Genomic DNA, 60,948 nt, shown 5'->3' with positions numbered 1-60,948 from the left:
CTATTTTTAAATCTTCCCTCAGAGATCATGTTTTCTAGTCCTTCAGTCAGTTGAGTTGCTCTCCTCCAGACTTTCCCCAATTTGTCCAGGTCCTTCCTGAAACGCGGCGCCCAGAACCCGACACAATACTCCAGCTCCCCGGCCAGCTCTGACGCGGGCTGGGGGATGGCGCTGGGCAAACCCTGTGCGCCCTCCTCTTTCGTTTTGTAAAATTCAACAGCCGCTGACCTGCCCCTCCCCCAGCCCGCACCCGCGCCGCCCTCTTCCCGGCTGCTTCCCCGCCCCGGCCCGGCGGCCGATCGCCCCGCCCCCTCCCAGGACAACCGGGCTCCAGGCCTTCCTCCCCACGGGAACGGGCGGAGGAAGTGTGCGTGCGCGTGCGCGCGCTGGGAGGGGGTTCCCCTCGTCGAGCATGCGCGGAGGCAGAGAAGGTTCGCTCTGAGGCAGGGCGGATCGCTCCGCCGACCGGGTTGCACGTGCCCGTCCTGGCCGCAGCGCCGGCCACAGACTCGTCCTAGCCATGGCTGCGCTGGCCGAGGTGGGCTCTGCCGGGCACTTCCGGGAGCTGCTGCAGCAGAAGGGCAAGTACGTGCGGCTGGCTCCGGCGAGCGGTAGCGTCAGGCCCCGGGGGCCCGGCCCGGCCCGCGTTGGGGAGGCAGCGGCTTTGTCATCGGGGAGTTGGAGCCAGGCTGTGGGGAAGGAGGGGGCGGGTGTTGTTCCCTGGGGGAGGCGCGTTCTTTCTGCGGGTGAGGCCTGCCCGGTCCCGCGGGGGTCACTAACCCTCCCCCCCGGCGGGGGGTCCACTAACCACCCGCTGCTGCCGCCTTCTCCCCTGGGGGCGTCGTTAATTCCTTCCGCCTCCGGCCCTGCCTCCTTCGGTTACTAACCTCCTCTCCCGCTTACCCCCGTTTCCTTGCCCTGCCCCTGTGGGACATCCACCCCAGCCTAATGCATTGGCCTGGGCATTGGGATACCTGGTTTGCCCTTCCTGGCTCTGCTTGTGAATTAGGGCAAAACACTTAATCCCACTCTGCTTCTTAGGCCTGGTCTACACTGGTAATTTACATTGGTATAGCTACATCTCTCCAGGGTTTGAAAAAAATCAACACCCCTGAAGATTTCAGAGTAGCAGCCGTGTTAGTCTGTATCCGCAAAAAGAACAGGAGTACTTGTGGCACCTGAGAGACTAACCAATTTATTTGGGCATAAACTTTCGTGGGCTACAGCCCACTTCATCGGATGCATTCAGTGGAAAATGCAATAGGACCATTTTATATACATGGAGAACATGAAACAATGGGTGTTACCATACACACTATAATGAGAGTGATCAGTTAAGGTGAGCTATTACCAGCAGGAGAGACAAAAACCCCTGAAGATGTAGCTCTACTGTCCTAATCCCTGGTGTAGACAGCACTAGATGGACAGAAAAATTCTTCTGTTGACCTAGGCCATGTCTACATTAGACCTTACAGCGGCATAGCTGTACGCATGCAGTTGTGCTGTTGTAAGGTCTCCTATGTAGCAGCTCTGTGCTGACAGGAAAGCATCTCCCACTGCCATAGTGCTGTGCAAAGTGGTGCATCTTTTTGGTGTAATTTATGTTGCTCATAGGGGTGACTTTTTCATACTCGTGAGTGACAGAAATTATATTGACAAAAGTGCTAGTGTAGACATAGGCTTTGCTAATGCCTATCAGAGAGGTGGATTATCTGTGCTGATGTGAGAACCTCTTTTGTTGGCGTAGGTAGTATCTACACTGAAGCGCTACAGTGATGCAGCTGCACTAAGTGTAGACCTATCCTAAGGCTTGGCCCACTCTAGGAAATTAGGTTGGTATAAATGTGTCGCTCAGGGATATGAAAAATCCACACCCCTGAGCGAAGCAGGTAAATTTACCTAACCCTCTGTGAAGACAGCTCTCAGAGAGCTAGATTATTTATGCCACCAGGAGAATCCCTCCCATCAGCATAGGTAGCATCTTCACTGAAGTACCGCAGTGGTGTAGTTGTGCTGCTTCAGCGTTTTAAGTGTAGACAAGCCCTTAGTTTGCACATCTGTAAAAGGGTCATAATGCTTGCATTCTATTTAAAGGACAGTGTCAACTCCAGTCATATTTCAACCTTATTTCCTTACATTAATAATACCTTTTGATTACTAAATTGAAATAATTTAGAAATCCAGTTTACACTTTTATTTTTGAAGGGTTTTTTTTGTAACTTTCTTAGATTGGACAAGGAAAATCAGTGAAGTCAGTTTCACTTCACTGCAATGTTCATAGAGCCCTGCAAATCGGCAGATATCCGCAGACATCCACATCTGCGGATCATTTTTGCTGATCACGGATTGGATGTTAATACAGTTTTTGTATCCGTGCAGGGCTCTAAATGTTTGGACTGCTGACATTGCAAGGGGATGTTCTTGTGTTTAAAAACAACTGATTTCAAGTTTGCTTTTTTTTTTTTTTGTTTCTGTAAAAGTTTTTTTTAAAGAATCTAAACTTTGGAGCAAATTTGATTTTTCTAGTGCTGTTCTAATTTTTGTACAGTTGTATGAGATTTGTAGATTGAAGACATGAGAAATGTTGTTCTATGTTATGTTAATGGATCTTTAAAATTAATCTTAAAATGGGGATGTATACATTCACACAGTGAGCAGGAATGGTACAACTGTGTTGGTGTCTCACAGCCCCAAATAGGTTTTTTCTCCATTTCCGTGCTATGTGAAAACTTGAATTTTAAATGAACGCTTTCAACTCAATTCTGGCAGCATATTTACATTTATATTAACAGATTTTTTTCGAGAGCACAAACCTGGAAGATAACTTTTATGAGCAGACCTCTGTCTCTTTGTGGAAAAAAAGTCAGCCCATGTGAACAAGCTTGTAGGATTGATGCATAGCAGTGTGTCTGGAACTGTACAAAATAGAAGAAAACATGGGACTAGATCCACAAAAGGTCTTATGTGCCGAACTACCCCGTTAGGCACCAGAGTCCATAATTTAGATCTTTAGACCCTTGCTCAGCTGTTGCCTAGCCCTGTAGATGCCTAAATTCCCTAGGCATCTAAATTTTTGCTAGTGAAAATGTGAAAAGCTGTCTCAATCTTGATGCCATCTAGCTTTCGCCAAAGCCTTGGTATGATTCAAAACTGGGTGTTCCCCCACCTGTGGAGCCCAATCTGGGAGGCGTGCTCAGAGCATGCTTGATTTTCATACAAGACAGCCAGGGAGGAAGCAGTGTCCACCTTCTATCCAATAGCTCAGTAGTTAGTGCACTCACATGGGAAACCCAACTTGAAATCCTTGCTCCAAATCAGGCGGTGTGGGAAATTAAACTTGTTTCCTACGTTTTGGTCTGTGCTCTAGGCAGTGGGGTACTGGATGTAATGGGGGTACCATCGCCATTCCCTCCCTTTCTCCCCCTTAGGCATTAAGCGTAGCAGCACTGAGCATACATCTCCTTTGTGTTTAGCCAATGATCCCCTCTCTGTGGAGCTTATAGCCTAAATGAACAGACAATTTGCTAGAGAAATTTACAGCAGAATTCTGAGAAAATTTAAGGATTAATAGAAATGTTTCCCTAACCTAAAAAAAATATTTTTTTATAGAACAAATACCTGTACAGTTCTTATAGAGCAGAGGTTCTCAAACTGGGCGTCATGGCCTCTCAGGGGGTTGCAAGGTGTCAACCTCTACTCCAAACCACACTTCACCTCCAGCATTTATAATAGTATTAAATTAAAAACACTTTTTTATATTTATAAGGGGGGGTCGCACTCAGGCTTGCTGCATGAAAGGGGTCACCCATTCAAAAGTTTGAGAACCACTGTAATAGAGTGACTGCACAGCTGCATCAGTACACCTGTGCCACTGTAAGGTCTCTAGTGTAGACATAGCCTTGTACTACTAATTCAGTTGCTTTTTGAACAGTTACTGATTGAACAAAACAACACATTTTGGAAAATATTGATTTCACAAAAGGTTTAAAAGATAAACATTCTAATGAAACTGATTAAATGGTTATTTGAGTATGCATATTTATATTTACTGACAAGTTAGATTATGGAATAACCACAAACTTCATAATATGTTTTTGGAAAAGTTTTAATTAAAGCTTTGTTTTCAGAGTGGAAAAATGGTGGTGGATTAGTATGATGATATAACAGGAATTAAGAAGTCATATAAATCTCCATCTTAATTCTAGTTTTGACTAAATGATATTTTAAAATGGTGACACTATGTGCTGAAAAAATATCGTGCTGTGTTAGAAAGGGACTTTGAATATTTATAATTTAAAGATTTTATATTGTAGCACAGTACAATGGTAAACACAAATGTAAATAGCATCATAATGGAAGATGGAACCATCACCTTTAGAACTGCCTATTTGGAGAACGTTGCGTCATCACTTTCTGTACTAGTTCTGGAATAAAGGGAACAAAATCCATATGTTTTATGTTCTGCAGTTCTTTCTCAAGCATAACTCCCTCCCATCCCCTCCCTTACTTAAGAGGAAGCTGTAATTGTAGTATTTGGCCTTAAGTGAATACCTGAAAAATTTTGTAGACAATACATGGTGTATATATCTATATTTTTATCTGGAATCTATTAAACTAACAGCTGTGATATAAAATAGACTAAATAACAAAACCAAGACCAATATTAAAACAATATTGTAGGTCATCCCCATAAAGCATCCCTCATTGCAGGCTTTTTTTTTTCCCGTAGCAAGGGAAAGGAAGTTATGAAGGACACACGTTATTTAAAATTTTTAAAAAAAAAAGTTTCCTGGTTATCTCTGGATGACAGTAGAGTCAAAATATGTACTGCCTTGAGTCCAGTGTGCACTTTGTATCTGGAGTCACTGGTGCACTTTCAGGAAGTTGACCCACTTGATTTCCCCAATGTTTTGAGTTACTCTATCTTGCCATTCTCTTATGCTTTTCTAAAAAGTTTAGTCACTGAAAGGCAGATTAATTGCAACCTTGTTTAAAACAAAAATAATTCACAGAAAAATAAAATTTGAGGGGAATAAGCATTCTGTTTTCACAATATTTTCATTAAGTCCACATTAAATTAAAACAATATTGCAATATTAATAATATGGTTGAGTATAATCTTGTCAAATAATTACTGTTCCATTCAAAGGGGCTAGAATTACTCAGCCATGTGGTTCTTACTCCTGTACTGCTCACAAAGTGACACTTATCTGATAAGATGTACCCCTACCATACTGAGTAATTTAAATTAGACATGTGGGAAATTCTGCTTGGCAGCTCAGGAAAGAATGAATTCTCTGCTGTGCTTCAGTAGTGGGAAAGAAAGTGTATCAAATTATTAAATAGTATTTTGGGCTTAATACATTGTTTAGTATCTAGCTATATTGCTCTATACATATTTTTTTCTTTGATTTTTATTTATTTTTTTACACACTGAATTGAAGGACTTCATTTTTCCCTTACAATTTAGCAGATCAAGATCCACCACATGTGTGTCAGAGATTTCTTATGGTGTCCAAACAAGCATAGGATTATTGTTGCAAATACAGACTGGAACAACTGCATTGTAAATTGAATTTCTAGAAAACAAATTCTAATAATTTAATGGATCAGAACACTTTGTGCTGTATGCTGCTCCATAACTAATATAGTGGTAGCACAGAAACTTGAAGTCAAGTTACTCCTATTTTTAATCTTTTTTTGGTAATGCTTTTGCTGTAAAGTCATGGAAGTAGTGATTATGGTTTTCTCCTCTTCCTAGTGTTTGTATACACTTGAGAGTAGCAGATGTTGGAAAGGAAAACTACCTTTCCTTGGCTTTAAGCCTTAGTACTTATACTCGTTATTTGGGCCCTGATCTTGTGCCAAAATTGCATGAGCTGCATTGACTCCAGTCGGGACCTGTGTGGGCTCATGGGTCATTCCACAACATTATGTCTTTTTTTTTTTCTAGCTCATTGAGGTTCTGGTCTATGACTAGAGCTCATAGGCGCTATGGTAATATAAATAATAACTGTCAGTTTAGGGTTGGAGTATTGAACAGTTTTGAGCATAATGTATGGATTTGCACATATGATGTTTTATATTGGGTATTAATATAAATGTAAAACAATAAGATGTATTCTGCCGACATAGTAATCATTAAAATTCCTTAATGAGTTAGTATTTTGTCTATTATAAAATAAAATTATAAATTGTTGTACAGCTTTCAGTGGCATAATATTTGGTATGTCTTCTGATTTTTATACATTCAGAGTATTATTAAGAACTCATTGGCATTTTGGATATATCACAGACATCTTAATGTTTTTCAGCTTCGATGTCAATAGTATTTCTCAGAAATCCATATTAAGGGAGAAGTCCTTTATCTTGGGTAGTATTACACAGCCTTCATTAAAGAATTTGGAACTAATATTCCTGATTAGTTGTCCTGTCCAGCTATATTAATCCTCCTTAACTATTCACTTATTCTGCTGAAAATAGTTTAAGAAAGCTAACAGTAAAGCATAGAATAACCATACTGGAGCAGATCTCTGACTGTGATCTGTACTGGATGTTTTTGGGGAAGGTGTAAGAAATCTTGTTGTGGACAATTAAGGAATAACTGGCCCACAGAGAAAGTTTCTTCCTAGTTCTCATTAGTTAGAAGTTAGTTTATGTCTTGAAACATGAGGGTTTATATGCCTTTTTGTTAAACTTCCTGGCTGATAACTCTGAATATTCTCATTATCCATGTACATGCCCACTTTTTTAAAACCTACAAGTTCTTGGGCCCGATGTCTGGTGGCTTTGAGTCCAAAGGGTAGCTTTGTGTGTGTGTGGGGATTTCATTTTTGTATCATTTGCTGTTTTGTATACCCCTCATCTTCCTTCTTATTTGTTGTCCCCTCTAAACTTAATTCTCGTGCCTTGGGTTATTTCACCCCGGGGAGAATTGAAGGGCAGCAGGAATAATCTATACTGGGAAAAGCACAGTGTAGCCAATAAAAGATGCATTTGCGCTAGGAATTCTTTGCTGATGTGGTATACGTATACTGATAAAGGGCTCCTAGAGTAGATCTGGCCTCCCAGACAGAAAGAAGAGAAATATTAATGAGGGAAGTGAGGTCACGTAGAGCCCTTGGCATATGTGGGTGGAGAACTGGGGACCCTGGCCTGTGGAAGGGAGTACATAGAGCCCCTTGTCTGGGGGGATTCAGAATCCTTATAATGGGTGAAGCGGAGAATGGGGGACTCTGGTGTGGGAGCACACAGAATTTCTGGTGAGGAAGGCCAATTGGGGGCCCCTGCTGTGGGAGGAATAGTGTTACACCCCAATGGGTGCCCCCCCCAAGGAGTTTTTAGGGAAGGTAGATTAGCATTGAATGTGGCTAACACTGTTGCAAACATTGTTAAAGCATTTTGGGGAGGGTTAAAAATGTGTGAGTGGAGAGTGGAAGTTTTCTTTGCAGAATACGAGAGGCCGGGGGGCAGAAAGAAGAAGAGCAGAGAACGGGGAGAGGAGGCCATTGGGGTGTAACAATAGGTGTGCACACAGAGCCTTTGGTGTGGGGGGAGAAAGGAGCCCTGGTATGGGGGAGAGGGAAAGGGGAGCCACAGAGATTCCTTGGCAGGGTGGAATGGGGTACACGCAAAGCCCCTGGCATGTGCAGAAAGTGTGGGAGCCTGCTATGGTGAGAGGAGGGCCTGGAGAGCACACAGGACCCTTTGCATGGGGGAAATGTAGGGGACTTTATGGGGAAGGCTTTCACATAGAGCCCCTGGAATGAAGGGAAGTGTGGGGGCATTGCAAGGAATCTCTGAAATTGTGGCGAGTGGGAAGGTGGTGCTCAGGGAGTTTGTGGAGGAGAATGAACTTGGAGGGATGAAATGAACTTGGTTTATAGAAGCAATGAAGTGTGTTGTGTGTTTTCCAGATTATTTGTTAAACCCAAATGTTTTGTCAGTGTAATCGTTAGTGCCTTCAGTGCCTTTTTGGCAGAGCTTGCGAGGCTTGACAATCCACTTGATGGTATTTTCTCTTTTTGGATGTAACATGATAACTTTAAACTCTATGTATAGACATGCTTGTTCTGGAATAAGAGTCCATCTGTAGACAAGCTTATTCTTGTAATACAGTTTTAGATTGTTGACATCCTGAAAGAGAGAGCAAAGGAGAATAAGAATGGTGGGGAGGAATGCTGAGATATGGGCGAATGCAAGGGCAGAGAGCCCCTGGCATGGGAAGAGCTGGGGGAGGAGGGTTGCAACGAGTCCCTGAAATAGAGGGGGATTGGCGGGTGGCACACAGAGCTTGTAGGGGTAATGAAGGGATGGAAGGAGCCCCTGGTGAGTGCAATAAGCTCAGCCAACAGAGGCAACAAAGTGTGTGACCCCCCTAGTGAGTAATTGAGGTCTTTCTGCCTGCTTCAATTGTTGCTCATTCTTTGTATGTGATGTTGCATTCTGCTAGAATCAGGTTAGGTAGCAAAATGTCAAGCTCCTTGTAACTCTGTTGTGATTTTATTCTTTCTTCTTTTTATGTTGCATATCTTACCAGTGATATTTGTTTTTCAGCAAACATCTCTAACCACCATTCTTCTAAAAACATTAAAAATTGGGCAAGGCTTTGTAACTTTTTTCTTTTTAATGCTATTTTTTTCATCCCTATGTTTTTTGTTCTCTTAGTGTGTTTTTTTCTTGTGAGTTGTGATAACCTTAGAGTGCATAACTTAGTTATTTACTATAAGAGTTAATTTTATATCAGTTATTTTCCTTTTTTCTGTATCCAAAGTAATACTACTCTTTCTATAGTCTTTATATTCTTCAATGTATATTAATTCATATAATATTGCATTGTTCCATTATAACTAACCATGCTTTTTGTAGTCAGTTATTCTTCATCAAAATTCCATTATTTAAAAAAATTATCTATTTCTATTAACATATATCTGTATTTTTGTTTTGTCATAGGTCTCTTGTAGTTGTCCATTTTTGGGCACCATGGGCTCCTCAGTGCATTCAAATGAACGATGTCATGGCTGAGTTAGCTAAGGAACACTCGCAAGTTACATTTGTGAAGGTAAGTCTTCATGTCCAGATAGTAAAGGCCATTTTAAAGATAGTAATGCAAACTAAAGTCAAAGATGAAGGGACCATTTCTACATAAAATGAACTTCAGAAACAGATTTTTTTTCTCCGATGACTTCTATGGGGTGGAAACCAAAGCTTTCGTGCTGATTTGAATCCTAATGAGTTCAACTTCAGTGTCAGAAATCGCATAAATTGAACTGTGAGTGAAGTTCATGGTGTATTGCTGATTTAAATAACAAGTTAGTTGCATCTTCTTGCATTTAAAAATGCACTATATTGGCACTTTAATAGAATATGTTACTTCATCTAGTAAATAGGTTTTTAAGTTTGTATGTGTACTTGATGTGACTTAGAATGACTCACCAAGCAAGTACTGTAATTAGTTGTGTAAAAGCCTGATCTCTTTAATCCCAGGCATCTGAGATTAAGGTAGCAAAACTGCTCTTTTAAGATTTGCTAGAACTTTGATTTGTTTCAGTGATGCTGCTGGTTAGGCAAGTAGATTTTCCTCTGGATTCATTTAGATACTCTAGTTGTTTTTCCAGCCATTACTAAGGGTGAATGATAATCTGCATAGGCTTTGCAGAAAGATAAATTTAAGTCTGTGTGATGTTGTCATTCTAAGAATGGCATGTTGAACAGCAGTAAGTAAATGAGATGCAATATTTTTGAGAGTTCATCTGCATATCCCAGGAATAGAATCACTGTGGGGAAAAAAAAATTTAATGCACTAGATCTGCATGTCATTCATTTTAAAACAACTTTCTCTTGTTAATGAGACATTTTTGTGATTATGAGGGCAAGGAGTAATGGAACAACCAGCTGTTTGTGTGTGTGTGTGTGTTAGTTTGATTTCTTACAGCCTTTATGTTTTGTGTGTTTTTAATGACTCATCTCACAGTTTGGCATTTCCTTTTGTAAAGCAGAAAGATAGATCTGTTTTTAATCGTATTAATTTACAAAGCTATTTTAATTAGAGTATTCTAAAACATCAATTTTCAAAATATTATACATTGTTTTTGTTGCTTTTCTAGTGCTGCTGTAGTTTATGGTAGGCCAAATTTTTTTGAAGTCTCAGCTGTCACTTGACTGTGTATCTTTAATGAATATTTATTTTAATGGCAAGGTTCATTGGACAATACATTGCAAAATAAAATTACAACAACTGTCTTGTAAATACATACCGACTACAATATGTAAGATGAGGCTGTTAAAGAAAATAAGCTATAAACAGATTTGAATAGGTCTATTGACTCAGTAGTTTGAATTTTGACTGGTACTAATTTAATATTTTGGGTTCATAATTAAAAGCATAGAACTTTGTCACATGTTCTGGGATAGCCAAGCTAGAACTTCAGATCATTCAATAACAATTTAGCTAACCTACCAAGTTAATTTTAAGTACCTAATCAGGAATGTAGGTTCCTAATTGTGCCTTGTAAGTCACATCATCAGTTTTAAAATTCATTGTTTATAACAATCAAAACTTGATTAACATCTTGAGCAATCTTTTAAAATGTGATTTAAAAATTATAGCTACAGTATTTAAACACAAGTTTATATTAATTTTTTAAAGATAACATAAGAATGGCCATAGTAGGTCTGACCAAAAGTCCATCCAACCCAGTATCCTGTCTGCCGACAGTGGCCAATGCCAGGTGCCCCAGACCTTTTTAGATGACCACAGAATAAATCTTAATTTTAACCAACCCAAGAGGTTTAAAATATGACTGATGTTCTCTTAAAATAGTCTGAAATTTGGTGGGTGGACCAATAACATTCAATTTTATAAAAGAAGTTGTGTAAATGAACTTCATTAAAGTGCAACAAAAGCATCAAGGTGGATAGGAAATGAGCCACAAAAAGAAAAAGGAATAAAAGTTCACTACCATGTAACAATAATTCAGCCATTTGCAGGAGATCAGAAAATAGAAATATATTGACAGATTTTGTTTCTCAGTTAATTCGTGTAGAGATTTGACTATGTGGTTTGAGTAGGGATAGAAGACTCAAAATTAAAGGTCATAGTCTGGTGCTGCTTGGCCAAATACAGGATAAATAAGGTGAGGGAGATACTGTAAAGATCTGTTGTGTGCATCAAACAATCTTATGATTCAATCAAAAGCTGCAGGTAGAACCTAAAGGAGCTTATTTAAAAACCATTCTCAAAAATCTCTGTGTGATAGCCTGGCAGAATGCCAGTCATGGCTTATTCTTTAGGCTGTGGTTCATAAAGTAAAGCTGTAGTTCCATTCCCTTCACATAATTTCCTGAAATCTTTAGAAGTATGTTTGAGAGAAGGAAATTTTGAATGGCTACTTGATGACCATGCTCATATCACCGAGTGCATAATGACTGCTTGTTTTGGTGAAGGATCAAACCTGACAAGAATTAACTTGAGAGCAAGAGAAATTTATGGGGCCTGATCCAAAGTCCACTGAAGACTTCCATTGATTTCAATGGGCTTTGGATCAGGCCCATGTTGAGAGAGAGAAGATCGTTGATCCTTCTCTGGAACCTTCATTTTTTTGGTGGGGAACAGCAGGGGTGGGGAACCTTTTTTTCTATTAGGGGCCATTGACCCACAAAAAAAAATCAGTCATGGGGACACACACAGCCCTGTGGTGGGGAGGAGGCTTGGGGCTTCCCCCTGCAGCGGGGCGAGCCAGTGCTTGCAGCTTCAGCCCTGTGGAGGGGCGCTGAGGCTTGGGGCTTCACCTAGGCTCCGGATTGGGGCCAGAAATGAGGGGATAAGGTTGTAGGAGGGGGCTCTGAGCTGGGGCAAGAGGTTGTGGTGTGGGAAGGGGTGAGGGCTCCAGCTGGGGGTGTGGACTTTGGGGTGGGGCTGAGGATGAGGGGTTTGGGGTGCAGGAGGGGGCTTCTGGCTGGGATCAGTGGGTTTAGAGTGCAGGAGCAGGTTCAGGACTGGGGCAAGGGGGTTGGGGTGCAGGGTCTGGGAGGGAGTTAGGGTGTGGGCGGGGGTTTGGGTCTGGATGGGGGTGCAGGGTCTGGGAGGGAGTTAGGGTGCGGGAGGGTGTTCCGATCTGGGGCAGGGGGTTCAGGATGCAGGCTCTGGCCAGGCAGCACTTACCTCAGGTGGCTCCCCATCAGGGGCGCACTGGGGCTAAAGCAGTCTCCCTGCCTGCCCTGGCTCCATGCTGTTCCTGGAAGCATTCAGTAACTCCAACCCCTAGACGGAGGTGCAGCCAGGAGGCTCTGCATGGTTGTGCATTGCCCGCATCTGCAATTCCTACTGGCCGCTGTTCCTAGCCAGTGGGAGCTGCGGAGGTGGTGCATGGAGCTTCCCTGATCACACCTGCGTCTAGGGGCTGTAGGGACATGCCGGCTGCTTCCGGGAGCTGCGCAGAGCCGACCAGACTTTTAACAGCTTGGCAACCCTAGCTTCCCCCACAGCGGGACAATCCAGTGCTTGCGGCACCAGCCCCATGGGAGGGGGTTGGGGGGGAGCTTGAGGCTCAGGGCTTCCGGCCCATGGTACAGAGACTTGCCATGGGCCAGATAAATTAGGCAGCGGGCTGGAGATTCCCTAGCCCTAACTAACAGGATGTTGAGCAGGTGTAAAATTATTTCTCTTGCATTCAAAGTTGTAACAAGATTAAAAGCCTTATGGGTGTAACAAACCAAAATCTACTTTTACAAATAACGCTAAAATGTTCAATGTTCAAACTATATGGAGAGAGCCAGAAACTGAATAGCCAATTATTACATTTTCTAAAAATGTTAATTTTCTGACCAAGAAATCAGCAACCCTGAATGGTTTTCCAGTTGCTGTTGATAAAGCCCCAGTGTACAGTTTGCAGAAAGAGTAGTTGGCAAGGCTTTGTGCACCTGTAAATGGGATCACAAGGTTTCTGTTTACTAGTCCTTGAAATGTATTTATATTCACTATTTTACCACCTTATTTATACCTTTATTTTTCCACTTAATGTCTTCAGAGCTAACAGGAAATCAACATTTATTACAATAAACAAACAAAAAACAACCCCAAAAATAACTTTGTCACTGAAGTCAGCAGCTGAGACAGAATGCACGCAGCAGATATGGTTAATAAAAAGATTTATATTTGTCTGCTAAAAAATTATCTTCTGGAATTTCAAATATGCATTTTAATGATAACCAAGCTTCTGGACCAATAGTCTAATAAGCTTTCTACTTAGAATCCAGCAGTCTTGCAAGAGTTAAAAGTAAAATTTAGCAGACATCAATAGTTTATTGAAGAAATACTCCTTTTTGCTTCATAATTTGCAGAAGGCTGCAAATGTCAGTCATGATGTACTGCCTCTTGAAATTAGTCAATAGAGCAAACAGCAAGAATTGCTGTGGGCAGAAAATAAGCACTGTAATCATGACATAACTGGGGTCAATGATTTATGGATTTCAATATAGTAGTAGCTGCATATGATTGAAAATTTACTAGGTCACTAGTGCACCAAAAATTTTATTCACAGCCTCTAGGCATCTTTTGAAATGTGCAACAAAATAAAAACCCCTGAACCTGTTTTGACACTGTGCAGGCTCACTGGATGACATGCCAGCCCACTGAGTCTCATTTAAATGCAAATGTCTTACAAACTTTTGCATCAAACTCCTTTTTAAACATAAAATGCTGAGAAGAACAGTAAAAAAGGATTGACATGCACAATCAAAACTTAAAGAAAATTATGAAAATAAAACCATGTTTTCTCTGACTTTTAAGCTGGAAGCTGAAGCTGTGCCTGAAGTGTCTGAAAAATATGAGATTAGTTCTGTTCCAACATTCTTGTTTTTTAAGGTAAGAGAAAATGGGTTGCATATCACTCACATGAATGTCTGTCAAGTTCAGCAGTTCAGTACTAGTAAATGTTCATTCTACTCTTTTTTTCAGTGCTAAAAATAGAACAGAAGTCCCTTTTCTTAGTGTTGACTTAACGTAGAAGCTGTTAACAGTCTGTGTGTCTCGTGTATGAGTGTGTTTTTTTTTTTTTTTTTTTTTTTTTACTGGGCACAAGAATGGCCAGTTTTAATATTTCAGAACCTCCTTGAAATGCCTTGGAATTCATATATGGCTTTACAATACCCGAGATACAAAACACTCTTCTCTTGTATCGTGTTAGGCTTGGTTTAGTGAGGTTCACAATTCATTCACTTTTCTGTTTGAATTATTCAGTGGAATGCTTCTGAACAATTAAAAGGTGATTATCTAGTAGAAATAGCATGTTTGGTTCTGTTTGTTAATATTTTTTTTTTTGTTTATAACAAGCTTTAAGAAGTCTATTTGGTACAGACAATGCTATGGCCAACAGACTAGTTTCAGTTTTAGAATTTTGCTGGGATTAAAGAGGTAAAGGGTCAGTATGCTAACCCACTGTGCCTGCTTATCTGAAAACCTATAATATGTAGTGATGGAATACATTAAAACTGCCAATTTTTAGTAGTTTAAAAGACCGCTTTTAGTTAATACTTCTTAACTGAGCTACTCTCTTGGTTTATTTAGAATTCTCAGAAAATTGACAGATTAGATGGTGCCCATGCCCCAGAGCTTACCAAAAAAGTCCAGCGCCATGCATCTAGCAGTACTATTTCAGCTGGCCCTAATGATAATGCAAAAGAGGACCTCAACGTACGTCTAAAGAAATTGACCAATACTGCACCCTGCATGGTGTTTATAAAAGGAACTCCCCAGGAGCCTCGTTGTGGTAAGGACCCTGAAATTTTATTTAATGTAACAGGGCTTGTTTATGTAGGTGTTGGTTGCAGGATTTATTTATAGGTTTGTTTGTGGCATGTATCATTAAAGCAGAGGTCCCCAGACTTTTTGGGGTCATGGCCCCTTTACCCCTGTCCGTGACACCCTCCCCCAAACCAGGACCGCAGCTCTGGGAGGGGAGGACAGAGGGGAGATGCAGAAGGGAGTAAGAGGGCCGAGGCTGGGGGCGGGGCTGGGAGGCGGAGCTGGAGCAGAGCTGCGGGTAGAGCAGGGCTGGGTTGCGCTCCCTCACCATCCCCCACGAGAACTGACCTGAGTCCCACCGTGCCTCCCCTAACGTTCCTCTGCACCCTGGGGGGGGCACACCTCCACAGTTTGTGGACCATTGCATTAAAGTATCTGAGCGCCTCAAAACACTAATTTATTTTCACAGTCCCCCCATGAAGTTAGATAGTATTATTATTCTGTTACTCCAGATAGGGAACAGAGGGATAGAAAGACTAAGCAACTTGCCCAAAGTCACATGCATCTGTAGCAGAGCTTGGAAGAGGACCCAGATTTCCTGAGTCAGTCCAGTGTGTTAACCACAAGACCGTCTACTGTTCACCATCTCCTGTGTCCAAACCCTGCATCTCAAATTGTAAGGAGGGGAAAATTAGAACATAAAGCTAAAAAAAGCAAGTGCTGATAACATGATTTCTGGAGTATCAAAAGTGTGGGGTTACAACCTTATTGGGCTACTGACATTTATAGCTGACAAATTGTGGTCAGCTAGGGGAGGTAACAGGCTCAAGTAAAACAACATGGTGCCAGTTTTCAACAAGAGTGAGCCAGTAAATCTGTGGTCTCCAGCCTTTTTATGCACAAGATCACTTTCTGAATTTATGTGCAACCCAAGATCTACTCTGCCCCTTCCCCGAAGCCCCACCCTACTCACTGCATTCCCTCTCCCCCACCTTCACTCACTTTCCCTGGCCTGGGGCAGTGGGTTGGGGTTCGGGCTCTGGGCTGGGGCCGAGGGGTTTGAAGTATGGGAGGAGGCTCCGGTCTGAGCCTGGGGCAGGGGATTGGTGTGCAGGAAGGGGTGAGGGGTGCAAGTTCTGGGACAGAGTTTGGGTGCAGGAGGTGGCTCCGGGCGGGGGCAGAGTGTTGGCTCTGGGAGGGGGCTCAGGGCTGGGGCAGGGGCTTGGAGTGCAGGAGGGGATATGGGGTGCTGGCTCCAGGAGGAGGCTCAAGGCTGGAGTGTGGACTCCTGCTGGGTGGTACTTACCGCAGGTGGCTCCCGGTTGGCGGCGCAGTGGGGCTAAGGCAGGCTTCCTGGCTTCCCTGGCCCCATGCCTCTCCTGGGAGGGGTGAAGCAACGTGCCCCTGTGTGCTGCCCCTCTCTCCAGGTACCGCCTCCACAGCTCCCATTGGCCACAGTTCTCCGTTCCTAGCCAATGGGAGCTGCGGGGGTGGTGCTTGCAGGCTGGAGCAGTGTGCGGAGACCACCCCCCGCCACCTCCCTTGGGGCCACTGGGGCATGCTGACTGCTTCCAGGAGTGGTGTGGGACCAGGGCAGCCAGGGAGTCTGCACCGCCAGACTTTTAGCAGCCGGAGATCGCGATCAACTTGTTGGTGACCACTGCTGTAAATTAATGTTCCGTATGTCTTCTGTTTATAGTAAAACAATAGAATAAATATTAAGAATAAGACCTCAGTAAACATCTAGGAGACAACTTTGAGCAATAGCCTGAATTTATAAGGAATTAATCTTGCAAGACAAGTACTATTGCTCTTTTTTGATAGAATTACAAAATTAATGAGGGAATACAGAAGTTGGAAGCGATGAGTTTCAGTGGGAGATGGGCGCCTATGCCTTGTAGACTCGTTAGTAAATCCCAGCCATAATATCTGGATATTAGTAAAACACATGAACAGCGGGTATAATAGGTACTGCTGTGGTCGCTGGACCCCCAGTTGTAGGGTTTGGCGGCGAAGTTTTTGCTTTTATTATGCCCCCTGCAGGTTCTGCTGTGGCTGAGGTAGCACAAACTGCCGCCTCAGCCGCCACGGAACCTGCATGGGACATATCAAAAGTGTCTTCTACAGACGCTTTTCCCCTGGGTGGGTTGGGTCCGGGGAGGGGAGGCGCGGCTGCGGCTAGCTATGGGCTCCTCTGGGCAGGGGGAGGCTCGGCTCAGGGCTTTGGCCAGCCTGGCCGGGGCTCCTCTGGGCGGGGAGAGGCTTGCGGCTTTGGCCAGCCCAGGGCTCCTCCAGGCGCGGAGGAGGGCTTGTGGTTCTGACTTCAGGTGGTGGGGGGTAGGCGAGGAGGGGGAGTCTCAGGGCTCCGTCTGGCTGTGGGGAGAGCATTGGGGGAAGCGGCAGAGCTGGGGACGAGCCTCCCCGGGGGGGGAGCTCCACCTGCTGCCTATGGTAAAACACTTTGTTTGGAGGGGATTGCTTTGAATCAAAATGATTTAAGTAATTGATTGGAATTGGGATTTAAATCAGCCAGCAGGAAACCGTGATTGAAATAATTGATTTTAATTTTGGTTTGCATTTGTATTTTTTAGTTATTTTCCTAAAGCAAGTTTGAGTCTCATTGGTTGGTAACCATTTAAAACATGTTGATTTACAGCTAAATATATCCTTTATGCTAAATATGGTGCTTCTTTTTGCTGATAGGAGGATACGCTAATTTATATGTATTTATTTAAACCGTTATATAGCCTAACTTACATTTATTCAGATTCTTAATTTTTACATTTTTAGTATGGTAGAAAATGGTGAATGATGCATTTGTTATTTACTGGATGTTGAAGGTTTTACTAGTGATTTCGCTTGCTCTGTTTGGAGAGACATTCAGGCACATTAAAACACAAATAGCATTTTCAAGTTTTTTTTTTAAGTTACTTAAAAACAATTACTTTGTTTTTTCTTATCAGCATACAATTAAAAAGTTTACCAAAACACATTTTTCATTTAAAACTCACTGATTTATTAAACAAAGGAAGTATTTCTGTTTAGTATATTGAACTGATTGTTTCTGATCGTTATACTTTTCAAGATTTTAGAACTAGTAGGTCTCATCCTCTCCGACCTCATTTTTTGTCTGTAGATCAGAGGAAGAAAACAAGCTGTCCTGCCTTTATTTATTTATTTGAACTCCCGGTTGATTTCTTAACTTTGAGTGAAGTAGTCATTGAATTGAAGTAGCTGAATAAACTGAAAAAAATGTATTCTCTGTACCTGCAGAAGAGGTTACTATTGTCAAAAACCAGTTTAGCACTTCAACACACACTCGTTCCAGGTGCTTAGGCAGTGACTTCCACCAGTTCAGTGATTTGACTTTCTTGAAAACGTGGCAGCAAACATGTACTGTTAAAATAATTGTAATTAAATGAAAATAATATTAATAGATTATAGTAAATTCAGGCCTTAACCTAGGTTATCGTAAAATATAAATTTAATTTTAAATTTTTTTAATTTAGCTCTTCTCTAATTTAAATAAAATTGTATATATTTATATAATGAATTTAAAAATCAAACTGACTTTGATACAATTCCTCAAAATTATAATTTAAAAATTAAATTAGTTTGGATAAGAACCCATGTGGATTGAAAAACGGGTAACTGACTGACTGGAAACAAAAGGCAATAAGTAACAGGGAAGGGTCAGTGTTTGAGACAGGTATCTAATGAGGTACCAAAGTGATGACCATACTTAATTGCTATCTTCTTTAGTGATCAGGATAAGAGCATATTGATGAGATTCATGAAAGAAGCCAAATTGAGAAGAGTTGAGTAAATAGTAAAAATGGAGGAAAAAGTACAACAGGACCTAGAGAAACTGAAAATGGCAAGTACATAAACAAGAATTAAATAGGAACAATGCAAGCTTCAGTACTACACTGGGATAGAAGAGAGGGAAAGGAAGGTGAAAGCTATTCAAAACACACAAGTTCAGTGGGAGGGAGTGGTAGTGATTTGAGTTTGCAATATGTATAACTACAAAAAGCTATTTTGGACTGCAAACATAGGCATCGTGTCCTGGGACAGGGAGTTACTAGAACCTCTTGGTATAGTTGTGGTATAATAGCTGGAATAGTACTTTCATTTCTAGTCACCATGGGTCTGATCCAAAGCTTGCTAAAGTCAGTGGAATACTTTCCATCAACTTCAGTGAACTTTGGAACAGGCCTGATGGTGATAGATCGGAGGGATTTAGGAAAAGAGCAACACAACTGACCAAGAGCCTTTTTGAAGAAGGATTTTAAAGAGCTAAATATGTATATCTTGCCTAAGCAATGACTTGTGGATGGGGGAAGGAAGGAAGTCCGTGTATTCTGAAGATTAACCAGAGTAGTTGAGTGCAGTAAATGGGAGTGATGTGATGGAATTAAAATAACTTAATCTGAGTAGGAAGAAGAACTTTTTGCCAATGAAATGTATTGGGCTGTGAAACAATCTTAAAAGGAAAGTAATGGCGGAAAGTACCATTGTTTGGGATTTTAAAAAAGACCAGACAAAACACTACATAATGTGTACTATAAGGAACAATCCTGCATTGGCAGGGAGAGACTCCATGATTTCATAAAGCTGTTTTCAGATTCTGTCTATGGATCGCTTGGTTGTATGTGAAGAGCTGGTTGGTCACATGGTATTGGCTCCACCTCCAACTGCTAATTGAATTAAAAGAAAATAATTAAAAAGTTACTTTTACATATGAACAACTGTTGAGTGCTGTGGGAATGTTACAGGATTATGAATGGTTGATTAAGTGGTCTGCAGGATCCTGTAAATGGGTGGAGAGATGGTTCATGCAATACGAACATCTGATCTGATGTCTTTTTCCTTATTAACTCCTATAATGCTGCTACATTTTAATAGATTAATAAGTCTCACAAGATCATAATGGCAGGGATGCTGGAACAGTTTTTATAGTGAGGATGCTGAGCCATAGACTAAAACTGTAAACCCAATATATAATGGAAACCACTTTAAGCCAGCACCCCTAGTTCCAGCACCTATGGGTTAAGGTAGAAATGGTTTAACAAGTAACAAACTGAACATTCAACACCCCCACCCCACCCCACCCCACATACGTTAACTGTACAACTATGTGTGCACCTTAAAATCCTACCGTGAACAAAACAAGCCCATACATAAGTATTTGCACACGCATCACACATATTTCATATGCAATAAAGAATTGAGATAGTTTTAAGCACCTGTGTCTTTATCCCAAATAGCATATTATTTCCCAATAATCTTATTTCTGTCACTCATAAACTTCTTACCTTGGCTATAATATGTGGTTTTTGCTTTGCAAAACATTTGTAATACAATTTGGTTTTCTCAAGTATGTTACTTACAGTGAATGGGAGACAGGGTGAATTGATTTAAATCAGTGATTTATATCACAGATTTTAATTGTAATTTAAATCAGCAAGAAAGAATCCTTGATTTAAATAAATGATTTTAATTTTGGTTTGAATTTGTACTTTTTATTTTCCAAAGGAAAAGTTTATTCTTGTTGGTTAGTAACCATTCAAATGTTGATCTGCAACCATCTGTAGCCTTTACACTAAATTTGGTACTTCTTTTTGCTAACCAGAGCATCTACTATATCTGTAGATATTTATTTAAGCAACTATGTAGCTTAACATACTTATTCAGATTTTTAGTTTTTACATTTTTTATTATGTTAGAAAATGGCAAATGATATTTCTTTATTATATGTCGTTTGTGTAGAACACCATTTGGATGGAATTTGGAATACAATTAAATATACAAACAGCACTTTTAAGTTTATTCGTTAAATAAAACTACCTTAAATGTGCTGGATACAGAAGAACAAAAAAGTTTATCCATACATTTCTTAATCAAAGAAACTATTATCTTTAGTTAGTGTATTGAACCTAATTGTTTCTGATTGCCATGTTGTTCGAAATTTCGGACTAGAAATTGTCATCTTCTCACACCTCCTTTTTTATTCATAGCTTGAAAGAGGAAGCCAAGCTTTCCTGCTTTCTCAGCTCTCAATCTGTTTCCCAGTTTCAAATGAACTAGTCATTGGACTGAACTAGTTGAATAAATTGAAATGAAGAAAATATTCTCAATGCCTGCAGAGGAAGCTACTGCAATCAGAAGTTTGAACAAACTCTGGTTCCAGGTGCTTAGGCAGTGACTTCCACCAATTCCGTGGTTTGACTTCCTTTAAAACATTATTTTAAACTTTCTTTAAAACACTTGGACATAGATGCCAAAAACTGGATTGCCCTAGAAAAACTTGGATGGGTGGCAACCATAGTTTAGGTTTTACCAGAGGTTGTCATTTCAAATGTAACTTTAAATAGGCTTTTTAATAGAGAAAAATGTATTTAATTTAGAGTAAATACATTTCTTTTAATTCACTCTGATGGGAGAATATAGATTAGGACTGTTTTTTTTGTTTGTGTGTTTTTTTAAAAAAAAAATCTCAATTTCTTAGTGTTTTTGTATTTAATTTGCATATACTCAATATGACAGTGAAATGTCTTAGTTTTCATAATAGTAGTGTCAGAGACAGTTACCACTGTAGTGTAGGTTAAGTAAAAGTTTTCACTTTAACCCTTCTGCTTTGAGAACTTTGTGAAACTTTGAAATTTTTATAAGAACACCCCTGTATCAAAACAGGAAGCTAGGCATGAGCTTTTGCAAATTGCATGCTGAACTTGTAAAGGCTATATCTGTACATGTATGTGAGGCTAATTTTAACAACATAATGAAGTGTACTGAATGTGTATGTGGGCAGAGGCAGAGGTTCGTTATTTCACAGAGGGGACTGAACCAAGTTTAAACGTAAGATTAAGTGATCATTGAGATTGCATAGTTAAGTGCTCAAAAAAACAGGAAAAGCCTAAATCAAAGTTACACACACAGTTTTGGCTCTTTGGTGCTTTTGCATAAAATCTCTAATTATACAACCATGCACTGTAATATCATACAATATTTTTCAAACTTGCACAGATTTTGTACTTTACTACTGTCACACATTCTATGAAAAATACACAGTGAGCTCTGTTTACTTACATAGTACAGATTTATGTATTAAAACATAGATTATCAGTGAAAATTTGCAGTTGTATATAGGATTGCCTGAGTTTGTAACTTAGATTGAAGAGAGGTTAATTTAGTAGTTAGTCCAATTCTGCAGATAAGATACTTAAGATAGAATGTGGTGTTGCTTGGAGAGAAAAATCTATAGTATGCTGGCGCTGGCAGAGTTATTAAAATATGCATACCTTTTAATGAGAAGAGAGCTTACCATATTAAAAAGGCTAAATTGTCAAAGATAAAACTGGTCTGTTATGACAATGGCATTAGATAAGTAAAAAGAATGTAAAATAATTACAGGATGCTCCATGTGGTTATCTAAGGATGAATATAGTTGTGAACAAACTCTATTTTGATAGACACAACAGATTTGAATTGGTAGATGAGTGCACTTGGCTACTGGTGTGGAACCCTCTCCTATGGTGGGATATGGAATCTTTTTTTTTTTTTTGTAATTAATCATTACTTCATTGAGAGAGACAACTCCAGTATAGTGCTGAGTGAAGTCTGTTCCCTTGGCCATGTGTTCACTGGCTGTTGTATCTTGTTGCTACACATGTAATCTTGTTTCAGGAGATTTTTGGGCTGTGAGTGCATTGGTTTGCTTGTTTCATGGCTATTACAATTTTATTTATTCTCATTAACAGTATAAAGTATATAGTGGTATTTATGGCTGTCTGGATACACACTTACATTTTGTTCACACTTTAATTCTTTGTATTACATGTATGGTGTCTTTTTCAGAAATTCTACCTAAATCTTTTGTTATGAAAGTAAGTCTGTATTGGTACTTTATCCCCCTAAGCATAACATTTCCATTCTTTTACTTAACCCTTAAAAATGAAACACAACCAATCAATCTTTCTAGTCTGCATGTAATTGCCTATAGCTAAAATGAAGCTTTTTGTCAGCCTTGTTCAATAGAAATGAGTTAATGTATTGGTAACAGAATAACCATCAGCAATCACCCTTTAGCTGTTTACTAATGAACTCCCAGATGAATGAGAAATTTCAGAATCCATGTTTTTACTTCAGGCTGTACATGAACTTAACACTTAGATGTCATACATATACATATCAGTACCTCATCTCAACAAAGTGCAGATCATGCAAACTTGTAGAAAACTGTAATGCAAATCCATATTTAAAAAATTAATAGGTGATTTTGCAAGTTGAAATCAAATAGTTATTTTTATGTGGCAGTCTGGTTATTTTTATTTAAGAATTCCTTTTGTTCCATTTATTATAGAAATGTAAAAAAAAAGTCTAAATAGTGAAAATGTTTAAAATTTACTTTTCAGTTTTAATAATCTAGAATGATGGTGGTTATGACAGAAGATTTTTTTAAAATGATCTTTAGCTTGTGTCCCTTTTTTAGTGTAAAGAATGGTTTATTATGCGTAAAGAATGTTAAATTTTGTGAACAGAATTGTAAAAAGTTAATGTGTGTGTGAAGACTGGGATACATTCATTATTGTATATTTTCTTAGAACACAAATTATGAAAAGAAACATTTTTTGTAAAACAGACTCATAATAGGGTGTAAAAACCCATTTTATACATTTAATGTCCAGTACTTAATGTGCTAATGAGAAAGTATCAGAAGAAAAGTGCATGACTTCATAGTACCTAATAAAAAGTGTGACAAGTACAATAGAATATGTACGCTTATGAATGTAAATACTTAAAAAACCCTCAAGTTGTTGTGATGTGGGAGGGAAAACAGTGTCAACGCTGTGGCAGCTGAAATGGAGCCAGAAAAAAAGCCATTTTAAAACTCAAACTACTGCCACCCAGTAGGCTTGAATAGCAGTTTTCATGCTCTTCAGTCAGTCAGTTTCAACTATTTTATTTTGGTGTTTGGGGGAGACTGGTAGTAGCTGGAGGGAGAAAACAAGAAGAACTGCAGGAATACAAGGTGAGGGGGGAAAAGAGAAGGGGGAGCAGAAGATGTGGAGAAGGGCAAAGAGTATCTTTCCTTTTGGATGCAGAAGGAAAGAGGAGGACTAGACAAGTCACAGACTAGGGAAATAGATTTCTTTGAAGTTTAACCATAAGACGTTCTACCAAAATGTAGTACACTAAAGTTACTGAATGCAATTGTTTATGCAGGCAGACTTCAGACATACGTACTGTCTAGATACTTTGAGGTTTAATAATTGCAGTAATAAAACCATTTTTATTCATTGCCTATTTTATCATATTAATACTCTAAAATAAGACGAAGAAACACCATAGAACATTGTAGGGAGCGGTTATTGTCTGGAAGATCTGTAGTACGTTTTTTAACCAAATACATTTTCATAAAGCCACGAGAACATTTTATTTAAAAATAGATATAATTTAAAGTAATCACCTCCTAATTGATATCCTCTTTATATCCAGGTTTCAGCAGACAAATGGTGGAGATTCTTAACAAACATAACATTCTGTTTAGCAGTTTCGATATATTTTCTGATGAAGAAGTACGTCAAGGACTGAAAACATACTCTAATTGGCCTACTTATCCACAGTTATATGTAGCTGGAGAGCTTATAGGTGGACTGGATATTGTTAAGGTTAGAAATTGAGAAATCTGCATTTTTTTTTAATATTTTGCATATTTTTAAAAGTGTGTGTGTGTATATAACCATCTCTTTCTAAATCTGAACACCTATTTTTCAGGAACTGGAGGCTTCTGGAGAACTGGACACAATTTGTCCCAAGACACACAAATTGGAAGACAAGTATGATGCATTATATCTTTATTTTAGCAGTGTGTTATAGTTTAGAGGCAACATCCATATTCTGACTCTCAGAAATACATCAGCACTTAAAAAGTAAATTACTGTAATGCTGCAGTCTTTCATTTGAAGTAATTGAATCTTTTAGTTACCTCTTCAGTTGTAGATAACATGGGTGATCATATATAGAAGTAAACATTTGGGTATGCTGTTTTGATAGGATTTACTTAGACTACAAGTTTTATTACATTTAAAATAGGGCACATAGATTTCCTCCAGTCTCCTTTCTTGAATAACAACTAGTTTTTTAAGAAGGAAAACATAGGTAAATCCTTTTATAGAAAACGTTGTAATTCTACAAGTAACTTTTTAAAGTTTTTTGAGTCTGATTGGGTATAGATTTGATTACTATGGTGTCAATATGGTATAATTATGTAGCCCCGCTCCCCACTTTTCAGTTCCAACGGTTGTCTCCTTTGTTGACATTATGTACTTTTTAGTGATGCATTGTGGGTTTTTAATCTCCCAAGGCACACCTAGTATCTAGAAGCTAGTCTGGCCTCTTGAGTCTTCCCATTTTGAGCATGTGCTCTGTTTAAATTTGGCTGGTCAGCTAAGCCAAGCCTGGTAACCAAACAAATCATAAGCTCTAAATATGTAAAGCATCTTCCTATTTTATAGCAATAGCTAGCAAGTAGTGGGAATTTGTTTCTCATCTTATATGTATCACACGATTAAAACACTAAAGAGGAAGCTGAATTATCAAGTTACAGCTGTTCTCTGAAGGCAAATATTGACACACAAATACCTACTCATAGTCTGAGGCTGGCGACACTGGGTATCTATAAAGCTCTGGAAGTGTCTGATCCCCACTCCCACCGAAGCATTGGTAAACCACACTTGGGAAATAACATATTATGCAAACTACAATAGAATCTCAGAGTTATGAACATCCCAGGAATGGAGGTTGTTCATAACTCTGAAATGTTTGTAATGCTGAACAAAACGTTATGGTTCTTTCAAAAGTTTACAACTGAACATTGACTTAATACAGCTCTGAAACTTTACCATGCAGAAGAAAATGCTACTTTTAATGATCTTAATTGAAATGAACAAGCACAGAAGCAGTTTCCTTATCTTGTCAAATCTTTTTTTAAATTTTTCCTTTATTTTTTTTAGTAGTTTGTTTAACACAATATTGTACTGTATTTGCTTTTTCTTGTCTCTGCTGTTGCCTGATTGCATACTTCTGGTTCCAAATGAGATGTGTGCTGGACTGGTCAGTTCATAACTTTGGTTTTCATAACTCTGAAGGTCTACTGTATTACAATAAGAAAAGGAGTACTTGTGGCACCTTGGAGACTAACCAATTTATTTGAGCATAAGCTTTCGTGAGCTACAGCTCACTTCATTGGATGCATCCCATGAAGTGACCTGTAGTTCACGAAAGCTTATGCTCAAATAAATTGGTTAGTCTCGAAGGTGCCACAAGTACTCCTTTTCTTTTTGCGAATACAGACTAACATGGCTGCTACCCTGAAACCTATATTACAATAAAGCACTTTTAGACTACACAGTTAAATATTTACAAGTCAGAAAATGCAAAAGTTAGATGAGTGCATACCCTTTAATTTACTCTTTGTGCTTAATACTCATACTATTCAAATAATATGATAATGCAATAGGTTTTTTCAAGTTTTAGTTACTCATTTTGGCCTTGATTCTGCAGTTGAATATATTCAGGTTTAGTCTTATGCTGTATTATAGTGTCTGACCCCTCTATATCTGATTACAGGATAAGGGCTATATTTTGTACTACGGTGTGTGTATGTAACAAGTAGAAGTACTTGAAAATATTGGTAGGAAAATACACAGTAACATAAACTTCAGTAGACTACAGAAACTATAACAAAATACTGTGATAATGAACAGCACTATGTTTTGTCATGGATAAGGGTAATAAGCACTGAAATATTTCAGTAATACCAGGACAAACCCTTGCTTGCGGGCACTTAAATATCCGCACAGAGCGAACAGACCTTTTATTTTTAATCTTTAAAAAACAAACAACTCCCCCCAAATCCTAAACACCTCTTTACAGCAAACTACATGGAACTCAGACTATCTTGAGGATAAAGAGCTTAACCTGCATTGTTGAGATTTGAACCATTAGCTCCAAGGTGACTCAATATTTGAAACCTAATGTTTAGACTACTGAGCGAGCCATCCCCTCTAGCAAAACTGACTGGTTCTACTGGGTGATGAGTTATACCTTCTGAGTCACTTTCTTTTTCAAATTGAATTTTTTCTGCAAGAGGTGCTTTTGCTAGTCTTTTCCTTCCCCCGTGCCAACCTGCAAGCTCAGAAATTAATTCTGAATTTGTACCATTCAATTCATGCTTTGTTTTCTGCTTTGCTTAGTCTTTGCAGCAAAAATAATTTGTTTCTTTTCTCCATTGCTCATAATATGAGATGTCACTTCTTCCATCCCTGAAAAGGATGCATATACAGGATCTAAATATGTTTTAATTAAGTCACTTAAGATTGGTTCAGGTGGATGTCTCACTAAAGAAGCAACGAGAGCTGTAAGACAAGGATTTAAAATCTTCACTCATTCTGATACTTTAACACTGGCAAAATGGCAATTGTCCGTTCACTCCAGGACAATCATAGAACTCCTATTCATAGAGCTAGGCTTGAAGTTCTAGATCCACTCCAATCCGTGTATAATTATATTATTGTACTCATCTTGAAACAGTTGGGCTTGTTGCCCATCTTAATTTTCAGCTTTCCGTAGCTGTCTTCCAGCTTCCCAGTTTTCCCTTGAAAACCAAAGCGTATTTTTACAACACTGTAATTAAACTTTTTACATTTTTCACTCGTGAATCTCTGGCTAATTGACTTCTGTGATCAATGCAGAAGGGAAAGTTCAACAGAACAATGGCAACCTAGGTGTTTGACCATGCTACTCTTTCTCTTTGCTAATGTGTCTATAATGAAATTCTACCCCTTTAGAGGATTATAGAGCTGCAGCTGGCTCCCTGTGGCCCCTGCTCTCTACTCATTCAAGCAAAGAATTAAGCTGAATGGGAAATTTAAAAATAAAAATAAAATGGAGCATATTTTCTAGAACCTGGCAGCTCTCCTAGAAGTTCATAAAATGTGATGCCCTATTTTATCAGATGTTGTGGGACTTCAGTGTTCTGTATATGACCCCTCAAAATTCCTGTTGGACAATTTGGGGAAAGGTTGTTATGAACCTGTAAAAATGTTATGGAACAGTAAATTCTGAGCAAGTAAGCAACCAAAAATATTAAAATACCATCTCAACTGAAATGGGTTTGACTATTGGATGTCTGTCATAACTTTTCATAGAATACTAGCAAAGACTTTATCTAATGTATGAGAAGAGGTTGAACCACTAATAGCTAGGTTCTGCACTTGAAATATTATGTAGAGATTACATATCTGTAACTGTGCAGGATTGTTCTATCCTGGGACCAACACTGCTACTAGAGAGACAAGCTGGGTGCAGTAGTATCTTTTATTGAGCCAACTTCTGCTGGTGAGAGACAAGCTTTCGAGTTTACACAAAGCTCTTCTTCAGGTCTTTCAGAGAGACAGAATTATTGTGTAAATTCGAAAGCTTGTCTCTCTCACCAACAGAAGTTGGCCCAATAAAAGAGATTACCTCACCCACCTTGTCTGTCTTATATCTGTGATTAGATACGCACAGCTCTGGATATTGTATTAAAAGTATCTCCAATTCAATTTGGAATTTGCCCCTTAAGTTTGATGCATCTAGGTATTTGCAATTTAATCCTGAAAAATAAATCATTGCTTTAAAAGTAATATCATGGTTTACAGTGGCTTAAGGAGAGAATGAAATAGAATGGAATATAAATAAATTCAATTGTTTATAATACAGCTTTAAATATATCTTCTAAACCTATGAATGATCTTCCTATCTTTCTTATATGTATGTTACTGAAGAAGTAGATCAAAAGTATAGGTTAATAATTGAACTGAGATATTTTATATAATTTTTTTCTATTTTAGACTTAAAGTTCTGACAAACAAAGCTTCTGTGATGCTGTTTATGAAAGGAAACAAGCAGGTAAAGATCTCCAAAATGGTTTAATAGTAATTTCTTTTGATGCTCACGTCTGCAGGGAAGGGACTGTTGAACCTCTTTTCTTTTTGGCTACTGAAATTGGAGTGATATCAGGAAGTTATCTGTCTGACTTGCTTCTACAGACCGTACAAAGCAATCTATAATTTATCTGACAGGTATCAGGACTTCAGCTGAGCACATTGCTGTGGTGATGCAATCATCTCACTAAAACTTTAGTTACATTCATCAGCTTCATCTACATCATTTATACTGTTTGTGTTCGAATTGTCTCCTCCTTTTGGTTTTAGTCCAAAAGTCCCTGTGCTGATAGTTTTGGGTTTAGCAGATAATAGATCACTCTTAGTTCTCTCTTGCTGCTTATGTAGCCAGACTCTCACAGGTGAGGCCTACCCTTCGATTATTACATGCCATGTTAATCCTAGACATCTCTTTAGGTATTCCCCTTCGTGGCCTAGCTGAGTTGTTGTCCTATTCAATTTAGTTTCTCTGCTTTGGTTATGTAAATTTTCCGCATAGCTTAAAAAAGATGCTGGATGATTTTATGGCAACACATACCATAAATGATCTACTGTTTTCCTTTACATGTGTGAGATGGTGTCTTTCTGAACTGCCATTTTTTATCCACCCAGACTAAAATAAATGTGATGACTGAAGACAGACAAGTTTTAATAATTAGGATTGAAATGGTAATAAATGACTAACTCAAAAGCTTAGCTTGTTTCTTAGTGTGTCACATACATAAACTGGCCTCTCTGTAACAACGAGGCAGGTACAGCGGTATGGGTGAAAATAAATGTAAACTGTCGATCAGAATGATGGATACTAGGTGATGACTCCCCCCGCTTAATCTGATCTCATGAAATGTTTATGCAGTAGTTTTGATATATGTACAGAGGGAGCTCTGTTTCAGGTGGGGAACTAGGCTCTTCCGTGTATGATTCCCTCTTTTTCATTTAATTTCTTCTTTTTTCTATGAGCTCAATTTCCATATTACTTATAATTAAGGCTCAGATTCTGTCTTGGTTATTTTTAGTAAAAATCATGGACAGGTCACGGGCAATAAACAAAAATTCACTGAAGTCTTTGACCTGACTTTCTCTAAAAATATCCTTAACAAAATGGGGAGGCAGGTTAAGCTCAGCACATGCTGCTGCTGGAGCTCTGGGGTCCCCTGCTGCCGCTGTGGTGAGTGGGAGTTCCAGGGTCCCCCAGCGCAGCGGCTGAGCAGCTCTGGGGGTCCTGCTGCCCATGGCAGCAGGGAGCTCTGGCGGGTTCCACACTGCTTGCGGGGGCTGGGATCTGCGGAGGGTGGGCAGAGTGGGGTGTCTGGGAGCTCCACCCCAGGGCAGAAAATGGCACGGAGGTCAATGGAAGTCATGGATTCTGTGACCTCTGTGTCATAATTGTGGCACTTCTGCTGATTCACCATGTTAGGAAGTGCTGGAATCCTGAAGGGAGAGGCTAACTCATTAGCCTTAAAAACAGTCAGGTGTAGAGAGGCTCTGTAGCCTAAAGATCAATTTTTTTGTTTTTTGTATCTGAGCTGCCAAAAAAGTCAATCTTGAAGAAGGGGCAGGTAGTCTGGACTAAATAATGTGTGTAGATTCTGATTAGAGCAGGGTCCCATCTGGGAATAAGCTAAAATAGATAATTCCCTTTCAAAATGAGAATGAGTGTTTGTACAGATGCAGAATTTACCAACTCAGTCCAGAAAACTGCTGCCTGTCTTGCAAAATGGACAGTGATGGGTAAAGGGAAAAAATTATGGGGAATAATAAGCTTCTCTTTTTTACATGTTTATTAAATGTGTGGATCTAAAAGTAGTGTACTTCTTGGGCAACTTCTTAGCTTTGGCTCTCTTTGAATACTCTTAAGAAATAACCTGCATCCTAGCTGTAACCAGTTTTCAAGACCAAAATGGATGAATGTGGAAAATGACTTCACTAAGGAAAACTGTCAAAACAGTAGCTCTCAGAACAGAAGAAATGAGGGAGATGATTCTCAGTGTTTTCATTCACTTTAGAAGTATTTGCAGAGCAATTTGTCTCTCCCTCACTTGCAAAGTTAAACTTGGCAGAGCAAATGTAATGTAGTTGTTAAAAGGTGAATGTGGAAGGAGGACAGCAGACAGAGTGAACATCAAGAGGGGTTATTTATTTGAAATAAAATAGATTAATTGGGTTGTGATATGAGAATCTGGAAGTTGGAATTTTCTTGGCTTAAGAACTTTAAAACTTCACAAAACTAGAAAAATAGTGTTGTAGTCTAATAAGTTTTTTTTCTCTCACTTTAGATGGCAAAATGTGGATTCAGCAAGCAAATTATAGAAATCCTAAACAGCACTGGGTATGTAGGTATTATTTAAAACATAACAGCTTTGTAATGAATAAAAGTGCAGTGTTTATAAGTAAACTTACAAGGTGGAAAAATGCCAGGTAGCAATAGTAAATTGAATCATTCTAATGGGCGAATGGCTTTTTCCCTCACCTAAAATTATATTTATAAACATTTAAAGGAGGCATCTTATTAATGCCCTAAAAACAGAAGGTTTTAGTGGAAAGTGAAATTGAAAGAGGGAGAGATGCCTGGTGTGGTGACTGAGTTCACAGTACATTTAGTATAAGATTAACATCTGCCAGTGGTGATTGCTGGAATGTGGGAGGCAGTTTAAGCACACTTAAAGGTCTGTTGAACAAGTTAACTGTCTAATCATATTAGTGAATTACTCCTCCTGATTACTGCTGGACATGTAATTCTCTTGTTCTGCGTGAGACATTGCGTAGTGCAAATAGTTGCTAGCTAATTCAGATCCATAATTGTTGCCGACTATTTAGCTCAATAATCACTGGTGAGAGAGATGGAAAAGCAGCTGGCATTTGATAATTGTAATAAAAATGGAACTTCTATCCCGACTTAAATTTATTTGGCTACTAAATGCAGTGAGTGCACTATATGTTACATTACTTTCTAATTAATTAATTAATTAAATAATAATGAAATAATAATGAAAAGTAACTACTTAGCTTGGTGGTAGCTAGGCTAACTAACAGGAAGCACTGTGAATGCCTTTCTCATCCTCTCCTCTTTGCAATCTGATTGACTACAAAAATCTTTGCACTCTGATTAGCAACTTCTTCTAGAATTCCCTTTTGCCCACAATAAACATGGCTGCTTCAGATTCTGAGTGTTTTGCCATGCCTAATGTCTGATTTCCCGTCTTCCCTTGCAGCTGCTTCTTGTCCCTTGAGAATTGCTTAACAGCTTCCCCCCTTGAATAATTCCATTTAAAAAAATTATATTGTATTATTTTTCTGGTTAGATGTGTGACTAGCAAGGGTAATCAACTATATTTATGGCCCTCTGAATCAACTGTGAGTAGTAGCCAATCAGAGAATGGAGGTTTGTAGAGTTCAGAAACACCTCATACAAATGCGTGTCAATCCCCCTCAGCCAATCAGAGCATAAGAATTTGCCAACTGTCTGGTGTTTATGAACTAACTCTAGTCAGAGTGCAAGGAATTATTAACAAAATAAGTGTACCATTATGGATCAGTAACTTTGCCTGAGACCATTACATGTCTGTATAATACAGTTTATTTTGGTGTCTAAAACTTTTTCCATTCTTAAGCACTGTATTGGTGAACTGAATTATCTTGAATATCACATTTATTTTGCACACTCAGTTTTTCTTGTGTAACATGTCACTCTGTCTAGTCAGCGTAAGTAGTCTTTCAATGAAAATGGATACTTTTTGGTCTATACTAACTTTTGATTTTGATATAGATGCTAAAAAAGATGTTGTAGCTGTAAAATAAGTGTGTGTCACTTGGAGTATTTAATAGCTAATTACCAGATGTCATTTGTCTCCTGTTTAAGTAGCTGACTTTCTGCAGTCTCTTGCTTACAGATTATAAATAAAGATCTTGTGTGTGTCTCCTATATTTTGGATGGTGGCTATCTGGTAGTGTGAAAACAAATAAATTGGTTATGTTTTTGTGGGTATTATGTTGCAAAAATGCATAATTCATTTTCATCTTTCTTTATAGTGTTGATTTTGAGACATTTGACATATTAGAGGACGAAGAGGTAAGTCTGATACTTTATCTCGTCCCCTCCGCCCCACAGATGTCACTGTTATGTCTACTACACTACTAAAGCTGCTGTGAAGAGCCTTAAAGTTAAGATTATTTTCCTTAGGTGCGGCAAGGATTAAAAACATATTCAAACTGGCCAACATACCCTCAATTGTACGTGAAAGGTGAACTTGTTGGAGGGCTGGATATTGTTAAGGTAAGGCAGGGGAGGGAGGACGATGACTCCTGTTTAAAATGTAAATTGACTCTTCTAGTGTGAACTTCTAAAAAAATATTTTTTAGAACTGCCATATACATAAGCTCCTATGTAATGGCCTTAGATTTTGAAATTGAATGACTTGGTTGGTTTTACTGTGACTGTCATTTCAACATATGGTTGAAAGGAGCTTTTAAATCTCCAGCATGCTCACATACTCTGATATAACAATGAAATGTATTTTCTTGACAGCAGTCAGCTACCTTTACTGTAAAGACCATTTTTACCCTGTGGGTGCATTGTTACAGGTTTCATTTTCTTTTTAGTTTTACTTTTGACATTGCTCTTCTCAAATAAGGTGGTGAGACATTTTTTCTAGCAAACTTTCATTCCTGAAAAAAAAAAAGTAAGGTTATTGTAGTATTTTGAACAGACCCTGAAGCAACAAAAATAGATCTGCATTTGTTACTGTGGTTTTTGATTTTTGTAACAGAGCAGGCAGAGTCTTCTAAACCTCTAATACTCCTGAGTTTATTCTCCTCTGAATGTTTTATAGCTAGTACACATTGTAACTCCTGGGAAGATATAATCGATACATCTCATTTAGCTCTGAAAATAAGCTGATGTTACTTAAATTATATAGATGATTTTTAAAAATTTTATTTACTTACCACAATTTTGGGTTAACTCGTACATTGATCAATAAGTATAATTTTGAGCATCAAAGAACTTGGAATGTGTTCTACTCAGCAGTAGTTTTTGAAAAATAAACAGCTGAATTGGATTATCTGTTACTGAGAGCTCGCTTTAGTGATGTATTCTACAGACATATGCATGTTACAGTAATTTGAAGATATGTTATAAAATGACTGAATATGCACAAATATTCTGCTTGTAGATATTTTCTGTATACATCTAAGAAAAACATTTCACACTAACTGAACCAGACTAACTGAATGATTTATAATTTGAACTGAAGTTAACTAACCAGACTAGGGCATACGTGTACTTCTAAATTATAATTTACACCAATTCATGGTCTTACACTTCAACAAATTCTATTGATGGATCATGATTTTTTTACTTTCCTTTGTGTAGCATGTTGGGTGTCTTATGTTCTGTAAAACTTTGTTTAAATACAGAATTACAAAAATTACTTGTGGTTGAGAGGGACCTCTAGTGGGTTATTTAGTCTGTCTCCTCCTGAATAGTGGACGGTTTCATTTTCTTGTCTAAAAACTATCCCTGTTGAATTTGACAGAGGTTATTGCAAAATATACATGCCCCAAGTTACTATCCTATAATTTCTTTACAGGAACTAAAGGAAAATGGTGAATTGTTATCTATTCTGAAGGGAGACAATTAATGCAAATGGACACGAATGCTAATGGTGGGAACTGAAATACTGCAAGAAATGATTCATTTATTGATTACATTGGAGCAATCAGCAATGGAGTGGGAGCAATTAAAAGCTTCTGACTTTCTCTTTATACTTAACAAAGTCATGCTAGATCTATGTTAAAGTAATTTTTCAGAAGAAATACAAAGCTGTATCAACATCTTCAATTAAAATGGAATGTTAAACATTTTTGTTTTCATTGCACTCTTTGTAAATATAAGTATATTCATTTTACGTAGACAGTTTAGTTTAGTGTAAACTGACCCCACAATTCACCTATCTGATATATTTTAGTCCTTTACAGTACGTAGTTTGTGGGCATACAAGTCTCATTAGAAGAACACATATTGTGACAGGCAGCATACCTATTGTCAGTGTCTCTAATTGTTTTTTTAATGTCCGGTGAGCAAGAAAAATGGTACCGAAACCTTTATCCAGAGTACTACTATTAAGAAGTCATTATTAATCAGCTTCAGTTGTACATTATTTATCTCCATTGTCTTAGCAGTTACAGCAATTGTTTGCTAACTTCCAATGTTCTTGAGCCTGGTTAATCCTGGTTTTTGCTTTAAACATATTTAAATGAAGATGGAGATTTAAGCCAGTAAACTTGAAGTTAAGGCTATTCTGGTGTACCCTCAGTGCTGCTGCCGTTAGAAATAAAGTAGCTACTTCCTTCCTATGAGATATTTCTCAACAGTTCATCTTGTTCTTCTGCCTTAAGTCTCTGTACCTAGAGGACTCTTTATTTTCTTGTTTTAATCCACCTTTGGAGACCCGTGGTCTCAATTCTTCCATTCAAGGACAAAAGACTTTCTTTCCTCAATCGTAAGGGGGAAAAAAGTCCAGGAAACTAACCTATGTGTCTAAGCACAGCTTTACCATTAAACCAGAAGTACTGCATGTAATGCTCACAAATCGTCTTGGAAAATAAATCCTCTGTTTGTCCACTGAAAAAAATACAGCAAAGGCAATGCAAGAGTCCTTACATCTGCATCATCAGTGTATCTCAGTGCTGACCTGAAAGGGCCCCTTCTTCAAGTGAAAAAGTATTCAGCATCCGGATCAGTTCAGTCCTGTCAGTTTGCTGGAACTAACAAGGTTGTCTCCTGTGGTAGTGTGAATTTTGTGATGGCTTCTAGAAATTGAAGTGAGACCACCAACTCATTTCACATAGGCGACCTAATGGCAGTTGGATGGTCTCTGGTAGTAACTTTCAGTCGCTATCAACCTGGCCTCGATTTGATTTGACAACCTAGAAGGTGGGCAAATTTTGAGTCTAAACCACTTGGCAGCATTTGTGGGTTTACATTTTTATTGCTGCATCTAAGTAGTATTTATTTACATTATTAAATCCTTTAAAATGGTGGTTGTTTAATTCTATCCAAATATGAATAATATTGGAATTATTTTGGCAATTATTTTAAAATAGAATATATTTATTATTGGAAAAATCAGTTTTAATCTCATAACAGGAAATCATGTCCCTGTCATGAAAACAATCTTTAATTAATCTCTTAGGTATTTCTTGCTAGTAATCATTGCCTACCTCATTAAAGAAAATTATACCAAAATGTACTATCCCTGTGGTCAAATTAGGATTTAACTAAATCAAGATTAAATACAAAATTCAATTTATTCTGCAGTGTTTCTAAAAAATTAGTATTTCCTTCAAAATTCAATACAGCAGAGCTTAATTAAACTGCGTACCTTATAATCTGCACAAAATATTGGTGGTCTTTGCCCATTTTTCTGCAAAGACTTAACGGATGTATTGAATTTTTATATTAAGATTTCATCATTTTACAAAATGCTACGTTATTTTTACTAGTATAGGGTGAATTATTATTGAACTAAAATGGCAGGTGCTTCTTGGAGCAGCTAGTCCTGGAACCCACAAGAGGAGAGGCAATTCTTGATTTAGTCCTAAGAAGAACACAGGGTATAGTCCAAGAGGTGAGTATAGCTGGACTGCTTGGTAATAGTGAAATTTAACATCCCTGTGGTGGGGAAAACACCACAGCAGCCCAACACTGTAACATTTAATTTTAGAAAAGGGGACTACACAAAAATGAGGAAGTTAGTGAAACAGAAATTAAAAGGTACAGTGCAAAAAGTGAAATCCCTGCAAGCTGCATGAAACTTTTTAAAGGCACCATAATAGAGGCTCAACTTAAATGCATACCGCAAATTAAAAAACAGAGTAAGAGAACCAAAGAAGTGCTACCGTGGCTAAACAACAAAGTAAAAGAAGCAGTGAGAGGCAAAAAGGCATCCTTGAAAAAGTGGAAGTTGAATCTTAGTGAGGAAAATAGAAAAGAGCATAAACTCTGGCAAATGAAATGTAAAAATATAATTAGGAAGGCCAAAAAAGAATTGGAAGAACAGCTAGTCAAAGACTCATGTAATAGCAACATTTTTTTAAAGTACATCAGAAGCAGGAAGCCTGCTAAACAACCATTGGGGCTGCTCAATGATCGAGATGCTAAAGGAGCACTCAAGGATGATAAGGCCATTGCGGATAAACTAAACCAGTAATAAGTCACCAGGACCAGATGGTATTCACACAAGAGTTCTGAAGAAACTCAAATGTGAAATTGCAGAACTAACGAGTCTGTAACCTATCACTTAAATCCGCTTCTGTTCCAAATGACTGGAGGATAGCTAATGTGAAGCCCATTTTTAAAAAGGGCTCCAGAGGAGATCCTGGCAATTACAGGCCCGTAAGCCTGACTTCAGTACTGGGCAAACTGGTTGAAACTATAATAAATAACAAAATTGTCAGACCCATAGATGAACATATAATTTGTTGGGGAAGAGTCAACACGGTTTTTGTGAAAGGAAATCATGCCTCAGGAATCGACTAGAATTCTTTGAGGGGGTCAACAAGCATGTGGACCGTGTACTTAGATTTTCAGAAAGCCTTTGACAAGTAAAGTAATCTGTCATGGAATAAAAGGGAAGGGCCTCTTATGGAATGGAAACTGGATAAAAGATAGGAAACAAAGGGTAGGAATAAATGGTCAGTTTTCAGAATGAAGAGAAGTAAATAGTGGTGTCCCCCAGGGGTCTGTACTGGGCCCAGTACTATTCAACATATTCATAAATGATCTGAGAGAAGGGGTAAACAGTGAGGTGGCAAAATTTGCAGATGATACAAAACTATTCAAGATAGTTACGTCTCAGGCCGACTGCGAAGAGCTACAAAAGGATCTCTCAAAACTGGGTGACTTGGCAACAAAATGACAGATGAAATTCAGTGTTGATGAATACAAAGTAATGCACGTTGGAAAACATAACCCCAACTATACATATAAAATGATGGGGTCTAAATTAGCTGTTACCGCGTAAGAAAGAGATCGTGGAGTCATTGGATACTTCTCTGAAAACATCCATTCAATGTGCAGCGGCAGTCAAAAAAGCGAACAGAATGTTGGGAATCATTAAGAAAGGGACAGATAATAAGACAGAAAATATCATATTGCCTCTATATAAATCCATGGTTTGCCCACATCTTGAATACTGCGTGCAGATGTGGTCGTCCCATCTCAAAAAAGATATATTGGAATTGGAAAAGGTTCAGAAAAGGCCAACAAAAATGATTAGGGGTATGGAACAGCTGCCATATGAGGAGAGAGTAATAAGATTGAGACTTTTCAGCTTGGAAAAGAGATGACTAAGGCGGGATATGATAGAGATCTATAAAATTTATGACTGGTGTGGAGAAAGTAAATAAGGAAGTGTTATTTACTACTTCTCATAACACAAGAACTAGGGGTCACCACATCAAATTAATAGGCAGCAGGTTTAAAACAAAGAAAAGGAAGTATTTCTTCACACAACGCACAGTCAACCTGCAGAACTCTTTGCCAGAGGATGTTGTGAGGGCCAAGACTATAACATGATTTTAAAAAGAACTGAAGTTCATGGAGGATAGGTCCATCAATGGTTTTTAGCCAGGATAGACAGGGATGGTGTCCCTAGCCTCCGTTTGCCAAAAGCTGGGAATGGGCGATGGGATGGATCACTTGATGATTACCTATTCTGTTCATTCCCTCTGGGGCACCTGGCATTGGCCACTGTTGGAATACAAGATACTGGGCTAGATGGACCTAGAGTCTGACCCAGTGTGGCTGTTCTTGTGTTCTAAAACTAACTGACAATTGACAGAATACATGAACAAAGCACGATTCATTCTCCTTGCTTATTGATCACTTAATTGCTAAAGTACAAAATTCAATGGGTCTCCCAGACACCAGTGCAAATTTTAATAAAGCTTTGCTGTTTCTGGTATTTATTGCTTAGAAATAAAATGGTTTGCATTGAATTTCTGGTAAATTCCAAAGAGCAGGCTTTTACAAACAGAATAGATTTTGATAGGTAAACATCTCAAAAACAGTTCGTACCAGGAGTAACTCTTATGAACGTTCTACTTCTAACCATATAATTAGTATATGGCTCAATCCAAATCCTAATGAAGGCGGTGAAATATAGCTATATGGCTGTAGTCTGATCTTATTTATAGTGGAAACATTGAAAAGTCTTGACTAGCTAGGTGGTGGTTCCTACAGTGAGGATTTTGTAATTCCTACAGTGAGGCATGGGAGTGGGAAATGAAGGACTTCAGGTGTAACCATAGATTTGCACATTTAGTGTTTTGAATAATTTAATTCTGGTAGTGTTTATTGCCCTCTTCCAACTGTACTTCAGTGTAGTGTTTTGGTGTGGTTGGGAAGAGCAAAATTGACAGTACTCACCTTATCTGAAAAATCACTGTGCTTGAACCATTATGGAGTTTAGTATATTCTACAGTGTCAGTGGCATCAGGGGATGTAGAAGCTTCTTCAGAATCAGAAGTATCAGCATGGATATGAACTGTAATGATCAGGCTAGACACACATTCCCCATAAATCTAAGTGCCGTCTCTGTGTGGTAGAAAACTACTCTGTGCAACTGTAGTTGGCCTAAAATCCCGAGTGGGTAAAAAAGTGAAATCCAAATAACTGTTTGAAATGTGCAAGAAAGCAACTTCATCCAAATGGCAAACATCTCTTCTGGGCTCCTTTCAGCAGAGGGGTGCAGCACACACACTGGGTCTGCCTTGCAGCAATAACTGACATTTAAAATAGAGCCTTTCATGTGGGAATAAAATATGCTGTCATGGGAATAGAGTGCTTTTATTACAAGTGTAGGTTTTACGCAGAATGAAAAGGACAAACAATACTTGTGTTTAAAAATATTTCAGCACAGCAGACACTGGTTGCGGAGGTGAAGCAGTAAGAAATAGGTAGGAAATATTCAAAAAACCCTGCCATTTGTTTCCCTAGTCAGAGTCATAGGTTCTTATTTGATATTCTCCAAACATCCCTACATATGTAAATATTTGTAGAAGTCAGCAACCAACCACATACAGGTTGAACCCCTCTAGTCTGGCACTTTGGTGCGGCAACATCCATGGTCCAGCATGATTTTATTTTGTTTTTTATGCTTTATCTACTTTATTTCCTGTGCCAATACAGTAAAATTATGTAACATCACTAACACTTTGTTATGAAGAGCCGATAAGCCTTGGCTAGGCTGCGTTGCAAGCGTTGTTCCATTTATTTGCCTTGGCAAGATAAAAATAAAAAGAGACCTGCTCGTTACAATACTGATCTCCCATGGTTCGGCACTGGTCAGGTCCCAAGGGTGCCAGACTATGGAGGTTCAACCTGTATTTCCTTTGTCATGTTGTTTTCATACATGCTTAAATTAGTCTTTCAGTGCAAATGATGGACAAAGTTGTGACTTTCTGCAGAATGTTCATTTGCTGGGAAAGACTGACAATATTAACTTGTGCGGTAATCATGTCAGATCTCCAAAGCTAATCGGTGTCAGGCCTGGTTTTCAGCATTGATGTGAGAGACACCTAGGGTACATCTACACTAGAATAAAAGATCTGTGGCTGGCCCAGGTCAACTGACTTGGGCTCACAGGACTCTGGTTGTGGGGCTAAAAATTGCTGGGTAGACATCTGGGACCCCCCTCCCTCACAGAGGCCAAGAGCTCAGGCTCCAGCCCAAGCCTGAATGTCCACACAGCAATTTACAGCCTCGCAACCCAAGCCCTGTGAGCCCAAGTCAGCTGACTTGAGCCAACTATGTATGTTTAATTGCTGTGTAGACATACCTGCAAAGAAAACCTCAATGTCTCTTTCCTTTGTGCAACACCAAGTTGCTGGAGGTGCAGTCTTCTTGATGAGACCTAAAGTGAGATCTTGAACATTTATGTCACTAAAGATGCCCGAATATTTTTTTTACAAGCAGTGATTAGTTTGATGATGGTGTTTGGATCAAATCAAACTTGGAATTTCCCACTGTCCCCTGAACAGTTTCAATTACATCCTTCACTTCCTGCACTATTATAAAGTGGTGGAGTGCTATTTTAAATGATAACTTTGTTCTATATGAGAGGGCAGTAACAATATCTGAACCCTCTCTACTCTTAGGGTATGTCTTCACTACCCACCAGATCAGTGGGCAGCGATCGATCCAGCGGAGATTGATTTATCGTGTAGCATCTAGACGTGATAAATTGACCCCTGAGCACTCTCCCATCAACTCCTGTACTTCACCGCTGCAAGAGGTGCAGGCAGAGTGGATGGAGGAGCAGCAGCAGTCGACTCACCATGGTGGTGAACTCACCTAACTAGAATTGTTTGTTTAGGATACCGAATGACTCGGTAAGGCCAAAAGTACAAATCTGTATACTTGCAAGAAGATGTGAAAAAAATCAGTCTTAAATTGACATTAATATTTTAACTTTCAAACACATTTTTCTTAATTTAATTTATCTTAATTTGTCTCCCAAATTCAATTATCAAGAGCCCCATAGAGAACACTCACTTTTTCTGCCTTTGTGTGGGTTCTGGATTATATTTTGCCATCTTTTCACCTTCAAAGCCGACGGGAGATGTGTAGCAAAGGGAACACTTTCTTAATCAAAGGATCATTTTTGACTTCATGCATATTGGGTTTAAAAAATATCCTAGTGACGTTTACACTGCCCCTCTTTTCTGCAAATTCCGTCAAAGGTCCAGTCTGAGACTTCTCTCTCCATGAACAGTAGCCAGGGGCTCTAATATCACCACTTTACACAGACTATGATTTGCGCTCAAGCTTGACTTTTCCTTTTCCTCTCTTTTCCTGTGTCTATCTGGGAGGAGGACAAAGGTCCTCTTGCAGGACTGTTCCTCTGTTAAGAAATGAGACCTTCCCTATTTTATGCCCTTACATGATCAATATCCGTTGGAAATGTCTTATTTCAGAAATAAAATGGGTTTCAAGATCAGAGTGGGAAGTTTCTCTAGGCAGTGAGTTTAGGAAAACAGGCTATTATGTTACTGAATGAGCAATTATAAGATGGATGCCAAGTCTATTTTAAAGAGCCTTTCTTTTAACTTACTCTTTTCCAGTCCTGTCCCCCCGCCCCACTTTTCAGTTTGAATAAAGTTTACTCGCTAGCACCATTAGCAAACACAATATGTAGTATAATCACTTCTGTTGAGATTAATTCATTAGAATCTCTTGTCTTCATTCCCCCGGTCATCCAAATCTCAAATGTACCACCATTATGATCATTTAGGAAACACAGATTTGGCAGGCAAAGCAGACTAATTAAAAGACCACTAGGATGGAAAGGGGGCTAAGATGGCAAAGCTCTTATCTGCTTCTCCCCCACCTCCTGCCCCACCTCTTCCTGCCCTTGCTTCACCCCCACCCTGCCTCTTCCCCTGAGCATGCCCTGTCCCCGCTCCTCCCTCTCCCTCCAAATGCCTCCTGCACGCAATTGAACAGCTGTTCCATGGCATGTAGGAGGTGCTGAGAGAGAGGGGAAGGAGTTGATTGGCAGGGGCTGCAGGTGGGTGGGAGTGGTGGGGTGAGAGAGGGGAACTTGGTTGCCGGTGGGTGCTAAGAAACTGCTAATTTTTTTCCAGGGGTTCTCCAGTCCTGGAGCACCGAAGGAGTCAGCGCTTATGGTAGTGTCTTTTATGGGACCCAACTTCTGTTGGAGAGGGAGCCAAGCTTTTAAGCTTTCACAGAGCTCTTCTTCAGGTCTGTACTCCGGGAATGTACTCAGAATATTTCCCAGACCTGAAGAAGAGCTTTGTGTAACCTCAAAAGCTTGTCTCGCTCACCAGCAGAAGTTGGCCCAATAAAAGATATTACCTCACCCACTTTGTTCCTCTGTATCAGGCAGTTGGTGACAGTGCCCTAGTAATACAAGAGAGCAGTATATGTATAAGCCTACAAGTAGTTCTATTGACTTCACTGATGCTACTTATATGAGTAAGGTGGGTCACAATGTGGTCCATGGAAAGCAAATGCTCTTCTCCCCCCGACTGCAGCACCACAATGTTTGTAGGATAGAAGTGAGGAAACCCTTATCACTAGACTGAATGCTACAGTGTAACAGAGATTCTTCTTAGAGAAAATCCTGGACTAAGAGGTGCATCTTATAACGGCTTGTCAAGGTTCCTCCCCCACTCTGAACTCTAGGGTACAGATGTGGGGACCTGCATGAAAAACCTCCTAAGCTTATCTTTACCAGCTTAGGTCAAAACTTCCCCAAGGTACAAAATATTACCCCCGTTATCCTTGGAATGGCCGCTACCACCACCAAACTAATACTGGTTACTGGGGAAGAGCTGTTTGGACGCGTCCTTCCCCCCAAAATACTTCCCAAAACCTTGCACCCCACTTCCTGGACAAGGTTTGGTAAAAAGCCTCACCAATTTGTCTAGGTGACTACAGACCCAGACCCTTGGATCTTAAGAACAATGAACAATCCTCCCAACACTTGCACCCCCCCTTTCCTGGGAAATGTTGGATAAAAAGCCTCACCAATTTGCATAGGTGACCACAAACCCAAACCCTTGGATCTGAGAACAATGAAAAAGCATTCAGTGTTTTACAAGAAGACTTTTAATAAAAAATAGAAGTAAATAGAAATAAAGAAATCCCCCCTGTAAAATCAGGATGGTATATATCTTACAGGGTAATTAGATTCAAAAACATAGAGAACCCCTCTAGGCAAAACCTTAAGTTACAAAAAAGATACACAGACAGAAATAGTTATTCTATTCAGCACAATTCTTTTCTCAGCCATTTAAAGAAATCATAATCTAACACATACCTAGCTAGATTACTTACTAAAAGTTCTAAGACTCCATTCCTGTTCTGTCCCCGGCCAAGACGACTACAGACAGACACACAAACCCTTTGTTTCTCTCCCTCCTCCCAGCTTTTGAAAGTATCTTGTCTCCTCATTGGTCATTTTGGTCAGGTGCCAGCGAGGTTACCTTTAGCTTCTTAACCCTTTACAGGTGAGAGGAGCTTCCCCTGGCCAGGAGGGATTTCAAAGGGGTTTACCCTTCCCTTTATATTTATGACACGGCTAATGACTGCAGCTTGATACAGACTTAGATCTATTTCTGATTTAGAAGAAATTCCAGAGATAAGGAGTCACTGCCAACACTGCTGTGCTCACTTGAGCTTCACCATTTGGGACAGTTAGCCTATGTGCTCTGGATAAATAATGTAGTCAAGCCAGGTCAGAACGAAAAGGGTAGCTGGGTCCTTGACCATTAGGGCTTTATGGATGGTACCCAGCACCCAAATTTAATTTGGGAATTCACTAGCAGCCATTGCTGGGGGCAGAGAACAAGTATAATATGATTTTGTTGGCCCATCTTGTTCATAAGCTGGACAGCTGCAGTCTGAGCGGTGTGAATCTTCTGTCTTTAAACTCTTAGTTTCAGGAAGGAGTCTACTTTCAATAGCTGTGGGTACTAGGCACAGGCTGGAGTTAAATGAGTAAAGGCATTTAGAAATCCATGAGTAGCAAAGGAGTCTAGCAGGATCTGAGCTTGTGATCCTTGACAGTGGGTAGACAGATATCCTTGCTTTAGGGAATTGTTAAAAGACTTCTTCACTTCCTCAAAATGCTTCTCCAAGTCGTTGAGTAGCACTCCCATCTTATTCCAGACCTTAAAGCAACTGGCTTTTATCCAGGTCCCAATCTCTTCTACAGATTGGGAGTGGATGGAGGTGCCTAAATCTTGGAATGATGAAGAGAAGAGACAGAACTGAGTACCAGTAGCATATCCCCATAGCATCTTCTCCAGAAACTTCATGTAAACATTGAGCCCATCACTACCCTCTGCAATTCATAGATTCAAAGGCCAGAAGGGTGACAATTGTGATCATCTAGTTTGACCACAAACTTTCCTAAAATAATGTTTAGAACACATCTTTTAGGAAAACATCCAGTTGTCACTTAAAAATGATCAGTGACGGAGAATCTTCCATGACCTTTAGCTCCAAGGTTAATTACTCTCTCACTTAAAAATTTACACCATATTTCCAGTCTGAATTTGTCTAGCTTTGGCTTCCACCCATTGGATCCTGTTATATCTTCCTCTGCTAGATTGAAGACCCTATTATTAAATATTTCCCCCCCTGTAGATACTTATATATTGTAATCATCATCCCTTAACCTTCTCTTAGTTAAGCTAAGTAGATTGAGCTCTTTGAATCTATTACTATGAGGTATGTTTTCTAATCCTTAGTTGGGGATTGGTCCTGCTTTGAGCAGGGGGTTGGACTTCCTGAGGTCCCTTCCAACCCTGATATTCTATGAATCATTCTTGTGGCTCTTCTCTGAACCCTCTCCAATATATCAACATCCTTCTTGAATTGTGGGCACCAGATTTGGACACTCCTCCAGGAAGGAGATGAACTATTTAAAACAGAACTTGTCACTCCTGCCATGTACGTTAGCATCTGAGAGCTAGTCTACGCTTACAAGCGCTGAAGCGATGCAGCTGCAATGGTACATCTGAAGACGCTTAGTGAAGACGCTGTCTACGGTGACAGGAGAACTCCCATTAGCATAGATAGCAGAGGTAGGTAATCGACTTCCCTGAAAGGCGGTAGCTATGTTGAAGGGAGAAATCCTCCTGTCAACATAGTGCTGTCTACATGGGGAGCTAGACTGATATAACTGTGTTGCTCAGGGATGTGGATTTTTCACACCCCTGAGTGATGTAGTTATATCGACATAAGTTGGTCGTGTAGTCCAAGCCTCAGACTGCAGAAAGATCTAACTGCTGTAGCAGAATAAGCAGGATATCTGACCTCAGTCCACTGAAGACAGACTACCAGGACTAAAGCCTTCTCCTTGCTTTGCCAGTCTGGAGCCTCATTGGTTGATATCTAATGCACTGGAGAATAAAAATGTTGGTGGCATTGGCTCACTACTGCTTTCACGCTGATCTTTTCCAGGAAAGGTAGACTAGGGAATAGATAATTTGCAAAGAAACTAGATGGTTTCTTGAGATGAACATTTTTTTCAACTTCTGCCTTCTCTTTTTAAGAGTGTGGCATCGTTCTGAACTGTAGCCAGCAGTGGCTTTTCACTATCATTAAGTATTTCTAGGTTAGGATTAACTAAGTTTAATACTTTTAGCAACACAACAGACATGGCAACAAACTTCATGGTAGTCTTTTTTATTTTTTTTTAAGTAGTGTTTCATTGCATGGTTTCAAAAAGTAGTTTGACCAATGTCTAATTGTTGGGAATAGTTGCAGATTTATGACAATAGTGTAAATGTAGCAATAATGTCCACGAATAGGAAATATTAAGTCTTTACAAGTAACTACTGGTTATATCATTTGATGGGTGTGTCTACTGCTACCTCCTGGTATGTATGTATGTGTGTGTTGAAAGGTTAAGAACATGTTTCAGGATTATCAGTGTTTTAAGTTCACTGCTCTCAAAGAAAAATTTGTTGTGTCTACAGAAAGATAAGAATATTGGTGTCTATTCTTCCATTGTGCTCATTAAACCTAATGGAAATTGTGCATACACATCAAATGGTAAACAGCCTTCTTGGTGATTTGTAAGACATGGGCCTATGAGGAAAGAAAGTTCTTTTTTCTTTTCTCCATTTGTAAAGCCTGGTTATTTGTTCATCAGTACGCAGTGCTGCAGGATGTCCACAAGAGGGTACTGCATACCACAGTAACTGAACCAGGCACAAAACTAAACACTTCCATGTAAAAACGTTCTTCAACACTAGGTGTCAGAATAGGAACATTCATATCTCCAAAAGACTATATTACAAACACACGCCTAATTTGTGCCCTAAAGAAGATAGATAGATGACTTTTCAGCTTGATCACTTGAGTTACTGTCAATAGTATTGCTTTGCCAAGGTAACAGCTAATGAGAAAACAGATTATGTATCTAATGGATGCATCAATGTTAACTAAGGGAATACACCTATTTTTTCTTTGGTGCATTTTACCATCATCAGATTATCTAATACAAAACCTTTTATTTCTTTCTTGTATTTGCAGATAGCCCAGTGGTTGGCGGGGGGGCAGGGGGAGAGCATTTACCTTACTGAGTCATAGATATAAAACCATCAGCAGTCATTCAGCAGGGAAGCACTTTGGAGACTGCATATTTTCTTTTTCTAGGCAATTAACTCCCTATTGTGTCTGTTACCTAGGTAAATGAAAGACCAGACGGAAGCAGTCTGGGACCCTAAGCATACCATGAAAAGGTGGTAGCAGGGGCAGCAGAATGGGGCTCCCTTTGACTACCGCAAAAGTGGCAGCAGTGACTGCTGCCTGCTCTCAAGAGCAGAAGGAATCCCCTCTCCCTCCTCTCACAAAGGCTGGGGTGGGGCTGTTCACACCTTTCAGGCAGTCTTCAGACGCAGTCTGAGATCACTGTGCCGGTCATGTTCAAGGCAGGTTTTCAAGCTTTTCCTTACAACCACGATAGCTAGACATTTAGGGATATTTCCCCATCTTCTTTTCAAAAGTAATCAAGTGACTGCAGTAGCCAGGGCCATTGAGTGCCTATGCTTTAATCCAGCCTTGGAAAATAAGGAAAAGCTCTTGTGAAACTGAGGGACACTAGATTTCTCCTTAAACTGCTCAAACCAGCCTACATGAAAGGGATCCCCAATTCCCTCTCCCTTTCTTAATATTGTGGTGATCAGTGAACAACTATTTGTGTTTGAAAATTAATTTCCACAGCTGTCTTTGTTCTTATTTCAGCCTTGTGTATGGGAGCCACAAGTCAGAAACTTTGATAGAATAGTTCTACAGGGAAGAAGGTTGGAAGGATAAATAATGAAATGCATAGGAACAATCAGGAGGTTTTATAACTTGAGGAGGTTTCCTGTTTATGAGGTAATAACTGTAGACTGTGCCAAAGTCAGAGGAATTAACTATTTCAGGAGATGGTTATCAGGTAAATAGGGAGCAGCTTCAAATTTATTATTATATGAAACAATAATGAAATGAAAGCAGAATAGCATTATAAGAAAAAAAAAGTTGTTAGACACTTTGAAAGGTAATTTAATAAACAAAGTTAAAGGCCAAATTTTAAAAAAATTGGTGCCTTTGGGATCTTAAATCCATAGTTAGGCACTCTATATAAGTGGCCTAACTTTCAACAGCTGATAGCTGTTGTTGACTTCATTGGGAACTGCTGGGTGTTCAGCACTTTTGAAAAGGAGAGGATTAAAAGAGCAGAGGCTGGTGGGTGATAAACATTGTTTGAGATGGTGTTCCAAGGGATTGAGAGAGAGAGAGAAAAACAGATGGGAGTGAGGGAAGAAAGTTAGTTTTACATGTGAATGTCAAATTACCAAGACCCATCGACTAGTCAGAACATAGCTATGGACAATTAGGCCAAGATTTTCAAAAATAAGAGCCTTAAATTAGGTTTGTAAATCTAAATCAGTGGGCTGATTTTTCAGAAGTGCTAAGCATCTGAAAAAAGAAAAGGAGTACTTGTGGCACCTTAGAGACTAACCAATTTATTTGAGCATGAGCTTTCGTGAGCTACAGCTCACTTCATCGGATGCATACCGTGGAAACTGCAGCAGACTTTATATACACACAGAGATCATAAAACAATACCTCCTCCTACCCCACTGTCCTGCTGGTAATAGCTTATCTAAAGTGATCATCAAGTTGGGCCATTTCCAGCACAAATCCAGGTTTTAGCCATGGGCTATTACCAGCAGGAGAGTGAGTTTGTGTGTGGGGGGCTGGAGGGTGAGAAAACCTGCATTTGTGCTGGAAATGGCCCAACTTGATGATCACTTTAGATAAGCTATTACCAGCAGGACAGTGGGGTGGGAGGAGGTATTGTTTTATGATCTCTGTGTGTATATAAAGTCTGCTGCAGTTTCCACGGTATGCATCCGATGAAGTGAGCTGTAGCTCACGAAAGCTCATGCTCAAATAAATTGGTTAGTCTCTAAGGTGCCACAAGTACTCCTTTTCTTTTTGCGAATACAGACTAACGTGGCTGTTACTCTGAAACCTGTCATTAAGCATCTGAAAGCTCTCAGGGAAGTCAATTGGGACCTTCCAGCTGCTCAGCACTTTTGAAAATCAGCCCACTGAGCTAGCCTGTCTTTTGGCACCTGTTTTTGAAAATCTTGGTGTCAGAGTCCAAAAGTGTCTAGCAGAACTTGTTTTTATAGCATTTTCCATACTCAAATGCTTTAAGTTCCCTTAGTGTTCAATCAAACCTAATCTTGTCACCCTAAGTATTCATGCAAGTACTCCAACCAAAACTAATGGCACTACATGTGAGTATGAATTGCAAGATCAGGCACACAATTAATTTAGAAACCACATTGCTTGTGCTTCAATTACTGTCTATGTAAGTGTGATGAGTAGTCACTGAGTGGCAGGCAAAGTCTTTTTTTTTCTTTTTTTTTTTTTAAGGAAGAAAATATTGTCTATGGTACTACTTCTCCCTCGTCACAAAAGATATTGTGGTCTTCAGCCTCTGTGTAGCCAGACATAAGAGACATGTCAATGCGAACCTGTAACGTGATCTAAAGTATCGCATCCTTACCACCAACTACAGTATCAGCATTTGGTATGAGCTGAAACCCTGCTGAAGTATCCTCCGAGACTACTTTTTCCTATCCAGTATCAGGAAGTAATAGGAGTTGGTGGTTTTTGCATTATAGAATGCGATAGCTCCCATTTGGCTGAAAAATCCATGGTGGTAGCTTTTTTAATTTAAAAAAAGGCCCAGTGCTGTGTTTGTGTGTGTGTGTGTGTGTGTGTGGCCTGGTTTCATTGCTTTTGATTTTGGATGCTGTGCCACAAGGGGGTTGGTTGAAAGCGGTCATATGAGAAATTGTGGGTAGAAAATATGATTATTGTACCAGATTTACTTTAAAATATAACTGACATTTTTAGCAATTATTCTTAACTTGTTTATTGGACTATAGTATTTTTTCCTAGATAAATATATAAGTAACACCAGATGGAGCTTTCTGTGCCATGGAAAGATATGAGATTGTTGCTTTGAACTATTGGAGTGAATATTTATTTCACTAGATAGGAAAACTGTACACTTTTTTTCATAATGTTGTGGTCCTTGACATAAAGGATGACTAGTGAGAGAAGGATAATGATATAACTACTTCTTCCACAAACCATTATATAAAGGAAGAAGTACATTGTAGGACTTCCTGTGCATAAGAACTATCTATAATTCTAAATACAAAGATTAAAATGATTATTATTCTTACATTCACAGATTTTATTTTCAAATACAGCAAATACATTTTTTTTTAATTCTTATGATGCACATCTGCATGTACTATCTTGTCTCTTTGGTAACAGAGATCCAATTTTAGAAAAAGATTGAGTTTAGTGGTCTTCATACTAGACAGTGAATTTGAGAGCATTGTATAAAATACACACTTATTCCACATATGGTCCCAAAGTGGAAATACTTTTAAAAACACAGCATGTTTTTTAGTCTTTTTGGAATATGTTTACATATTTTATTTTCAAATACAGCAAATACATTTTTTTTAAATTCTTATGATGCACATCTGCATGTACTATCTTGTCTCTTTGGTAACAGAGATCCAATTTTAGAAAAAGATTGAGTTTAGTGGTCTTCATACTAGACAGTGAATTTGAGAGCATTGTATAAAATACACACTTATTCCACATATGGTCCCAAAGTGGAAATACTTTTAAAAACACAGCATGTTTTTTAGTCTTTTTGGAATATGTTTACATGCATCTGGAGGTGGGTGGAATTGTTTCTGCCCCACAAATGTTTGTGGTTTGGCCTGAAGCCAAGAAACAATGAAAAGGTAGCTTAATGTAGCAGTTGTAGTATTTGTAAATATTCTTCTTAGCAAATCTATTCAACATCTTTTTTTGGCCTGGTGCTTCTTTTAATAGGCTGATTATTATTCTATGTTATCTGAAGTGTATAAACTAAGTGTCTTCCAAATAGTACAATATCGTGTTTAGGGAATTGAGAACCTCTCTTTAAAAATCAGAGGGGTAGCCGTGTTAGTCTTTACCCACAAAAACAACAAGGAGTCCGGTGGCACCTTAAAGACTAAGAAATTTATTTGAGCATAAGCTTTCATGGGTAAAAAACCCACTTCTTCAGATGCATGGAGTGAAAATTACAGCAGCAGGCATTATTATACTGACCCATGAAGAGAAGGGAGTTACCTTACAAGTGGAGAACCAGTGCTGACAAGGCCAATTCAATCAGGTTGGATGTGGTGAGAAAGAGGTGGTTAGGGACTATTTAGAAAAGCTGGACGTGCACAAATCCATGGGGCTGGACGAGTTGCATCCGAGAGTGCTAAAGGAATTGGCGGCTGTGATTGCAGACCCATTGGCCATTATCTTTGAAAACTCGTGGCGATCGGGGGAAATCCTGGATGACTGGAAAAAGGCTAATGTAGTGCCAATCTTTAAAAAAGGGAAGAAGGAGGATCCTGGGAACTCCAGGCCAGTCAGCCTCACCTCAGTCCCCGGAAAAATCATGGAGCAGGTCCTCAAGGAACGAATCCTGAAGCACTTACATGAGAGGAAAGTGATCAGGAACAGTCAGCATGGATTAACCAAGGGAAGGTCATGCCTGACTAATCTAATCGCCTTCTATGATGAGATTACTGGTTCTGTGGATGAAAGGAAAGCAGTGGATGTATTGTTTCTTGACTTTAGCAAAGCTTTTGACACTGTCTCCCACAGTATTCTTGTCAGCAAGTTAAAGAAGTACGGGATGGATGAATGCACTATTAGGTGGGTAGAAAGTTGGCTAGATTGTTGGGCTCAATGGGTAGTGATCAATGGCTCCATGTCTAGTTGGCAGCCGGTGTCAAGTGGAGTGCCCCAGGGGTCGGTCCTGGGGCCGGTTTTGTTCAATATCTTCATAAATGATCTGGAGGATGGTGTGGATTGCACCCTCAGCAAGTTTGCAGATGATACTAAACTGGGAGGAGTGGTTGATACGCTGGTGGGCAGGGATAGGATACAGAGGGACCTAGACAAATTGGAGGATTGGGCCAAAAGAAATCTGATGAGGTTCAATAAGGATAAATGCAAGGTCCTGCACTTAGGACGGAAGAACCCAATGCACAGCTACAGACTAGGGACCAAATGGCTAGGCAGCAGTTCTGCGGAAAAGGACCTAGGGGTGACAGTGGACGAGAAGCTGGATATGAGTCAGCAGTGTGCCCTTGTTGCCAAGAAGGCCAATGGCATTTTGGGATGTATAAGTAGGGGCATAGCGAGCAGATCGAGGGACGTGATCGTTCCCCTCTATTCGACATTGGTGAGGCCTCATCTGGAGTACTGTGTCCAGTTTTGGGCCCCACACTACAAGAAGGATGTGGATAAATTGGAAAGAGTCCAGCGAAGGGCAACAAAAATGATTAGGGGTCTGGAACACATGACTTATGAGGAGAGGCTGAGGGAACTGGGATTGTTTAGTCTGCAGAAGAGAAGAATGAGAGGGGATTTGATAGCTGCTTTCAACTACCTGAGAGGTGGTTCCAGAGAGGATGGTTCTAGACTATTCTCAGTGGTAGAAGAGGACAGGACAAGGAGTAATGGTCTCAAGTTGCAGTGGGGGAGGTTTAGGTTGGATATTAGGAAAAACTTCTTCACTAGGAGGGTGGTGAAACACTGGAATGCGTTACCTAGGGAGGTGGTAGAATCTCCTTCCTTAGAGGTTTTTAAGGTCAGGCTTGACAAAGCCCTGGCTGGGATGATTTAATTGGGGATTGGTCCTGCTTTGAGCAGGGGGTTGGACTAGATGACCTCCTGAGGTCCCTTCCAACCCTGATATTCTATGATTCTATGGTCCACTCCCAATAATTGATGAGGACGTGTCAATACCAAGACAGGGAAAGTTGCTTTTGTAGTGAGCCAGCCACTCCCAGTCCCTATTCAAGCCCAAAAAGAATCGGATCTGCTTCAACATTACTTACATATACACACCTTCTGCAGGGAACCACATTCAAAAGCACTAGATTATAACTTCAGTATGAAATCAACCATTTTTATCTTTAATTATTTTTAGATTGCACATGAACAATGGATGCCCAGTGCTGACTGAATGAATACAGGAAACTGAAAAAATGCAAAAATAAAATATATTTCAGGCAAATTACATAAATTATAAGAAACCTTTGTCTCTTAATTAGCATTCTTGACACAAACTGTCTCACAGATACATGAGGAAAACTACACAAAATATAAAGCCTCTGGAGTAAGTGATTGTAAACAACTGACAAATCTCACTAAGGCTGCACCGATACACCTGTGTCGCTGCAGTGTATGTGGTGAAGATGGTCTATGCCGATGGGAGAGAGCTCTCCTGCTGGCATAAAAAATACCACCCCTGCGAACAGCATAAGCTATGCCGGCAGGAGAAGTTCTCCCACCAACATAGCGCTGTGCACACTAGTGCTTAGGTTGGTGTAACTTATGTCACTCAGTGGGTGGAATATTCACACCTATAGGTGCCGACTTCCCCTCTGCCTGGGGGTGCTCGACCCCTCTGCCTCTGGCCCCACCCCTGCCCCGCCTCTTCCTGCCCCTTCACTGCCCTCGCCCATCCCCATTCCACCCCTTCCCCAAAGTCCACGCCCCACCCCAACTTTTCCCACCCCAGCCCTGCCCTTTCCCTCCTCCATTCCACCCTCTTCCCCTAAGTCTCCGCCCCTGCCCTGTCTCTTCTCTGCCTCCCCCCTGAGTGTGCCTTGTCCCTGCTCCTCCCTCTCCTTCCTGGAAAGTCCTAAGTGCCACCAAATAGCTGTTAGGTGGCGGGAAGTGCTGGGAGGGAGGGGAAGGAGCAGAGATGCGACGCGCTGGGGTGGGGAGAAGGAGGGAGCTTGGCTGCCTGTGGGCGTGGAGCACCTGCTAATTTTTCCCCATGTGTGCTCCAGCCCCGGAGCACCCATGGAGTCAGTGCCTATGTTCACACCCTATGAGTGACATAAGTTATATCAACATAAGTGGTAGTGTAGACCTAGCTCAAGAAACCATTTCTGACAAACTAAGGCCCCAATCCTGCAAAGACTTATTATGCATGTGTTTAACTTTATGCACTATGAACCGTCCCAATGACTTCAGTGGAATCACTCTCATTACATAAAGGTTTTGCAGGATTGCAGCCCAAACAATTAATTCCTGTTTCTTCTGCTCTCCCATTATAAACAAAAAATGCAGCAACATATATACTAGTATATGCATGCACTCACACACACACAAACAAATCGTGTTAGAAGAAAGTTAGCATTGAAAAGTCAAGCACTGAAAATGTAGGAAATGCCAAAATTAAGGTTTTCTGTGCAGATATCCATTTTTTAAACAATTGCTCATCACCAGGTTCTCATAATACAGTATATAGGGTCAGATGTGTGTTAGGGGGCTTATTCCTTCACCTGCGTACTTCCCTGGTCCTTCTCGCATGAACAGAGAGCAACAATACCCGAAGTCCAAAGGTGCAAACAATTCGATGTTTATTGGAGTGAACTTCCAGCAAGCATGATTCCAGTTTCCTTCCTTAGTATCTTCCTTCCCAGCTCTGACACCACAGAGCCTTACACCTGTGTCCCTGTTCCCATTCCTGCCCTTAGCAAAACATTATTCCAATTTCCCTACCCCCATTCCCTGTTCCCATTTCCCCCTTTAGCAAAACATTATTCCAATTTCCTTACCCCATTCCCTGTTCCCATTTCCCCCTTTAGCAAAACATGATTCCAATTTCTCCACCCCCATTCCCTGTTCCCATCTCCCACACACCCACCCCCCTACTTCCTGATTGACTGCAGACTATATAATAAAACTTGACTTCTGCTTTGCTATACCTTAACCAATCATGTTCCTGAAATTTAACTAACCAATCCTAACATATTGCATGCGAGAAGGACCAGGGAAGTAAGTGGGTGAAGGATTAAGCCCCCTAACATCTTGGCGCCGTGACTTGGATGCATCGCATTAGATAGGTGAGTGGCAGCCTGTAAGTCCCCCTCCCCAACAGTCCGTGCAGCTGCTTGGAGGGGGTATCGCGAACTCTCGTGATGATAGTTGCGGGTAGATAGGTGAGTGGCAGCCTGTAAGTCCCCCTCCCCAACAGTCCGTGCAGCTGCTTGGAGGGGGTATCGCGAACTCTCGTGATGATAGTTGCGGGTTCTGGCAAGCCAGGGTAAAGGATTTTTTGGATAAATGGATAAGGAAGAACCAGGGCCCATACCAGGTGCAGGGGTCAACCTGGGATGAGATTAAAAAGGAAATGGAGGAAGTGTTAGGGGACCCAGAGGGATGGGGGGTGGCTGAGGAGCCCACCCTCCTTGGTATATGGCTAGTGGAAGAAGGTCCCTGCCTCTGGGGACTGGATGCCTCCCAGGGAAAGGAGGCACTTCAGTCCACTTGTGAGAGGTTTGAAGTAAGGGCAGCATTACGGGAAGCTGCCAGGAATCTTTCAAGTTTGGTGCTGCTTCAGTAAGGGCTGCTGAAGGGTTGTAAATTAGTTAGGGGTGGTGAAAGATGATTTGGCGCAAAAGGGTTTATAGTCAAAAGCAGAGTTAACAGACGACCTTTAGAGACTGAAGCTGGGATTTGGTCCTAGGGGAGTGGAGAGAAAAGAAAAAAAAAAGTTTCAAAGTGCAACCTGCCTTTCCACACACTTTTGTTTTTCTGAAGTTTTAATGGAGGGTACTTTGGATACTTATGTGAGGTGTCAAGAAGGAAGTTTTTGTTTAATGATAAAACCCAGTTCTATAAATGTAACTCTATGTGCAACTTTGTGCAGTCACATTGGATGGAAGCTTGGTAATTAAATTATCCAAGGGGGTCAGGTCGAGTGGCTACTACCACCACTATGCTTCTGTCCCCAGAAGCGTTTACAGCTGTTCTGGGGGAAAATGGGCCCTTTCCCCACAGAAATGGTCTATAAGGGACTGCTGCAGGCAGCAGGCAGAGAGAGAATCTGATCAAAATTATTTGACTTTTGGGTAATGTAATCAAAATTACTAAAGGATGGAAGGGGTTTCTATTGGAACTTAACTTGGCTGCCCCTGGTTGTGTCTAGTTGTACAAGATGGAAGTGTAATCGGGGTACAGTTGTGTAAAAGAGTAATCACAGTGCAAGGGATGTTAGGTAAAAGAGAATTTTGTACGTGCACAGGTAAAAGGAAAAGGGGAGGAATGATGGGAACACTGAGCCTTGGGGTGGCTCTGGGGGATCAGATTGTTGCTTTGGTGGGTGCATGAAAACTCTGTGGGCATAGGGGAGGCAGTTACACCTTGTGTAAAATTAATATGGCTAATATAATGTTATGGAGGTTAAACTATATGGAAGGAATGTGCATATTCCCAGGACGTGTGCAGTGTACATTGGAGAAGGGGTAAAAGAAATGTAAATAAAACATGGTCCTTAATTAAAATCCTATTAGGGCTCCAAAAGGGTTGTGCTTTCTTTTTCAGATCTCTTTGTGTTTTGGAGCAGGAGATGAAAGTGGAAAGTAATCAGAACTCTGGTGGAAGTAAAATGCTTCCCTTTTAAGACAGTGTCTGAGCTGCTAACAGCTTTGGATCCAGAAGCAAGCTAGTAAGCCTCTGTGTAAATGCAAATTACCTAGCTGCTGGGCACAAAGGAGCTGCAAATAATGAATACATCTGGTCAGCAAACAAGCTACTAGAAGACTCAGATTATGGCCCTCCAGGAAAGGGAGCTGAAAAAAGAAGTCAAGCCTCAAAATAAGGGGGACAGGTTAACCTTAAGGTGTGTGTGTGTGTGTGTGTACAGTGCTAAAATCTGAAGCTGTCTCTCAGCTATTATCTGAGAATAAACTTAATGTTTGGTACAGCAGAGAAACTATTGCAAACATGGTCTGTTGAACAAGAGGGGAAACTGAGGTACACCACCTCATGAATTTCATAAATGACCAGTGAGTGGGGTAATTCACTAGCCTGACTATAGAACAAAATAAGGACAGGCTGGAGGTAATTCTTCTGTTTTTCCTGCAATTAGCAAGGAAGTTTGTAAAAGAAAGTGGTATTATTATTATTATTAAGCAATAATCTGTCCCCACCAAGGGGGGTGGAAATTGTTTCTTTTGTTTTTCAGACACTCTACAAGCAAGCTGGCGCCAGCGGAAGAATAACTCAGAATACCCATGGATCTGTGTTTTGTGTTGTTTATCATAGAATCATAGAATATCAGGGTTGGAAGGGACCCCAGAAGGTCATCTAGTCCAACCCCCTGCTCGAAGCAGGACCAATTCCCAATTAAATCATCCCAGCCAGGGCTTTGTCAAGCTTGACCTTGAAAACCTCTAAGGAAGGAGATTCTACCACCTCCCTAGGTAACACATTCCAGTGTTTCACCACCCTCTTAGTGAAAAAGTTTTTCCTAATATCCAATCTAAACCTCCCCCACTGCAACTTGAGACCATTACTCCTCGTTCTGTCATCTGCTACCATTGAGAACAGTCTAGAGCCATCCTCTTTGGAACCCCCTTTCAGGTAGTTGAAAGCAGCTATCAAATCCCCCCTCATTCTTCTCTTCTGCAGACTAAACAATCCCAGCTCCCTCAGCCTCTCCTCATAAGTCATGTGTTCCAGACCCCTAATAATTTTTGTTGCCCTTCGCTGGACTCTCTCCAATTTATCCACATCCTTCTTGTAGTGTGGGGCCCAAAACTGGACACAGTACTCCAGATGAGGCCTCACCAATGTCGAATAGAGGGGAACGATCACGTCCCTCGATCTGCTCGCTATGCCCCTACTTATACATCCCAAAATGCCATTGGCCTTCTTGGCAACAAGGGCACACTGCTGACTCATATCCAGCTTCTCGTCCACTGTCACCCCTAGGTCCTTTTCCGCAGAACTGCTGCCTAGCCATTCGGTCCCTAGTCTGTAGCTGTGCATTGGGTTCTTCCATCCTAAGTGCAGGACCCTGCACTTATCCTTATTGAACCTCATCAGATTTCTTTTGGCCCAATCCTCCAATTTGTCTAGGTCCTTCTGTATCCTATCCCTCCCCTCCAGCGTATCTACCACTCCTCCCAGTTTAGTATCATCCGCAAATTTGCTGAGAGTGCAATCCACACCATCCTCCAGATCATTTATGAAGATATTGAACAAAACCGGCCCCAGGACCGACCCTTGGGGCACTCCACTTGATACCGGCTGCCAACTAGACATGGAGCCATTGATCACTACCCGTTGAGCCCGACAATCTAGCCAGCTTTCTACCCACCTTATAGTGCATTCATCCAGCCCATACTTCCTTAACTTGCTGAAAAGAATACTATGGGAGACGGTGTCAAAAGCTTTGCTAAAGTCAAGAAACAATACATCCACTGCTTTCCCTTCATCCACAGAACCAATAATCTCATCATAAAAGGCGATTAGATTAGTCAGGCATGACCTTCCCTTGGTGAATCCATGCTGGCTGTTCCTGATCACTTTCCTCTCATGCAAGTGCTTCAGGATTGATTCTTTGAGGACCTGCTCCATGATTTTTCCAGGGACTGAGGTGAGGTGGTGTTTGTCTTGTTGCTAGCATTGTTGTGTTTTCATGAACAGAAAAATCTCATGATGTGGGTGGGGGATGGCTTCAAAAGGCTGACCTTGGGGGGAAGATGTATATGGGAATGCAAAATGCTCAACTAGGAGGCCAGCACCTGTGTAATAGCTACCATGGTACCTGGAAATGGAACTGCAACTAAGGTGGCCCCTACAAGCCCTGTGGAAATAATGAGAAGGGGAGGAGCTCACTGGGAATCAATGGAGGGGTGTGTAAAATAGTGTAAATCAATAGAAGATGTTTGGATGTGCCCCTCTCCTATGACTATAGAGGAGCAGGATCAATGGCCTATGCAAGGGGTGGACAATTGGCTGTACTGTGTATATCGTGTTTTGCTGGGAATGTACATATTACTGGAGGCACAATTACACCAGCCCATAACCAAACTACTCACATTTACATGTTGCTATCTGGACTTTGGTGCACAAATGGATCTGTGAATCTTATTGCTGTGAATAATCAAACCAGGGCCTACTGCCTGATTCCATTCCAAGTGGTCAAGCTGGTTTGGACAATATCCCATTTCTCTGTGAACATTCAATGGACTTATGATATGGACAAAAGCAAGCAAAACCTGCAGGGGCAGCTTGTTGCAACTGCCAGCAATTGGACACATCAGATCGTGACCCTGTCGAAGGAGGAGAGGCAGTGTTTTGGGGGTGTCTCGGATGTTGGACCTTACTGCAGTGGTCAGGACTCGGTGTTGCTGTGGATTTTGTATTGTTAACTGTACTTGTGTTATGTTGCATAGGGAGATAACCTATAAGTAATGTAGTAAGCCCTCCAAACCCTACAGTGTACTAGACAATCCGGACCCAGCCTCCTCGGGCCCGCTATAATGGGAAGTCTGGAACACTAATTGGAATAGGTGTGGTATGCCCGTACGAGAGAAGGTGCAGGGCACTATACTACACAAGGGGCAGTGGGACAAATGGAATATCGACACCTTCCACCTTGATGCCTGGCCCTATCAGGAAATGTGTCGCCATATGTCCTATGCTTTTCCAGAGATACCTGGGCAGGAGGATCCCAAAAGAAAAAGAAAAAAAAGGGGTGGAGTGTTAGGATATAGATATTCAGGCCTGTCTGTAAAGGCCTATACTCTAAGAATTTAGGTGTATTCTTATCACTTTGCTAGTTATAGAGGTACAAAAGAGAATCAAAATCACTGTCTGCCGGTGTAAGGGCCTTCTCTTACTGTGACAGTCTGAGGCCCTGTTCTTAGGCTAAGGCCTTTGGCTAAGCAACAGAGGCAGCCATAAGCTGGGAAGCGAAAGGTCACATCCTCACATTCCAAACTAGTCACATTGAAATAAGGTGCTATTGGGCTGTTAGGAATACAATTCTGTCCTGATAGTGCCTATCACCTCCAGAGAAAGGGAAGTGCCTAGAAAATGTAAAAGGAAACTTAGTTTGATAGCATCCTGTCTGGTAAGAACTCACTTATCAATAGCTGGGATGTGAAATCCTTACTTCTGTATTGTTTTGTCATTATAGTTCCCACTTTGCTATTGTTTGTCTGTATAATCTCTGTCTGGTTCTGTGATTGTTTCTGTCTGCTGTATAATTAATTTTGCTGGGTGTAAACTAATTAAGTGGTGGGATATAATTGGGTACATAATCATGTTACAATATGTTAGGATTGGTTAGTTAAATTTCAGGAACATGATTGGTTAAGGTATAGCAAAGCAGAAGTCAAGTTTTATTATATAGTCTGCAGTCAATCAGGAAGTAGGGGGGTGGGTGTGTGGGTGGGGGAGATGGGAACAGGGAATGGGGGTGGAGAAATTGGAAGCATGTTTTGCTAAAGAGGGGAAATGGGAACAGGGAATGGGGGTAAGGAAATTGGAATAATGTTTTGCTAAGGGCAGGAATGGGAACAGGGACACAGGTGTAAGGCTCTGTGGTGTCAGCTGGGAAGGAGGATACTAAGGAAGGAAACTGGAATCATGCTTGCTGGAAGTTCACTCCAATAAACATCGAATTGTTTGCACCTTTGGACTTCGGGTATTGTTGCTCTCTGTTCATGCAAGAAGGACCAGGGAAGTAAGTGGGTGAAGGAATAAGTCCCCTAACAATGTACATGGCAATATTACTAAGTACTTTTCAATAAATGTAAAGGTCAGCATGACTTCAATATGCTGGTCGGAGCTTGTCAATGAATGTAATAACATTCTAACTGGATCAATCAATCAAAAATTGTTAAGAAGGGAGTAAAGCTAAGCTGTTGACACAATTCCTACAGAGTGCTATTGCAGCACTGTACTGCTGTTGTTTGCTTTTCTGGAGTTGGGGAGGTAAATCATGAGTAGTGTCATTTCATAACATTTACTTTACCTTCCTATTAAAACCACAATTACTCATGATTCTGTTATCTGTGATCTGAAATTTATTTTCTTTTACTAGTAATGAAAAATATTGTCCTGTACATTGCAACATCAGAAACAGCTATGGGGTAGCTTGTAGTTTTATAAAGAAAATAAGGACAAAGCTAATATCTGAAAATTCTTACTTCTGATCAACTTAAAGATGATTGTAAGCCATATACAAACTATATATTGTAAGTACCTTAATGCATCTTGATTTG

At 40.1% G+C, this 60,948-nt stretch overlaps 1 protein-coding gene across 2 annotated transcripts; it reads left to right on the top strand.

Annotated features, from left to right (window-relative positions):
• The first annotated feature begins 390 nt into the window (after window positions 1-390).
• On the top strand, window positions 391-34,593 carry GLRX3 (glutaredoxin 3). 2 transcript variants are annotated; one of them, XM_084635266.1, is made up of 11 exons: window positions 391-585; window positions 8,953-9,061; window positions 13,790-13,864; window positions 14,567-14,768; window positions 24,245-24,417; window positions 24,524-24,585; window positions 28,642-28,699; window positions 31,011-31,063; window positions 32,764-32,803; window positions 32,915-33,007; window positions 34,323-34,593. In XM_084635266.1, exons 1-11 carry the CDS (start codon window positions 521-523, stop codon window positions 34,371-34,373), a joined length of 981 nt encoding a protein of 326 aa, XP_084491392.1. In that variant the 5' UTR covers window positions 391-520; the 3' UTR covers window positions 34,374-34,593. The 2 variants fall into 2 exon arrangements, with proteins under 2 accessions (XP_084491392.1, XP_084491393.1); XM_084635267.1 differs by having other exon boundaries at window positions 451-581.
• The last annotated feature ends 26,355 nt before the right edge of the window (window positions 34,594-60,948 follow it).

This window comes from Lepidochelys olivacea (assembly GCF_965140295.1).
Source record: "Lepidochelys olivacea isolate rLepOli2 genome assembly, chromosome: 7".
Lineage (NCBI taxonomy): Eukaryota > Metazoa > Chordata > Testudines > Cheloniidae > Lepidochelys > Lepidochelys olivacea.
The sequence above is the reverse complement of the archived record's forward strand: the minus strand, read 5'-3'. Positions and strand labels throughout refer to the sequence as shown.

Excerpts from the sequence above, each read along its gene's own strand:
- GLRX3 (XM_084635266.1), top strand. The coding sequence starts at position 521 with ATGGCTGCGCTGGCCGAGGTGGGCTCTGCCGGGCACTTCCGGGAGCTG. Across the intron at positions 9,062-13,789 it reads CGCAAGTTACATTTGTGAAG|CTGGAAGCTGAAGCTGTGCC; the intron begins GTAAGTCTTCAT and ends CTGACTTTTAAG. Across the intron at positions 13,865-14,566 it reads CAACATTCTTGTTTTTTAAG|AATTCTCAGAAAATTGACAG; the intron begins GTAAGAGAAAAT and ends TGGTTTATTTAG.